Consider the following 60,265-nt stretch of genomic DNA (forward strand, 5'->3'; position numbering starts at 1 on the left):
TTAGGAAATATTGACTACTTTTTGAAAAAAATAATCCTGAAAATATTAAAGACACAGAAAATATTTATGGAAAAATTGATGATTTTTGGTAAAATAACCTTGAAAAGTTAAAAGACACAGAAAGTATTTCAGGAAAAATTTGAAGATTTTTTAAAAAAAATAACCCCCAAAATATTGAGGACAGAAAGTATTTTAGAAAACATTAGAATATTTGTTTTTGGAAAATAATCGTCAAAATACTAAAGACATAGTAAAATGACAATTTTTAGAAAAAAATCTTCTTGAAAATATAAAATTCACAGAAAATATTTCAGAAAGAATCTGAAGACATTTTTAGAAAATAATTGTCAAATTATTAAAGAAACATAAAATATTTAAGGAGAAAATGAAATATTTTTTGAAAAATCATCCTGAAAATATAAAATGCACAGAAAATATTTAAGAAAAATTCAAGTATTTGGGAAAAAAATCCTGAAAATATACAGGACACAGAAACGATTCAAGAAAAAATGTGAAGACTTTTTTTGGAAAATAATCCTCAAAATATGAAGAAACAAAATATTTAAGGAAAAGAGTTGATGATTTTTTCAAAAATACTTCTGAAATATAAAAGACACAGAAACTACATTTAAAAAAATCTGAAGATTTTTTTGGGAAATAATCCTCAAAATATTGAAGACACAGAAGTTATTTAAGGGAAAAAGTTGATGATTTATTGGAAAACACTTCTGAAAATATAAATGACACAGAAAATATATCAGAAAAAATTTGAAGTTTTTTTTGTAAAATAATCCCCAAATTATTAAAGACACATAAGATATTTATCGAAAACAAATGACAATTTTTGGGGAAATAATCCTGAAAATGTAAAAGACAGAAAATACTGAGAAAAAAATTGAAATTTCTTCTGCAAAATATCTTCAAAATATTAAAGGTATAGAAAGCATTTAAGGAAAAAAATTGACGATTTTTGGGAAAATAATCCTGAAATTGTAAAAGACACAGAGAATAGTTCATAAAAAAATGGAATTTTTTTTACAAAGTAAACCTCAAATATTAAAGATACAGAAAATATTTAAGGAAAAAAATGATAAGTTTTGGGAAAATCATCCTGAAAATAAAAAGTACACAAAATATTTGAGAGAAAATTTGAAGATATTTTGGAAAAACATCTTGAAAATACGAAATACAAAGAATATATGAGAATGATTTTGAAAATTCTTTGACAAAATAATCCTCAATGTTAAAGGTATAGGAAATATTTAAGGAGAAAAATTGACGATTTTTTTGGAAAATCATCCTGAAAACATAAAAAGCACAGAAAATATTTAAGAAAAAATTTGAAGAATATTTTTGGAAAATAATACTCAAAATATTAAAGACACAGAAAATATTTAAAGAAAATAATTGAAGATTTTTGGAAAATAATCCTGAAAATATAAAAGATACAGAAAATATTAAAAAGAACTCAGTATATTTTAGGAAAATAATCCTGAAATTTAACTGACATAGATTCTACTTATGAAAAAATTTAATGAATTTGTTTTGAAGATAATCCTTAAAATGTTAAAGACACAAAATATGTATGGAAAATTATTGAGTTTTTGTAAAATAATTCTGAAACTATAGAAGACACAGGAAATAAGAAAAAAATTGATGATTTTTGGGAAAATTATACTGAAAATATTAAAGACACAGAAAATAGTTCAGAAAGAATTTGAAAATTCTTTTTAGAAAATAATTCTCAAAATACTAAAGAAACAAAATATTTAAGAAAAAAATTAACAATATTTTGAAAAATCATTCTGAAATTATAAAGTAGACAAAAAACATTTAAGAAATGTCTGAGGAATTTTCTTGGAAAATCTTGAAATATTAAAGACACAAGAAATATTTAAGGAAAATAATTGAAGTTTTTTTGGTAAAATGATTCTAAAATACAAAAAAAAGACTATTTAAGAAAAAAATCCTCAAATCGAAGACATAAAATTTTAAGGAAAAAAATGACGATTTTTTGGAAAAAATCCTATAAATATAAATGACATAGAAAATACAACAGAAAATATTTGAAGTTTTTTTAGAAAATATTGAATCACAGAAAATATTTAAGGAAAAACTTGACGATTGTTTTGAAAATAATACTGATAGTATAAAAGACAGAAAATATTTTTAAAAAATTGAAACTTTTTTAAAGAAAATAGTTCACAAATAATAAAGAAACAGAAAATATTTAAGGACAAAAATTGACCATATTTTGGAAAAACCATGGTGAAAACATTAAAGAAACAGAAAATAGTTCATAAAAAATTTGAAGTTATTTTGGAAAATCATCCTGAATACATGAAAGACAGAAAATATTTAAGGAAAATAATTGAACTTTTTAAATCATTGTGAAAACTTAAAGGACAAAGACATTTTTCAAGAAAATTCTTTGAATTGTTTTGGAAGTAATCCTCAAAATATTAAAGACAGAGAAAATATTTAAGAAAAAATGTAGATTCCTTTTTGGGAAAATAATCCTGAAAATATCAAAATCATAGAAAATATTTCAGAAAAATTCGAGATTTTTCAGGAAAATAATCATGAAAATATAAAAGACAGAAAATATTTCAGAAAAAAATTGAATATTCGTTTGGAAAATAATCCTCAAAATATTTAAGGAACAGATAATATTGAGGGAAGAAAAATGACAGTTTTTTGGAAAGTCATCCTTTAAACATTAAAAACATAGAAAATATTTAAGAGAAAATTCAAAGAATTTTTTTGGAAAATAATCTTCAAAATATTAAAGTAAAATAGTAAAAGCCATATACAGCAAACCAGTTGCTAACCTTAAACTAAATGGAGAGAAACTTGAAGCAATCCCACTAAAATCAGGGACTAGACAAGGCTGCCCTCTCTCTCCCTACTTATTCAATATAGTTCTTGAAGTTCTAGCCAGAGCAATCAGACAACAAAAGGAGGTCAAGGGGATACAGATCGGAAAAGAAGAAGTCAAAATATCACTATTTGCAGATGATATGATAGTATATTTAAGTGATCCCAAAAGTTCCACCAGAGAACTACTAAAGCTGATAAACAACTTCAGCAAAGTGGCTGGGTATAAAATTAACTCAAATAAATCAGTAGCCTTCCTCTACACAAAAGAGAAACAAGCCGAGAAAGAAATTAGGGAAACGACACCCTTCATAATAGACCCAAATAATATAAAGTACCTCGGTGTGACTTTAACCAAGCAAGTAAAAGATCTGTACAATAAGAACTTCAAGCCTCTGAACAAAGAAATTGAAGAAGACCTCAGAAGATGGAAAGATCTCCCATGCTCATGGATTGGCAGGATTAATATAGTAAAAATGGCCATTTTACCAAAAGCGATCTACAGATTCAATGCAATCCCCATCAAAATACCAATCCAATTCTTCAAAGAGTGAGACAGAACAATTTGCAAATTCATCTGGAATAACAAAAAACCCAGGATAGCTAAAACTATCCTCAACAATAAAAGGACTTCAGGGGGAATCACTATCCCTGAACTCAAGCAGTATTACAGAGCAATAGTGATAAAAACTGCCTGTTATTGGTACAGAGACAGACAGATAGACCAATGGAATAGAATTGAAGACCCAGAAATGAACCCACACACCTATGGTCACTTGATTTTTGACAAAGGAGCCAAAACCATCCAATGGAAAAAAGATAGCATTTTCAGCAAATGTTGCTGGTTCAACTGGAGGTCAGCATGTAGAAGAATGCAGATCGATCCATGCTTATCACCCTGTACAAAGCTTAAGTCCAAGTGGATCAAGGACCTCCACATCAAACCAGACACACTCAAACTAATAGAAGAAAAACTAGGGAAGCATCTGGAACACATGGGCACTGGAAAAAATTTCCTGAACAAAACACCAATGGCTTATGCTCTAAGATCAAGAATCGACAAATGGGATCTCATAAAACTGCAAAGCTTCTGTAAGGCAAAGGACACTGTGGTTAGGACAAAACGGCAACCAACAGATTGGGAAAAGATCTTTACCAATCCTACAACAGATAGAGGCCTTATATCCAAAATATACAAAGAACTCAAGAAGTTAGACCGCAGGGAGACAAATAACCCTATTAAAAAATGGGGTTCAGAGCTAAACAAACAATTCACAGCTGAGGAATGCCGAATGACTGAGAAACACCTAAAGAAATGTTCAACATCTTTAGTCATGAGGGAAATGCAAATCAAAACAACCCTGAGATTTCACCTCACACCAGTGAGAATGGCTAAGATCAAAAACTCAGGTGACAGCAGATGCTGGCGAGGATGCGGAGAAAGAGGAACACTCCTCCATTGTTGGTGGGATTGCAGACTAGAACAACCATTCTGGAAATCAGTCTGGAGGTTCCTCAGAAAATTGGACATTGAACTACCTGAGGACCCAGCTATACCTCTCTTGGGCATATACCCAAAAGATGCCCCAACATACAACAAATACACGTGCTCCACTATGTTCCTAGCAGCCTTATTTATAATAGCCAGAAGCTGGAAAGAACCCAGATGCCCTTCAACAGAGGAATGGATACAGAAAATGTGGTACATCTACACAATGGAATATTACTCAGCTATCAAAAACAACGACTTTATGAAATTCGTAGGCAAATGGATGGAACTGGAAAATATCGTCCTGAGTGAGCTAACCCAATCACAGAAAGACATACATGGTATGCACTCATTGATAAGTGGCTATTAGCCCAAATGCTTGAATTACCCTAGATGCCTAGAACAAATGAAACTCAAGACGGATGATCAAAATGTGAATGCTTCACGCCTTCTTTAAAAGGGGAACAAGAATACCCTTGGCAGGGAAGAGAGAGGCAAAGATTAAAACAGAGACTGAAGGAACACCCATTCAGAGCCTGCCCCACATGTGGCCCATACATATACAGCCACCCAATTAGACAAGATGGATGAAGCAAAGAAGTGCAGACCGACAGGAGCCGGATGTAGATCGCTCCTGAGAGACACAGCCAGAATACAGCAAATACAGAGGCGAATGCCAGCGGCAAACCACTGAACTGAGAATGGGATCCCCGTTGAAGGAATCAGAGAAAGAACTGGAAGAGCTTGAAGGGGCTCGAGACCCCATATGTAGAACAATGCCAAGCAACCAGAGCTTCCAGGGACTAAGCCACTACCTAAAGACTATACATGGACTGACCCTGGACTCTGACCTCATAGGTAGCAATGAATATCCTAGTAAGAGCACCAGTGGAAGGGGAAGCCCCGGGTCCTGCTAAGACTGAACCCCCAGTGAACTAGACTGGTGGGGGGAGGGCGGCAATGGGGGGAGGGTTGGGAGGGGAACACCCATAAGGAAGGGGAGGGGGGAGGGGGATGTTTGCCCAGAAACCGGGAAAGGGAATAACACTCGAAATGTATATAAGAAATACTCAAGTTAATTAAAAAAAATCTTAAAAAAATATTAAAGTAAAGAAATATTTAAGGAAAATAAGTGATGCTTTTTGGTAAAATCATTCTAAAAGTACAAAAGACACAGAAAATATTTAAAGAAAAATTTTAAGATACCTTTTGGAAAATAATCCTCAAATTTAAGACACAGAATATTAAGAAAAAACTGACAATTAAAAAAACCCTGAAACTATGAAAGACTCAGAAAACAAATCAGAAAATATTTGAAGATTTTTTTAAGAAAATACTCCTAAAATATTGAAGACACTGAATATATTTAAGAAAAAAATTGATGATTTTTTTTGAAAAATAATCCTGAAAATATAGAAGACAGAAAATATTTTTTAAAAAATAATTTTTTTAAAGAAAATAGTTTCCAAATATTAAAAAAACATGAAATACTTCAGGACAAAAATTGACCATTTTGGAAAAATCATCCTGAAAACATCAAAGAAATAGGAAATATTTCAGAAAAAATGGATGATTTTTGGGAAATCACCCAAAAAATATAAAAGATAAGAAAATAAGAAAAAAATTGAAGGTTTTTGGGGAAAATAATCCTCAAAATATTAAAACACAGAAAATGTTTCAGGTATAAAATTTACTATTTTTGGTAAAATTATTCTGAAAATATAAAAGGCATAAAAATATATTAAAAAAAGTTTGATGATATTTTGGAAAATAATTCTCAAAATATTAAAAATACAGAAACTATTAAAGAAAAATATATCAGAAAAAATTTAACAGTTTTTTTCAGGAACCTAATCCTCATAATATTAAAGACAGAGACAATATTTAATGAAATAATTTGAGGATTTTTCAGAAAAATAATCCTCAAAATATTAAAGACAGAAAATATTTATGGAAAAAAATGATGATCTTATGAAAAATCATCCTAATAATAGAGAAGACATAGAAAATATTTAAGGAAAAAATTATGATTTTTGGGAAAATCATTCTTAAAATACATGACACAGAAAACATTTCAGAAAAAGTTCAATATTTTTCAGGAAAGTAATCCTGAATACATAATAGACAAAGAAAATATTAAGGAAAAATTGACGATTTTTGGGAAAATCATCCAGTAAATATAATAGACACAGAAAATATTTCAGAAAAAAATTGAAGGTATTTTTGGAAAATACGCATCAAAATAGTAAAGACACTGAAAATATTTTGGAAAAAATATGAAGACTTTTTTTGGAAAATCATCCTGAAAATATAAAAGATACAGAAAAAATTTAAAGATCTTCTTCAAAAATAATTCTCAAAATGTTAAGGACACAAAAAGTTTCAGAAAAAATTTTGAAGATTTTTTTTTTTTTTAAATCTGGGGACCGAACCCAGGGCCTTGCACTTGCTAAGCAAGCGCTCTACCACTGAGCTAAATCCCCAACCCCAGATTTTTTTTTTTTTTGGAAAATAATCACCAAAAATTTAAGTCACATAAAATATTAAAAGAAATAATTGATGATATTTGAAAACATAATCCTGAAAATATAAAAGACAGAAAATATTTCATAAAAAATAGAAAAATATTTTTGTAAAATAATCCTAAAAATATTAAAGACACAGAAAAATTTCAGAAAAAAATTCAACATTTTTGTGGAAACAATCCTAAAAATATTGAAGTATTTCAGAAAAGTTTGATGAGTTTTTTTTGGAAAATAATCCTCACAATATTAAAAATAACAAAAATATTTAAGGAAAAGATTGACAATTTCTGGGAAAATTATCCTAAAATATTAAAGACACAGAGAAAGTACAGAAAAATATTGAAAATTATTTTGGGAAATAATACTCAATATATTAAAGAGATAGAAAATATTTGAGGGAAAAAGGGACGAAGTTTTGGAAAAATCATCCTGAAAGTATAAAAAACAGCAAACTTTTGAGAAAAAAATTCAACGTTTTTCAAGAAAATAATTCTGAATATATAAATGACACAATATATTCAGGAAAAATATGATGATGTTTCAGAAAATCATCCTCAAAATATAATAGACACAGAAAATATTTCAGAAAAAAAATGAAGATTCTTTTCGTAAAATAATCCACAAAATTTAAAGAAACAGAAAATATTTAAGGAAAACATTGATAATATTTTGGGAAATCATGCTGAACACAAAACACAATAAAAATTTCAGAAAACAATTGAAGATTTTTTTGAAAACAATTCCCCAAAATTAAAGACAGAAATTATTTAAGGAAAAAAATTGACACTTTTCGGTAAAATCATCATGAAAATAAAAAAGGCAAAGAAAACATATAAGAAAAATGCGAAGTTTTTTTGGGAGATAACCTTCAAAATATAAAAGACAAGAAAATATGCCATTATAAACATTGACGAATTTTGGGAAAATCATCCTGAATATATAAGACACAGAAAATATATCAGAAAAAAATTGAAGATTTTCTTTGAAAAGAATCCACAATATATTTTTTTTATTAACTTGAGTAATTCTTATTTACATTTCAAATGTTATTCCCTTTCCCGGTTTCTGGGCCAACATCCCCCTAACCCTCCCCCTCCCCTTCTTTATGGGTGTTTCCCTCCCCATCCTCCCCCCATTACCGCCCTCCCCCTAACAGTCAAATTCACTGGGGGTTCAGTCTTAGCAGGACCCAGAGCTTCCCCTTCCACTGGTGCTCTTACTAGGCTATTCATTGCTACCTATGAGGTCAGAGTCCAGGGTCAGTCCATGCATAGCCTTTGGGTAGTGGCTTAATCCCTAGAAGTTCTGGTTGGTAGTCATTGTTGTTCATATGGGGTCTCAAGCCCCTTCAAGCTCTTCCAGTCCTTTCTCTGATTCCTTCAATGGGGGTCCTCTTCTCAGTTCAGTGGTTTGCTGCTGGCATTCGCCTCTGTATTTGTTGTATTCTGGCTGTGTCTCTTAGGAGAGATCTACATCCAGGCTCCTGTCAGCCTGCACTTCTTTGCTTCATCCATCTTATCTAATTGGGTGGCTGTATATGTATGGGCCACATGTGGGGCAGGCTCTGAATGGGTTTCTTTCTGCCTCTGTTTTAATCTTTGCCTCTCTATTCCCTGCCAAGGGTATTCTTGTTCCCCTTTTAAAGAAGGAGTGAAGCTTTCACATTTTGATCATCCGTCTTGAGTTTCATGTGTTCTGTGCATCTAGGGCAATTCAAGCATTTGGGCTAATAGCCACTTATCAATGAGTGCATACCGCGAGCGTTTTTCTGTGATTGGGTTACCTCACTCAGGATGATATTTTCCAGTTCCAACCATTTGCCTATGAATTTCATAAAGTCATTCTTTTTGATAGCTAAGTAGTATTCCGTTGTGTAGATGTACCACATTTCTGTATCCATTCCTCTGTTGAAGGGCATCTGAGTTCTTTCCAGCTTCTGGCTATTATAAATAAGGCTGCTATGGACGTAGTGGAGCAGGTGTCTTTGTTATATGCTGGGGCATCTTTTGGGTATATGCCCAAGAGAGGTATAGCTGGGTCCTCAGGTAGTTCAATGTCCAATTTTCTGACTGATTTCCAGAATGGTTGTACCAGTCTGCAATCCCACCAACAATGGAGGAGTGTTCCTCTTCCTCCACATCCTCGCCAGCAAAATCAGAAATGAAAAGGGAGACATAACTACAGAATCAGAGGAAATTCAAAAACCATCAGATCCTACTACAAAACCCTACGTTCAATAAAACTAGAAAATCTGCAGGAAATGGACAATTTCCTAGACAGATACCAGTACCGAAGTTAAATCAGGAACAGATAAACCATTTAAACAACCCCATAACTCGTAACGAAATAGAAGCAGTCATTAAAGGTCTCCCAAGGAAAAAGAGCTCAGGTCCAGACGGGTTTAGTGCAGAATTCTTTCAGACCTTCATAGAAGACCTCATACCAATACTATCCAAACTATTCCACAAAATTGAAACAGATGGAGCACTACCGAATTCCTCCTATGAAGCCACCAATTACTCTTATACATAAACCACACAAAGACCCAACAAAGAAAGAGAACTTCAGACCAATTCCCCTTATGAATATCGATGCAAAAATACTCAATAAAATTCTGGCAAACCGAATCCGAGAGCACATCAAAACAATCATCCACCATGATCAAGTAGGCTTCATCCCAGGCATGCAAGGATGGTTTAACCCTATTAAAAATGGGGTTCAGAGCTAAACAAAGAATTCACAGCTGAGGAATGCCAAATGGCTGAGAAACACCTAAAGAAATGTTCAACATCTTTAGTCATAAGGGAAATGCAAATCAAAACAACCCTGAGATTTCACCTCACACCAGTGAGAATGGCTAAGATCAAAAACTCAGGTGATAGCAAATGCTGGTGAGGATGTGGAGAAAGAGGAACACTCCTCCATTGTTGGTGGGACTGCAGACTGATACAATCATTCTGGAAATCAGTCTGGAGGTTTCTCAAAAAATTGGACATTGAACTACCTGAGGATCCAGCTATACCTCTCTTGGGCATATACCCAAAAGATGCCCCAACATATAAAAAAGACACGTGCTCCACTATGTTCATCACAGCCTTATTTATAATAGCCAGAAACTGGAAAGAACCCAGATGCCCTTCAACAGAGGAATGGATACAGAAAATGTGGTATATCTACACAATGGAATGTTACTCAGCTATCAAAAACAATGACTTTATGAAATTCATAGGCAAATGGTTGGAACTGGAAAATATCATCCTGAGTGAGGTAACCCAATCACAGAAAAACACACATGGTATGCACTCACTGATAAGTGGCAATGACAACCAACCAGAGCTTCCAGGGACTAAGCCACTACCCAAAGACTATCCATGGACTGACCCTGGGCTCCAACCTCATAGGTAACAATGAATAGCCTAGTAAGAGCACCAGTGGAAGGGGAAGGCCTTGGTCCTGCTAAGACTGAACCCCCAGTGATCGTGATTGTTGGGGGGATGGCGGTAATGGGGGGAGGATTGGGAGGGGAACACCCATATAGAAGGGGAGGGGGAGGATTTGTGGGATGTTGGCCTGGAAACCGGGAAAGGGAATAACAATCGAAATGTAAATAAGAAATACTATACTTAATAAAGAAAAAAAAAAGAAATACTTTGAAAATATTTTTGGAAAATAATACTCCAAATATTAAAGACATAAATTATTTCAAAAAGAATTTGAAGTTTTTTTTGGAATATAATCACTATGAATAAAAGACAAAGAAAATATTTAAGGTAAAAATTGATGATTTTTGGGAAAATCATCCTCAAAATATAAAAGGCAAAGAAAATATATCTGAAAAAAATTGAAGAATTTTCTGGAAAATATTTCTCATAATATTAAATGCACAGGGAATATTTAAGGAAAAAAATTGATGACTTTTTGGAAAATTATTCTGAAAATATAAAAGACACAAAAATATTTCTGAAAAAATTCAATATCTTTTGTGAAAATAATCCTTAAGATATTAAAGACACAGACGATATTTAAGGAAAAAATTGACGATGTTTTAGGAAAATCATCCTGAAATTATAAAAGCCACAGAAAATATATCCAAAAAATTTAAAAAGGTTTTTGGACAATTATTCACAAAGATTAAAGACATTGAATATTTAAGGAAAAAATTGATGATTATGTTGAAAATATAACACACAAAACATTTCAGAAAAATTCAAGATTTTTTTAGGAAAAGAATACTGAACATACAAAAGACACAAAATAAGGAAAAAATTAAAATTTTTGGGAAAATAAACCTCAAAATTTTAAAGACACAGAACATATATAAGGAAAAAATGGCGATTTTTGCAAAATTCATACTGAAAGATAAAATACACAGGAAAGTATTCAGAAAAAAATCAAGAGTTTTCTGGCAAATAATCCTGAAAATATAAAAGACACAGAAAATATTTCAAAATAAAATCAAGATTTTTGGGAAAATAATCTTGAATATATGAGAAAAAGAAAATATTTCAAAAAATATTTGAAGGTTCTTTTTTTTAAAAATAATCCTAAGAATATTAAAGACACAGAAAATGTTTAAGGTAAAAATTGATGATTTTCAGGAAAATCATCCTGAAAACATAAAAGACTCAGGAAATCTTTCATGAAAATAATCCTCAAAATATTAAAGACAGAAAATATTTATTGAAAAAAATTGATGATTTTATGGAAAATTATCCTTATTATATAAAAGACAAGACTTTTCAGAATAAATTAAAGGTTTTTCAAGAAAATACTTTTGAATATATAAAAGACACAAAATATTAAGAAAAAATTGACGATATTTGGGAAAATGATCCTGAAAATCTAAAAACACAGAAAATATTTAATGAAAACAGTTGACGACTTTTGGTAAAACAATCCTGAAAATATAAAAGACTTAGAAAATATTTCAGAAAAACATTTATTATTTTGGGAAAAATTATCCTGAAAATATAAAAGATACAGAATATATATCAGGAAAAATTTGACGGTTGTTTTGGGAAATAAACCTCAAAATATTAATGATACATAAAATATTTAAGGAAAAAAATTGATGACTTTTAGTAAAATCACACTGAAAACATAAAAAAAACACGGAAACTCAGAAAAAAATTCAAGGTTTTTGAGGAAAATAATCCTCAAAATTTTGAAGAAAAAAATTGACGATGTTTGGAAAAAATCATCCTAAAAATATAAAAGAAGATTTTTTTGAAAATAAACCACCAAAATTAAAATTAAAAATATTTAAGGAAAAAAGTGACGATTTTCATAAAAGTAAGCTTGAAAATATAAAGCGTACAGAAAATATTTAAGGGAAAAAGTGACAATTTTTTCAGGAAATAATCCTGAAAAGGTACAAGACACAGAGAGTATATCAGAAAAAAATGTGACTTTTTTGGAAAAATAATCCTCAAAATATTAAAGACAAAATATTTAAGACAAAATATCAAAGATATTTTTGGCTAATAATCCTCAAAATATTAAATACATAGAAAGCATTTAAGGAAAAAATAGACGCTGTTTTGGAAAATCACCCTGAAAATATAAAAGACAGAGAAAATATTTCAGGAAAAAAACTGATTATGTTTTGGAAAATCATTGTGAAAATATAAAAGACACAGAAAATATGTCAGAAAATATGACAATTTTTTGGAAAATAATCCTAAAAATATTAACGATAGAAAATGTTTAAGGAAAAAATTGAGGATTTTTGGGAAAATCATCCTGAAAATATAAAAGACACAGAAAATATTCTATAAAAACTTTCAAGAATTTTTGTAATATAATGTTGAAAATACAAAAGTCACAGAAAACTTTCTTGAAAAATATGAAGATTTCCGTGAACAATACTCCTCAAAATAGAAAAGACAAAGAAAATATTTCAGAAAAAAATTGGAGATCATTTTAGATAACCATACGGAAAATAAAACAGACACAGAAATTATAAAAAAATGTGAAAATTTTTTTTTTTAGGAAAATAATCCTGAAAATATAAAAGACACAGAAAATATTTCAAAAAAATTGAAGTCGTTTTGCAAAATAATGTTTAAAACATAAAAGACACAGAAAGCATTGAAAAAAATTTGAAAAACAAAGCAAAAAAATTGAGAAGAAAATTCAAGATAGTTTAAGAAAACAATCCTCAAAGTATTAAAGATACAGAAAATATTTATAGAAAGAAATTCGCTTTTTTAAATGGAAAATCAACAATGAAAAATAAAAAAAGACACAGAAATTATATCAGAAAAAAGGTTGTAGATTTTCTTTAAAATAATCCTCAAAATATTAAAGGCACAGAAACTATTTGAGGAAAAAGAATTGAACAGTTTTTGGAAAATAATCCTGAAAATATAAAAAACACAGAAAATATGTAAGAAAAAAAATTGAAGATTAAAAAAAAGTTTTCAAGGGCTGGAGAGATGGCTCAGCAGTTAAGAGCACCCGACTACTTTTCCAGAGGTCCTGAGTTCAGTTCCCAGCAACCACATGGTGGCTCACAACCATCTCTGTAAAGAGATCCGATGCCCTCTTCTGGTGTATCTGAAGACAGCTACAGTGTACTTATATATAATACATGAATAAATCTTAAAAAAATTCCTTCAAATATTAAAGACATAGGAAATATTTAAGGAAATATTGACCATTTTTTGGGGAAATAGTCCTAAAAATTATAAAAAACACAAAATATTTCAGAAAAAAGTCAAGAATTTGAGGGGAAAAATCTGGAAAATATTAAAGACACAGAAAATATTTAAGAAAAAATTGATGATTTTATGGAAAATCATCCAGAAAATATAAAAGACAAGGAAATTTATCAGAAAAAAATTGAAGTGTTTTTGGAAAATCATACTGAATATATAAAAGACACAGAAAATATATCCAAAACCATTTTAATGTTTTTTTGGAAAACAATCCTCAAGATATTAAAGACACAGAATATATTTAAGGAACAATATTGAGGATTTTATGGAAAATCATCCTGAAAATAAAAAAGAAACAGAAAACTTTTCAGAAAAAATTGAAGATATTTCAGGAAAATAACCCTGAAAATATAAAAGGCACTAAAAATATTAAGGAAATAAATGGATGATTTTGGGAAAATAATCCTAAAAATATAAAAGACACAGAAAATATAGGAGAAAAAATTTAACATTTTTTTTTGGAAAAAAATCCTAAAAATATTAAAGACAAAAAACATTTAAAGAGAAAATTGACAATTTTGGGGAAAATAATCCTAAAAAAGTATAAAAAGCAGCAAATATTTCATAAAAAATATTTGAAGATTTTTTTAACGAAAATAGTCTCCAAAAATTAAAGACACAAAAATATTTAAGGAAAAAAAATTGACGATTATTGAAAAATCATCCTGAAAATCTAGTAGACACAGAAAACATTTCAGGAAAGAATTAAAGATTTTTTTCCTTTGGAAAATAACCTTCAAAATATTAAAGACCCAGAAAACATATCAAAAAAAGTGTGAAGCCTTTCTTTTAGAAACTAACCCTCAAAATATTAAAGGCACAAAATTATCCTGAAAATATAAAAGACGCAGAAAACATTTAATGTAAAATATGATGCATTTTTTGGAAATAATCCTCAATATATTAAAGACCTAGAAAACGTTTAAGAAAAAAAACAAATTTTAGGAATATAATCCTAAAAAATATAAAAACAGGAAATATGTCAGAAAATATTCAAGATTTTTGGAAAATAATCTTGAAAATATAAAAGACACAGAAAATATATCAGAAAAAATTGACGACTTTTGGAAAGTGATCCTCAAAATATTAAAGACAGAAAATATTTAAGAAAAAAAATGGACAATTTTCAGGAAAATTATCCTGAAAATATAGAAACAGAAAATATTTAAGGAAAAAAATTGATGGTATTTGGTAAAATAATCCTGAAAATACAAAGGACACAAAATATTTCATAAAAAATTGGAGATTTTTCAGTAAAATAATCCTCAAAATACTAAAGACACACAAAATATTTAAGGAAAAATTATGGAAAATTGTCCTAAAAACATAAAATACACACTAAACATTTCAGAAATGAATAAAAAATTTTAAGGAAAATTATTCTGAAAATATAAAAATACAGAAAATATTTCAGAGAAAATTTGAAGATTTTTTGGGGAAATAATACTCAAAATATTAAAGACCTGGAAAATATTTAAGGAAAAAAATTGATGATTTTTGGGTAAATAATCCTAACAAAATATGAAAACACAAAAAATACTGCAAAAAAAGTTCAAGATTTTTGGGAAAATAATCTTGAAAATATAAAAGACAAAAAAAGTAGCAGAAAATATTCAATATGTTTCAAGTAAATAATCCTCAAAATATTAATAACACAGAATAAATTTCTTGAAAAAACTGTATTTTTAGTAAACTGATTTTGAAAATCGAAAAGACACAAAAATTATTTAAGAAATAATTTGAGATTTTTTTTGGAAAATATTTCTCAAAATATTAAAGACTAAAAATATTTCTGAAAAACATGGGGGATTTTTTAGTAAAATCATTCTTAAAACAAGACACAGAAAATATTTAAAGAGAAATTTGAAGAAGTTTTTGGAAAAGAATGCTCAAGTATTAAAGAAACAGAAAATATTTCTGTATAAAATTGATGATTATTTGGAAAATCATCCTGAAAATATATATCACAGAAAATATTTAAAAATTTTTTTTGTAAAATTGCCCACAGAATCCTAAATCACAGAAAATATTTATATTAAAAATTAATGATTTTAGGAAAATAATCCTTAAAATATAAAGATACAAAAATATTTCTGAAGAAATTTGTTTTCTTTTGCTAAATAATCTGCAAAATAATAAAGACACAAAATATTTCAGAAAAAATTTGAAGATTTTTAGGAAAATCATACTGAAAATATAAAAGACACAGAAAATATTTCAGAAAATTTGAAGATTTTTTTTTTGGAAAATAATGCTCAAAATAATGAAGAGACAGAAAATATTTAAGGAAAATAGTTGAAGATGTTTTGGAAAATAATCCTCAAACAATTAAAGACACAGAAAATCCTTAAGAAAAAAATGATTTTTGGGAAAAATTATTCCAAAAAATAAAAGACATAGAAAATAGTTCAGAAAAAATTTCTATACTTTTTGGAAATTAATCCTCAAATTATAAAAGATCCAAAAAATGTTTCAGAAAATTTTTTTTAGATTTTTCTGCAAAATAACTCTCAAAATATTAAAGATACAGAAAATATTTTAGGAAAAATATGGGAAAATCATCTTGAAAATATAAAACACACAGAAAATAAATCAGGAAAAAATTGAAGTTTTATGGAAAATAATCCTCAAAATATTAAAGACATAATAAATTTTTAAGGAAAAAAATGAAGATTTTTGGGAAAATCATTCTGAAAATATAAAAAAACCTCAGAAAACATTTCATTAAAAATTTGAAGAGCTTCCTGCAAAATAATCCTCAAAATGTTAAAGACACAGAAAATATTTAAGGAAAAAATGGAAAACAATCTTGAAAATATAAAAGACAGAAAATGTTTAAGAAAAAATTGAAGAATTTTTGGGAAAATAATGCTCATAGAATTAAAGAAACAGAAAATATTTCTTGAAATATTAACAAATTTTTGAAAAATCATCCTGAATATACAAAAGACAGAAAAAATTAAGAAAAAATTTGAAGGGCTAGAGAGATGGCTCAGTGGTTAAGAGCACCTGACTGCTCTTCCAAAGGTCCTGAGTTCAATTCCCAGCAACCACATGGTGGCTCACAACCATCTGTAAAGAGATCTGATGCCCTCTTCTGGTGTATCTAAAGGCAGCTACAGTGTACTTATATATAATAAATGAATAAATTTTTAAAAAAACGAATAGAGGAGAAATTTATTTAAAAAAAGAAAAAAATTTGAAGATTATTTTTTGGAAATTTATCCTCAAAACATTAAAGACAGAGAAAATATTTAGGAAAACAATTGAAGATCTTTTTGGAAAATAATGCTCAAAATATTGAAGACACAGAAAATATTTAAGAAAAAAATTGATGATTTTTGGGAAAAACATCTTGAAAAGATAAACAACACAGAAAATATTTCAGAAAAAAACAAAAGGTTTTTTTGGAAAATAATCCTCAAAATATTAAAGAAACAAAAAACGTTTTAGATAAAAATTGAAGATTTTGACCCAAATCTCATGGGGAAGACAGCTGACCACCCAGAAGTGCATACATCCAGAGACCTCAGGACAGACTGCCAACTCTGCACACCTCTGCCCATATCCCTGGTCCAAGGGGGAAACTGCACAGTGCCTCTGGACACAGAGATATAGGAACAGATAGCCACTGGTACCTGCGGTTCTGGTCTGCGCCCAGGACTGAACTGAACTGGCCAAACAGCTCCCTGAACCCAAATCACATGGGAGAGAGAGCTGGACCCTCAGAAGTGTGGATACTCCCGAGAAGGCAGAAGAGACTACCCTCTGCTCACAGTCCAGACCCAAGAGAGAATTGCATAGTGCCAACTGTGCTCGCTGAATGCAAAGACCTACGAGCAATCAGGGGCAGGATGCTTTGATTCCTGCCCACACCTAGAGCTGGAAGACAGTCTCCAGGAATGCCAACACACCTGAAATTAGAGCACCTATTCTCAGGAAAGGCTGAAAGAAAACAGGAAAACAGTTCTACAGGAGTGCTGACACAGAGGTTTATAGCAGGGTCAAGTCACTCTCAGAAACAGCAAGACAAGCAAACACCAGAGACAACCCAATGGCTAGAGGCAAGCGCAGGAACCTAAGCAACAGAAACCAAGACTACTTGGCATCGTCAGAGCCCAGTTCTCCCACCAAAGAAAATACTGGATATCTAAACAAACCAGAAAAGGAAGATTTAGATTTAAAATCACATTTTTTGATAATGATGGAGGACTTTAAGAATGACATAAAGAACTCCCTTAAAGAAATGCAGGAAAACACAAGTAAACAAGTAGAAGCCCTTAGAGAGGAAACACAAAAATTCCTGAAAGAATTACAGGAAAACACAGTCAAACAGATGAACGAATTGAAAATGGAAATAGAAACAATAAAGAAAGCACAAACAGAGACAACCCTGGATATAGAAAACCTAAGGAAGAGATAAGGAGCTGTAGATACAAGCATCACCAACAGAATACAAGAGATAGAAGAGAGAATCTCAGGGGCAGAAGATACCAAAGAAAACATCGACACAACTGTCAAAGATAATGTAAAACGCAAAAAGCTCCTAGCCCAAAAGATACAGGAAATCCAGGACATAATGAGAAGATCAAACCTAAGGATAAGAGGTATAGAAGAAAGTGAAGACCCCTAACTTAAAGGGCCAGTAAATATATTCAACAAAATTATAGAAGAAAACTTCCCTAACCTAAAGAAAGAGATGCCTATAAACATAAAAGAAGCCTACAGAACTCCAAACAGATTGGACCAGAAGAGAAATACCTCCCGTCATATAATAGTTAAAACACCAAATGCACAAAACAAAGAAAAATATTAAAAGCAATAAGGGAAAAAGGTCAAGTGACATATATAAAGGCAGATCTATAAGAATTACACCAGACTTCTCAACAGAATCTATGAAAGCCAGAAGATCCTGGACAGATGTCATACAGACCCTAAGAGAACACAAATGCCAGCCAAAGTTACTGTATCCAGCAAAGCTCTCAATTAACATAGATGGAGAAACCAAGATATTCCATGACAAAACCAAATTTACACAATATCGTTCTACAAATCCAGCCCTACAAAGGATAATAGATGGAAAACTCCAACATAAGGAGAGAAACTACACTGTACAGAAAGCAAGAATATAATTTCCTTGCAATGAAACCAAAAGAGAGACAAACAAACATAATTCCACCTCTAACAACGAAAATAACAGGAAGCAACAATCACTATTCTTTAATATCTCTCAACATCAACGAACTCAATTCCCCAATAAAAAGACATAGACTAACAGACTGAATAGGTAAAGAGGACCCAGCATTTTGCTGCATGGGTGAAATACACCTCATAGACAAAGACAGACACTACCTCAGAGTAAATGGCTGGAAAACAACTTTCCAAGCAAATGGCCCAAAGAAACAAGCTGGAGCTGCCATTCTAATATCAAATAAAATTCACTTTCAACCAAAAGTCTTTAAAAAAGATAAGAAAGGACACTTCATATTCATCAAAGGAAAAATCCACCAAGATGAACTCTCAATCCTAAATATCTATGCTCCAAATGCAAAGGCACCACATTCATAAAAGAAACCTTACTAAAGCTCAAAGCACACATTGCACTTCACACGATAATAGTAGGAGATTTCAAGACCCCACTTTCATCAATGGACAGATCATGGAAACAGAAATTAAACAGAGACATAGAGAAACTAACAGAAGTTATGAACCAAATGGACTTAACAGATATTTATAGAACATTCCATCCTAAATCAAAAGGATATACCTTCTTCTCAGCACCTCATGGAACCGTCTCCAAAACTGACCATATAATCGGTCACAAAACAGGCCTCAACAGATACAGAAAGATAGAAATAATCCCATGTATCCTATCAGATCACCACACACTAAGACTGGTCTTCAATAACAACAATAAGGACAGAAAGCCCACGTATATATGGAAGTTGAACAATGCTCTACTCAATGACAACTTGGTTAAGAAAGAAATAAAGAAAGAAATTAAAGACTTATTAGAATTTAATGAAAATGAAGATACAACATTCCCAAACTTATGGGACACAGTGAAAGCGATACTAAGAGGAAAACTCATAGTTGTAAGTGCCTGCAAAAAGAAACAGGAGAGAGCATATGCCAGCAGCTTGACAGCACACCTGAAAGCTCTAGAACAAAAATAAATAAACCCAAGGGGAGTAGAAGGCAGGAAATAATCAAACTCAGGGTTGAAATCAACCAAGTAGAAACGAAAAGGACTATACAAAGAACCAACAAAACCAGGAGCTGGTTCTTTGAGAAAATCAACAAGATAGATAAACCCTTAGTCATACCAACCAGAGGTCACAGATAGTGTATCCAAATTAACAAAATCAGAAATGAAAAGGGAGACATAACAGAATCTGAAGAAATTAAAAAAATCATCAGATCCTATTACAAAAGCCTATATTCAACAAAACTTGAAAATCTGGAGGAAATAGGCAATTTCTTAGACAGATACCAGGAACTGAAGTTAAATCAGGAACAAGTAAACCATTTTCAAAAACCTCATAACTCCTAAAGAAATAGAAGCAGTCATTAAAAGTCTCCCAACCAAAAAGAGCCCAAGTCCAGATGGGTTCAGTGCAGAATTCTATCAGACCTTCATAGAAGACCTCATACCAATATTATCCAAACTATTCCACAAAGTTGAAAAAGACAGAGCACTACCGAATTCCTTCTATGACAATTACTCTTATACCTAAACCACACAAAGACCCAAGAAAGAAAGAGAAATTCAGACCAATTCCCCTTATGAATATTGACGCAAAAATACTCAATAAAATTCTTGCAAACTGAATCCAAGAACACATCAAAACAATCATCCATCATGATCAAGTAGGCGTCATCCCAGGCATGCAGGAATCGTTAAATATACAAAAATCCATCAATGTAATTCACTATATAAACAAACTCAAAGATAAGAACCACACGATCATTTCATTAGATGCTGAGAAAACATTTGACAAAATTCAACACCCCTTTATAATAAAAGTCTTGGAAAGAATAGGAATTCAAGGCCCATATCTAAACATAATAAAAGCAATATACAGCAAACCAGTAGCTAACATCAAACTAAATGGAGAGGAACTTGAAGCAATCCCAATAAAATCAGGGACTAGACAAGGCTGCCCACTCTCTCCCTACTTATTCAATATAGTACTCGAAGTCCTAGCCAGAGCAATCAGACAGTGAAAGAAGGTAAAAGGGATACAGATTAGAAGGGAAGAAATAAAAATATCACTATTTGCTGATGATATGATAGTATACTTAAGTGACCCCAAAAGTTCCACCAGAGACCTACAAGATAAACACCTTCAGCAAAGTGTCAAGGTATAAAATTAACTCAAATAAATCAGTAGCTTTCTTCTACTCAAAGGATAAACAGACAAAGAAATTAGGGAAATGACACCCTTCATAATAGCCCCAAATAATGTAAAATCTTTGTGTGATTTTAACCAAGCAAGGGAAAGATCTTTATGACAAGAACTTCAAGTCTCTGAAAAAAGAAATTGAAGAAGATCTCAGAAGATGGAAAGATCTTCCATGCTCATGGATTGGCAGGATTAATAAAGTAAAAATGGCCATTTTGCCAAAAGCAATCTACAGATTCAATGTAATCCCGATCAAAATTCTTACTCAATTCTTTATAGAGATAGAAAGTTCAATCTGTAAATTCATTTGGAATAACAAAATCCCAGGAGAGCGCGAACTATACTCAACAATAAAAAAACTTCTGGGGGAATCACCATCCCTCACTTTAAGCAGTATTACAAAGCAATAGTCATAAAAACTGTATGGTATTGGTGCAGAGACAGGCAGATCTATCAGTGGAACAGAATTGAAGACTGAGAAATGAACCCACACACCTATGGTCACTTGATCTTTGACAAAGGAGCTAAAACCATCGATGGAAGAAAGATAACATTTTCAACAAATGGTGTGGTTCAACTGGAGGTCAGCATGTAGAAGAATACAGACCTATCCATTCTTATCACCCTGTACAAAGCTTAAGTCCAAGTGGATCAAGGACCTCCACATCAAACCCGATACACACAAACTAATAGGAGAAAAAGTGGGGAAGAGTCTTGAACATATGGGCACTGGGGAAAATTTCCTGAACAATGGGGGGGGGGATTAGGGGAAATATTGAAAGAGTTGAAGGAGTTTGCGACTATAAAAACAACAATGCCAACGAACCAGATCTTCCAGGGACTAAACCACTACCGAAAGACTATACATGGACTGACCCAGGGCTTCAACTGCATATGTAGCAGAGAATAGCCTTGTTAGGCCATCAGTGGAAGGGGAAGCTCTTGGTCCTGCCAAGTTTGGATCCAACAGTGTAGGGGAATATGGAGGGCACTAAGGGGGATCGATGGGGGGAATACCTGTATGGGGAAGGGGATGGGGGATTATAGACAGGAAACCAGGAAGGGTAATAACATTTGAAATGTAAGTAAAGAAATATATCCAATAAAACAATATTAAAAAAAAGATTTTAAAACAAGCAAAATAATTGAAGATTTTTTTTTTTTTTGGAAAATAATCCTCAATATACTAAAGAAACAGAAAAGATTTAAGAAAAATTATGATTTTGGAAAAATCATCCTGAAAATATAAAAGACAGAAAATGTTTCAGAAAATTTTAAATATTCAAATATTAAAGACACAGGAAATATTCAATAAAAATAATTGAATTTTTTTTAGTGAAATCATTCTGAATATATAAAAGACACAGAAATTATTTAAAAAATAATTGGAGTTTTTTTTTTTTTTGAAAAAGTTGCTCAAACATTTAAAGACACAGAAAATATTTCTGAAAAACACGGAGGATTTTTTGGTAAATCATCCTGAAGACATACAACACACAAAAATACTAAAGAAAAAATTTGAATATTCTTTTGTAAAAATAATGCTCAAATAATTAAAGACAAAGAAAATATTACTGGTAAAAATTGACAATTTTTTTTGTAAAATCATCTTGAAAGTATAAAAGACATAAAATATTTAGGAAATAGTTGGAAGGTTTTTTTGCATAACAACCCTTAAAATATTGAAGTCACAGAAAATATCTAAGGAAAATTTTGAAGATTTTTTTAGAAAAATAATGCTCAAAGACACAGAGAATATCTCTCGAAATAATTGATATTTTCTTAGAAAATCATCCTGAAAATATAAAAACCAGAAAATATTTAAAAAAATTTTTGAAGATTGCTCAAAATAATAAAGACTTAGAAAATATTTATGAAAAAATTGGCGATTTTTATGGAAAGTAATTATGAAAATATAAATTTACAGAAAATATTTCAGAAAAAATTGAATTTTTTCGTAAAATAATTCTCAAAATATAAATTCTCAAAATATATTTAAGAAAAATAATGACGATTTTGGGAAAATTATCCTGAAAATATAAAAGACTCAAAATATATCAGAAAAAAAGTCAAAGATTATGTTTTGCAAATATTTCTCAATATATTAAGGACAGAAAATATTTTTATTATTATTATATTATTATTTAATTTATTATTTTTGGAAAATAATTGAAGATTTGTTTTGTAAAATCATCCTCAAAATATTAAGAACACAGAAAATCTTTAAGGAAAAATTTATGATTTTTGAGAAATTATCATAAAAATATACAAGACACAGAAAATATTTTAGAAAAAAATGAAAAACTTTTGGAAAATCATCCTCAAAATATAAAAAGCATAGAAGATATTTAAGGAAAATAATTGAAGTTTTTTAGTAAAATATTCTGAAAATATTGAAGACACAGGAAACATATGGAAAAAAATACGATTTTTGGGAAAATTATCCTGAAAATATAAAAGACACCGAAAGTACTTTAGAAAAAAATTTTAGATGTTTTTTGAAAATAATTCTGAAAATATTTTAGGCACAAAAGTATTTAAGGAAAAAAATGTCAAATTTTGGGAAAATTATCCTGCACATATGAAAGACACAGAAAATATTTCATTAAAAATTTAAAGAAATTTTGGAAAATCATCCTGAAAACATAAAAGATACAGAAAATATTTGAGAAGAAATTTGAAGATTTTTGGAAAATAATGCTCAAATTATTAAAGACTCACCAAATATTTTAGAAAAAAAAGATATTTTGGAAAATCATCCTGAAAATATATGAGACACAAAATATTTCAGAAAAAATTTTGAAGATTTTTCCATGTAATAATCTTTAGAATGCTAAAAACTGAAAAATTTAAGGAAAAAAAGTGAGAATTTTTGGAAAGCCATCCTTCAAATATAAAAAACAGCAAATATTTCAGATAAATTTTGAAAGATTGTTTTTTTTCAAAATAATCCTCAGTATACTAAAATCAAAGAAAATATTAAGGAACAAATTGACGATTTTTGTGAAAAAAAAAGTAATCCTCAAGATATTAAAGGCACATAAAATATTTCGGAAAAAATTTGAAGATTGTTTTGAAAAATAATCTTGTAAATATTAAAGACACAGAAAATATTTAAGGAAAAAAATGACAATTTTTTCAAAAATCATCCTGAAAACAAAAAGGACACAGAAAATGTTTAATAAGAAATTTGAAATCGCTTCTCGGCCTTTTGGCTAAGATCAAGTGTAGAAATTTGAAGTTATTTTGGAAACTACTGCTTAAAATATTGAAGACACAGAAAATATTTCTGGAAAAAATTACGATTATTTGGAAAATTATCGTGAAATCATAAGTCACAGAAAATATTTCAGAAAAAATTTGAAGATTTTTTTGTAAAATTATCCTCAGAATACTAAAAAGACAGAAAATATTTTTAGAAAAATTGATGATTTTTAGAAGATAATTCTGAAAATATAAAGGAACAGAAAATGTTTCTGAAAAAATTTGAAGATATTTTTGGAAAGTATTTTTGGAAATTTTTTTCGGAAAATAATCCTCAAAATATTAAAGGCACAGAAAAATTGATGATTCTTTGGAAATATAATACTCATAGAATAAAGACAGAATATATTTCTGGAAAAAATTGACAATTTTTTGGAAAATCATCCTGAAAATATGAAAGAGAAAATATTTCAGGAAAAATTGTAAGTTTATTTTGCATAGTGACCCTTAAAATATTAAGGAAATGTTTAAGGAAAATAATTTAAGATGCCTTTTGGAAAATAATCCTCAAAATATTCAATTAAGAGAACATATTTAAGGAAAAAAATAACAATTTTTGAGTAAACCATCTTAAAACATGAAAGAGAAATTTCAGAAAACATGCCAAGATTTTGTGGAAAGTCATCATGAAAATATCAAAGACAGAAAGTATTTTAGAAAAAATTTGAAGAATGTTTTGAAAAATAATCCTCAAAATATTGAAGACACAGAAAATATCTCTGAAAAAAAACTGACATATTTTTGGAAAATCATCCTAAAAATATTAAAGAAAGAAATTATTAAAATTTTTTTAGGAAAATAATGCACAAAATATTAAAAAAACAGGAAATATTTATGGAAAATTTGACAATTTTTGGAAAATAACCGTGAAAATATGAAGGTACAGAAAATATTTCAGAAAAAAATTGTATTTTTTTTCAAATAATCCTCAAAATATTAAAGACACAGAAAATGTTTAAGGAAATAAATGTTGACTTTTTTTTGGAAAATCATCCTAAAAATATATAAAAAACACAGAAAGTATTTCAGAAAAAAATTGAAGGTTTTTTTTTGGAAAATAATCCTCATAGTATTAAAGACACAAAAAATATTTAAGGAAAATAATTGAAGATTTTTTTTTTGAAAATAATTCTCAAAGTATAAAGACAAAATCTTTAAGGAAACAATTACGGTTTTTGATAAAATCATCCTAAAAATATAAAAGACAGAAAATATTAAAAAAATTGGAAGACTGTAAAATCATCTTCAAAATATAAAAAACAGAAAATATTTAAGGAAAATGATTGAAGATTTTAGTAAAATCTTTCTGAATATATTAAAGACACAGAAAATATAAATTGAAAAAAATTACAATTTTTGGGAAAATCATCCTGAAAATATAAAAGACACAGAAAGTACTTAAAAAAATTTGAAGATTTTCTTTGAAAATAATCCTCAAATTATTGAAGACATGGAAATTATTTAAGCAAAAAAGTCGAGTTTTGGGAAGATAATCCTGAAAATATAGAGACAGAAAATATTTCATATAAAATTTAAAGACTTTTTTGGAAAATGATCTTTAAAATATTAAAGACAAAATATTTGAGGAGAAAATTTGAAGAATTTTTTCAAAAATCATCCTCAAAATATAATAGACAGAAAATAGGTAAGTAAAAATTGATGATTTTTTGGGAATGTCATCTGGAAAAGATAAAAGATAAAATATTTTACAAAAAAATTTGAGGATTTTGTTTGAAAATAAGACACAAAATAGTAAGGACACAGAAAATAATCAAAGAAATTAATTGAAGATTATTATTGAAAATAGTCCTCAAAATATTAAGGATGCAAAACTTCTTTAAGAAAAACAATGACAATTTTTGGGAAAATCATCCTAAAAATATAAAAGACAAAATATTTCAGAAAAAAATTCGAAGGATTTTTGGAAAATAATCCTCAATATATTGAAGAATAATCCTCAAAATATTAAGACAGAAAATATTTAAGGAAAACACTGACGAATTTTTGGAAACTCATCTTGAAAATATAAAAGGCAAAGAATATATTTAAGGAAAATAATTGAATTTTTAAAAAACCATTGTGAAAATATAGAGAACAATGACATTTTTTTCAGAAAAATTTGATGAAATTTTAAAATGTAATCCTCAAAATGTTAAAGACATAGAAAATATTTAAGAAAAATATGGATTATATTTTGGAAAATCATTCTGAAAATATAAAATACACAGAAAATATATCAGGAAATATTTGAAGATATTTTTGTAAAATAATCCTGAAAATATTCAAGACACAGAAAATTTTCAGAAAAATATGTTCAGATTTATGGGAAAATCTAGAAAATATAAAAGGCACAGAAAATATTTAAAAAAGAAATGACGATTATTGGGAAAATAATGCTGAAAATATAAAAGACAAAATACTTCAGAAAAAATTGAAGATTTTTTTGGAATATAATACTTTTGAGTCACAGAAAATATTTAAATAAAAAATTGGTGAGTTTTGGGAAAATCATCCTGAAAATGTCAAAGACACAGAAAATATTTCAGAAAAAAAATTGAAGTTTTTTTGCAAAATCATCTTGAAAATATAAAAGATTTAGAAAATATTTCAGAGTAAATTTGAAGATTATTTTGAAAAATAATCGCCAAAATAATAAAGACACATTAAATGTAGAAGAAAAAATTGCGGAAGTTTTGGAGTGTAATCCTAAAAATATAAAAGACTCAGAAAATATTTCAGAAAAAAATTTGAAAATTATTTTGCAAAATAATTTTCAACATATTTTTTCTCTTTTACAAACAATTTTATATATAAATAGGTCCTTTAACAAGTACATGCATAGAGCACCCAGTTATGAGTGTGATAGATTCCACCCTTCCTCTAGGGAAGCGGGTTCCAGCTTGCTCATCTGGCGCGCCTATGCAGTCAACTTCTTAAGCAGAGTCTGGATGCCCTTGCTGGTGCTTTTGGTTTTTTCCGAGGTAGGAATCAGGGTTTTCAGTCCAGCTTTGACTTTGTTTACATCTTCCTGGTCACGACTCTGAAGAAGGCTGGAAAGTACAATGGCTCCTCGGTTGATGCTGGCCCAGGACTTGAGGTTCTTCACACCAACACGCTCTACAGGGGTTTTTGCAAAACAACCTTCTTTTCCGTTTTCTTTCATCTTTTTTTTTTTTTAATCTTGCTTTATTAACCATTTGAGAACCAGATGTCCTGTAGGATGCTCAGCAACGTGAAGCTCTCCGTCCTTACCCCCAGGATACAGTTCTGCTGCTGTCATACAGGCGATGGCATCCATAGCAGGCTGAGCGTCCCCAGTAGCAGATCCCAGGATGTCCGACACCAGCACACACGCGGACTTGTCCAGCACCACCTCCCAAGTGTGTCCTTGGAGGTAGCTCAGCAAAGTTGGGGAGATGGTCTCCATGAGCTCATGCCGGCGGATTGCAGTGTCCTTACTGTGTGCATTGCCATCACCTTTCTGCAGAAGTTGGATGATCTCTGGCACCGAGTGGGCGGGATCTCTGGGGCTCAGCAGGATTTTCCTTCCATATTTGTCATTAACTGTGCCGGGCAAGGAACTGATGACTTCTGATATGATTATCTGCTTCACAAGCTTGGTATCATCAATACAATCGAACGCTGCCAGGAGAACCAGGTGAGAGTACTGGCCATTAGCAATCTTCTCCACATGCGTCTTCATTGTTTTCACAATCACTTTCCTGTCCTTGGGTGTACCATGCCACAAGCAATGCATGGCCACTCTGGCGCCATCGTGTGTGTGGGCCAGGTACACCACTGCTTCCCGGATGGCTTCAATTAGTTCTGATCGAAGTTTTGGGGGTGCATAGGTAAAAAAGTCCAAGAATACTTTATGAACCAGTGAGTGCCTAATCACAGCTTCCCTTTGGGCCCCGGGAGTCAGAATCTGCTTCATTTCATCCAGGATAAGCTCTAGCTTCCCCGGCTGCACCTCCAGAACCTTTTCCAGAGTTGGGTGATCTGCTGACTTGTAAAGCTGAAATGTGTTCCCATAGAGCTCCTCTGTCAGCATGTTCCTCTGTTCCAAAATGGCTTTGTTGTAAGCATACTCCACAATGGCCGATGCCTCTGAATGCCACAACATCTTCCTCACGTGACCTTTAAAACTTCTGATTATCTCTGCAACCTGTGGTTTACTTTCATACATGAGAAATTTCTTAACGATATTCCTGGAATATTTGGCTTTACTTAATTCAACCAAGTCACCTTGCAATTCTTCGAAAGCCTGCTTCCTCTGCTCCTCACTCCCATACTGAATGAGGCATTGGATCACTTGAGTTGAGTCATGTGCAAAGGCAATAGTTTTAATTTTCCCTTGAATCAACTTCTGCAAATCACTCATGAGCTTCACCCTTTTTTCTTTGTCACAGTCTTTTCTTCTCAAGCTCTCCCAAATGTGCTTTACTCGAACCACGATGTCGTAATCGGTCTTATCACTGAGCAGTCTGTTCTGCTTCAGCTCTTTCTTCTTTTTGAAGTCATCCCACTTGGGTTTCTTGGCTGCTGATTCATCACTTTTCCCATCTGGCTGGAATTTCCGCTTCTTGTTGAATTTATTTGCCTTCTGGAATTTGTCCTTTGGTCCTTTGCCCCCTGCGGCTTGTTCTTTTTTTTCTTCTTTTTTTATCTTTATTAACTTGAGTATTTCTTATTTACATTTCGATTGTTATTCCCTTTCCTGGTTTCCAGGCCAACATCCCCCTAAGCCCTCCTCCCCCCCTTCTATATGGGCTTCCCCTCTCCCTCCTCCCTCCATTACCGCCCTCCCCCCAACAATCACGTTCACTGGGGGTTCAGTCTTGGCAGGACCAAGAGCTTCCCCTTCCACTGGTGCTCTTACTAAGCTATTCATTGCTACCTATGAGGTCAGAGCCCAGGGTCAGTCCATGGATAGTCTTTGGGTAGTGGCTTAGTCCCTGGAAGCTCTGGTTGGTTGTCATTGTTGTTCGTATGGGGTCTCGAGCCTCTTCAAGCTCTTCCAGTCCTTTCTCTGATTCCTTCCCGTTCTCAGTTCAGTGGTTTGCTGCTGGCATTCGCCTATGTATTTGCTGTATTCTGGCTGTGTCTCTCAGGAGAGATCTACATCCGGTTCCTGTCGGTCTACACTTCTTGGTTTCATCCATCTTGTCTAGTTTGGTGGCTGTATATGAATGGGCCACCTGTGGGGCAGGCTCTGAATGGGTGTTCCTTCTGTCTCTGTTGTAAACTTTACATCCCTATTCCTTACCAAGGTATTCTTATTCCCCTTTTAAAGGAGTGAAGCATTCCCATTTTGGTCATCCTTCTTGAGTTTCATGTGCTCTGTGCTTCTAGGGTAATTCAAGCATTTGGGCTAATATCCACTTATCAATGAGCACATACCATGTGTGTTTTTCTGTGATCGAGTTACCTCACTCATGATATTTCCCAGTTCCATACATTTGCCTATGAATTTCATAATGTCATGGTTTTTGATAGCTGAGTAGTATTCCATTGTGTAGATGTACCACATTTCTTGTATCCATTCTGTTGAAGGGCATCTGAGTTCTTTCCAGCTTCTGGCTATTATAAATAAGGCTGCTATGAACATAGTGGAGCATGTGTCTTTGTTGTATGTTGGAGCAACTTTTGGATATATGCCCAGGAGAGGTATAGGTGGGTCCTCAGGTAGTGCAGTGTACAATTTTCTGAGGAACCTCCAGACTGATTTCCAGAATGGTTGTACCAGTTTGCAATCCCGCCAACAATGGAGGCGTATGCCTCTTTCTCTACATCCTCACCAGCATCTGCTGTAACCTTAGTTTTTGATCTTAGCCATTCTGACTGGTGAGAGGTGGAATCTCAGAGTTGTTTTAATTTGCATTTCTCTGATGAATAAGGACGTTGAACATTTTTTAGGTGCTTTTTAGCCATTTGATATTCCTGAGCTGTGAATTCTTTTTTTTTTTTTTTCCGGAGCTGGGGACCGAACCCAGGGCCTTGCGCTTGCTAGGCAAGCACCCTACCACTGAGCTAAATCCCTAACCCCTGTGAATTCTTTGTTTATCCCCTTTTTAGTAGGGTTATTTGGCTCTCTGGAGTCTAACATTTTGAATTCTTTGTATATTTTGGATATTAGCCCTGTATCAGATGTAGGCTTGGTAAAAATCTTTTCCCAACCTGTTGGTTGCCAGTTTTTCCTAATGACAGTGTTCTTTGCCTTGCAGAAGATTTGCAGTTTTATGAGATCCAATTTGTCAATTTGTGATCTCACAGTATGAGCCATTGATGTTCTGTTCAGGAAATTTTCTCCAGTGCCCATGTGTTTGAGACTCTTCTCCACTTTTTCTTCTATTACTTTGTGTGTATCTGGTTTGATGTAGAGGTCCTTGATCCACTTGGACTTAAGCTTTGTACAGGGTGATAAGAATGGATAGATCTATATTCTTCTACATGCTGACCTCCAGTTGAACCACACGATTTGTTGAAAATGTTATCTTTCTTCCACTGGATGGTTTTAGCTCCTTTGTCAAAAATCAAGTGATCATAGGTGTGTGGGTTCATTTCTGGGTCTTCAATTCTATTCCACTGCTCTATCTGTCTGTCTCTGTACTAATACCATACAGTTTTTATCACTATTGCTCTGTAATACTGCTTGAGGTCAGGGCTGGTGATTCCCCCAGAAGTCCTTTTATTGTTGAGAATAGTATTAGCTATCCTGGGTTTTTTGTTATTCCAAATGAATTTGCAAAATTTTTTTCTAGCTCTATGAAGAATTGGATAGGAATATTGATGGGGACTACATTGAATCTGTAGCTTGCTTTTGGTAAAATGACCATTTTTACTATATTAATCCTGTCAATCCATGAACATGGGAGGTATTTCCATCTTCTGAGATGTTCTTCAATTTCTTTCTTCAGAGATTTGAAGTTCTTATCATACAGATCTTTCACTTGCTTGGTTAAAGTCACACCGAGGTATTTTATATTATTTGCCACTACTATGAAGGTTGTCATTTCCCTAATTTCTCTCTAGGCTTCTTTTGTTTTTGTGTAGAGGAAGGCTACTGATTTATTTGAGTTAACTTTATACTCTGACACTTTGCTGACATTGTCAATCAGGCGTAATAGTTCTCTGGTGGATATTTTGGTGTCACTTAAGTATACTGTCATACCTTCCAGAAATAGTCATATTTTGAATTCTTCCTTTCCAATTTGTATCCCCTTGACCTCCTTTTGTTGTCTGATTGCTCTGGCTAGGACTTCGAGAACTATATTGAATAAGTAGGGAGAGAGTGGGCAGCCTTGTCTAGTCCCTGATTTTAGTGGGATTGCTTCAAGTTTCTCTCCATTTAGTTTAATGTTAGCAACTGGTTTGTTATATATGGCTTTTACTATGTATAGGTATGGGCCTTGAATTCCTGTTCTTTCCAGGTGTTTTAGCATGAAGGGGTGTTATATTTTGTCAAATGCTATCTCAGCACCTAATGAAATGATCATGTGGTTTTTATCTTTGAATTTGTTTATATAGTCGGTTACATTGATGGTTTTCCATATATTGAACTTTCCCTGCATACCTGGGATGAAGCCTATTTTATCAGGATGGATGATTGTTTTGATGTGTCCTTAGATTCAGTTTGCAAGAATTTTATTGATTATTTTTGCACCGAAATTCATAAGGGAAATTGGTGTGAAGTTCTCTTTCTTTGTTCATTCTTTGTGTGGTTTAGGTATAAGAGTAATTGTGGCTTCATCGATGCAATTTGACAGTGCTCTGTCTATTTCAGTTTTGTGGAATAGTTTGGATAGTATTGGTATGAGGTCTTCTATGAAGGTCCAGTAGAATTCTGCACTAAACCCTTCTGATCCTGGGCTCTTTTTAATTGGTAGACTTTTAATTACTTCTTATATTTTTCTTTAGGAGTTATGGGGTTGTTTAAATTGTTAATCTGTTCCTGATCAAACTTTGGTACTTGGTATTGGTCTACAAAATTGTCCATTTCCTCAAGGTTTTCCAGTTTTGTTGAATATAGGTTTTTGTAATACGATCTGATGATTTTTTTTAATGTCTTCAGATTCTGTTGTTATGTCTCCCTTTTCATTTCTGATTTTGTTAATTTGGACACACTCTGTGCCATCAGTTTAGTTTGACTAACAGTTTATCTATCTTGTTGATTTCCTCAGATAACCAGTTTTTGGTTCTGTTGAATCTTTGAATAGTCCTTTTTGTTTCTACTCAGTTAATCTCAGCCCTGAGTTTGATTATTTCCTGCCTTCTACTCCTCTTGTGCATATTTGCTTCTTTTTGTTCGAGAGCTTTTATGTGTGCTGTCAAGCTGCTGATGTATGCTCTCTCCTGTTTCTTCCTGCAGATACTTAAAGCTGTGATTATTTCCTCTTAGCACAGCTTTCATTGTGTCCCATACATTGGCATATATTGTACCTTATTTTCATTAAATTCTAAGAAGTCTTTAATTTCTTTAATTCTTCCTTGACCAAGTTATCATTGGGTAGAGCATTGCTTAACTTCCATTATTCCCTTATTTTTGTTATTGACAACCAGCCTTAGTCCCTGGTGATCTGATAGGATGCATGGGGTTATTTATACCTTTCTGTGTCTGTTGAGGCCTGTTTTGTGACCGATTATATGGTCAATTTTGGGGACGGTACCATGAGGTAGTGAGAAGAAGGTATATCCTTTTGTTTTAGGATAGAATGTTCTCTAAAACCCATTAAGAACATTTGGTTCATAACTTCTGTTAGTCTCTCTATGTCTTAGTTTAATTTCTGTCTCCATGATCTGTCCATTGATGAGAGTGGGGTGTTGAAATCTCCTACTATTATTGTGCGAGGTGCAATATGTTCTTTGAGCTTCAGTAAGGTTTCTTTTATGTATGTAGGTGCCCTTGTATTTGGATCATAGATATTTTGGATTGAGAGTTCATCTTGGTGGATTTTTCCTTTGATGAATATGAGGTGTCCCTCCTTATCCTTTTTATGACTCTTGGTTGAAAATCGATTATGTTCGATTTTAGGATGGCTACTCCAGCTTGCTTTTTCAGTCCATTTGATTGGAAAGTGGTTTTCCAGACAGAGGTAGTGTCTGTCTTTGTCTCTGAGGTGTGTTTCCTGTAGGCAGCAAAATGCTGGGACCTCTTTACATATTCAGTCTGTTAATCTGTGCCTTTTTGTTCGGGGTATTGTGTCCATTGATGTTGAGAGCTATTAAGGAATAGTGATTGTTGCTTCATTTTATTTTTTTATTTGGAGTTGGGATTATGTTTGTGTGCTTCTCTTCTTTTGGTTTTGTTGCAAGAAAATTACTTTCTTGCTTTTTCTAGGGTGTAGTTTACCTCCTTGTGATGGGCTTTGCCATTTATTATCCTTTGTAGGGCTGGATTTGTAGAAAGATAATGTATAAATTTGGTTTTGTCATGGAATATCTTGGTTTCTCCCTCAATGTTAATTGATAGTTTTGCTAGATAGAGTAGCCTGGGTGGGCATTTGTGTTCTCTTAGGGTCTGTATGACATCTGTCCAGGATCTTCTGGCTTTCATAGTTTCTGGCGAAAAGTCTGGTGTAAGTCTTATAGGTCTGCCTTTGTATGTTACTTGACCTTTTCTTTTAGTGATTTTAATATTCTTTCTTTGTTTTGTGCATTTGGTGTTTTAACTATTATGTGACAGTAGGAATTTCTTTTCTGGTCCAATCTCTTTGGAGTTCTGTAGGATTCTTGTATTTTTATGGGCATATCTTTCTTTAGGTTAGGGAAGTTTTCTTCTATGATTTTGTTAAAGATATTTACTGGCCCTTTAAGTTGGGAGTCTTCACTCTCTTCTATACCTATTATCCTTAGATTTGATCTTCTCATTGTGTCCTGGATTTCCTGTATGTTTTGGGCTAGGACCTTTTTCCATTTTACATTATATTTGACCATTGTGTCAATGTTTTCTATGGTATCTTCTCCTCCTGAGATTCTCTCTTCTCTCTCTTACATTCTGTTGGTCATGCTCACATGTATGACTTCTGATCTCTTCCCTAGGTTTTCTATCTCCAGGGTTGTCTCCCTTTGTGCTTTCTTTATTATTTCTATTTCCCTTTTTAACTTCTGAATGCTTTTGTTAATTTCTTTCTCCTGTTTGTTTGTTTTTTTTTCCAGTAGTTCTTTAATGTATATTTGTGTTTCCTCTTTAAGGGCTTCTACTTGTTTACTTGTGTTGTTCTGTATTTCCTTAAGGGAGTTATTTATGACCTTCTTAATGTTCTCCATCATGATAAAATGTGATTTTAAATCTAGATCTTGCTTTTCCGGTGTGTTTGGATACCAAGTGTTTGCTTTGGTGGGATAACTGGGCTCTGATGATGCCAAGTATTCTTTGTTTCTGTTGCTTGCTTTCCTGCCCTTGCCTCTCACCATAGGGTTGTCTTTGGTGTTAGCTTGTCTTGCTGTTTCTGATGATGGCTTGACCTCCCTGTGGGCCTGTGTGTCAGCACTCCTCTAGACCTGTTTTCCCGTTTTCCTTCAGCCAGTTATTGCAACAGAGTGTTCTGCTCTGCTCTCATGCATGTAGTCACTCTTGGTGACTGGCTTTCATCTCTCTGTGAGGGCCACAACCAGTAGGGTCTTGCCCGTACTGTTCCTAGGTCCTCATGCGCAGGAGGTGCACATGGTGCTAGGTATTTTCCTCTTGAGTCAGGAATGTGGGAAGAGAGTAGTCTCCTTTGAGTTCTCAGGAGTATCCTCACCTCTGAGGGTCTAACTCCCCCACCCACATGATTTAGGTGCAAGGAGCTGTTTGACTGTTTCAGTTCAGATTTGGGTGCAGATCTGCGGGGCTCCCGCAGCTTGACTGCTCCTATATTTCTGTTTCCAGAGGCACTATGCAGTTTCCTATTGGACCAGTGATGTGGTCAAAGGTGGGCAGAAGTGTCAGTCTGTCTTGCTCTGCAGTCTCAGGTTTGCCCACACTTCTGGGTGTTCAGCTCTCTCTCCCACAGGACTTGGGAGCAGGGAGCTATGGGCCAGTTTCAGAGAAGCTCAGGCCACAGCCAGAAATCAGAAGTCTGTAGTTGAGTTTATTAACCCAACCTGTTGTACAGCTACTTCTTTCTAAAAGTGAGAATATCATTTAGAGGGGAACTTATTAAGATTCGGAATCAACTAAGCAGGGTTCATAAGGGCTCATAAGGAGTAAACTGACAATCAGAGCATCTGCATGGTATTGCACTAGGGCCTCTGCATAAATGTTATGGTTGTGTAGCCTGATGTTCTTGTGGGACTGCTAACAGTGGGAGCTGGGGAATCTCTGACTCTTTTGCTGGCTCTTTTCCTCTTCTGGGACTACAAGTAAGCTTGCCTAGTCTTTTGTAACTTTTTATGCTGTATTTGGGTGATATTCCTAGGAATCTTCTCTTTTCCAAAGGGAAGCAGAAGAGGACTGGGTAGAGGAAGTAAGTTGGAGTAACTGGGAAGAGTGAAGAGAGGGAAACTGGTCAGGATGTAATGCAAAAGAGAAATATATAAAAAAATCAGAATTAAATGAATCTTAACAAGATTCAGCATGTAAACAAAGTTCACAAGTCTCCGGAAGTTTCTATAATATATAAGAGTCTTTAGCTCCCAATTCCCAGGTTACATAAACAGTAACAATTTCAGGGAACTTCAGGTTTGATCACCCACACATATGTAAACGACTCCTCACCCAACGTTGTGTATGTACCTCTTGAAAGGCACTGGCTCACTAAGCTATACTTGGGTAGAATTATTACTTGGGTCTCTCATTGTTGCATATCTGAAGTAAATAGTTGTTCTTTCACAATGTCCTAGGAAAACACAATACCACCATGTTTATTGACTTCTCAGCCTAGTACTTCATTGTAGTCTGCTGCAAATAAAAAGATTTGGTAAAAATTTTGTCATTAGCATGAGTATAAATTGTCATTTTCAGTAATAATTGTAGATAAAACTAGTAATTGCTGTTTATTTTTTCATCAGAAATGAGAGTATTTGGTGGTAACAATGAAGGGAACATAGGCCATCCCACAAGAACCAGGGTGTTGAATGTATTTATCTTGGATTTGTGTCATTGCATCCTTATGTTCCACAGAAGACAACCTGCACAGAAGCTGAGAAAGCTCAAAGCACACCCAGAATCCTGCAGGAGTGAACAAAATTACTGCAAACTTCATCTCTGGATTCATTCAGAATATGTATTGGTTTCTGGTCCACATGATACAACATCACTATAGACCATTATACATCAAGCTCCACTTAAAGTCTCATCTCTGGACACAACTTTTGAAGGAGTGGGTAATTCTGGTTGAAAAAGTCCTTGCTTATTTTAAAGGGATCTGTGGCAATTAAGCAAGTACATGAAGCAATCAATGAAGTGACGACCACCACAAATGCAAATAAGAGAATCACAAATGTCAAAAGTGCACACTTACAAGTGCACAAAAAATACTTTTACTACCAGAGTCCTTCCTTAGGTGCTATCTATCTTTTTGCAGACAGGGTTTCTTAGAGGCATGGAAATCAGAAACTATACTAGGGTGAACCCCAGAAATCTGCTGACTCTGCCTTTGCAGTGCTGGGTGTTGGGATTACAAGTTCACACCAACACAGCTGGTGGATATTAAGTTGATTGGTTGGTTGGTAGCTGGGTTTATTGGTTTGTAGGTGAGTTGGTCAGTTGATTTGTTGCTTGCTTGCTGGCTTTGGTTTGCATTGGTTATGGTGATTAAACTCAAGTCCATGTGCTTTCAAGGCAAGAACATTACTGCCTGACCTATCCCCTAAAGACCTTCTGTTTAGACAATTTTTTCATTCATTCATTCATTCATTCATTCATTCATTCATTATTTATTTATTCAAGCCCACCCCTTCCTGTCACCACCTCACAGAGTCCCTCCTCCCATCTGCCCTCTTTTTCTCCTCCAAGAAGGTGGAGGATCCCCTGGGTACAAGTTTAGAGAATATTTATACTTAGGTCTTTTTAAAACAAAATATACAACTCTAAAACTGAAATACTTAAACTCTCCAAGAGGTGTTGCAAAAAAAATTCCTTAGATCAAAATGTTTTTCTGCAAATCAATACCCCAGTTTATAAAACAAAACTCCCATGAAAACATAACTTACTGTAAATTCCCACTAAGCTGAATTTCCTTACAAGGTTGGAAGGAGAAGTTCTGCAGGACTCTGACAAGAGCAACTTTCATGTTCATGAGAGCAAACCTCATGCCAATGCAGTTCCTGGGTCTGAACCCAAAGGGCAGGTACACATAAGGACTGATGCTATCCTGATTCTTCTTGCTGAACCTTGTGCCACAGGAGTAGATGAAGGCACGTTAATGAAGCATTAATGAAGCATAAAGCCCACAATAGCCACTTGTTTGATATCTCTTAGATACCCACAAACAGTAGTAGACAAGACAATTGTGTGGACTGGTTCTGAAAATTCTGGTATGAACACAGTTTCTCGCTTGTATACAATTCAATGTGGCCATTTCCCCATCCCATATTAACTTCTCATATGCCATCACCAACATTATCTTCTTCCCAACTTGTCCCTCTCCTATTTTCATGTCCATTTTGTACGAGTCGTTCACAGGTGATCACAGATTTTGTGTGTCCATAATGGTGATGGCCATGTTCTAGCTAGAAGACACTATTAGCACACCTCCACTATTCTTTAGGTCCCAGGGTTTTTCTATCCTTTCAGCCATGATGTTCCCTGGGCCACAGAGTGAATGATATATCATAGGAATTAAACAAGTCTTCCTCTTGTTTGCCATGGCAGCGATGTTTTAGTTATGTTGAAATGAGGTGCCTACGGGTAAAAAGAACGTTTATCTGTAAATCACGGTCATTGCATGTAGTCTGATAAGTCTATTCTGTGAAACATAAGAAATGAGACCAATCGAGGAAAAGTATGGGAGTGGCTGAACTAGCACCCACTGAAGTCAGAGGACAAAGTTGGAGAACTTAGTACCAATACTCCAATCATTTTCCTTTCTCTTTTCTCTGTTATGTTCTTTTCTCTATTATTTTATTTTCTATTTTCTTCCTCTTATATCTTTCCTGTGGTGCTTACTTTACCTTTCTCCACAGTTCTTTCCATCTCCCATTTTCTTCATTCCAACTTCCAATCTTCCCTTCCTCCACCCTTCACTTCCTTACCTCTCTTCTTTCTTTCTTTTTTCCTCACCCTTTTCCTTTCTTTCTTCCATCTCTCCCTTTTTTTCTTGTTCTTCCCCTCATTCTTAACTGAATAATTTAAGTTAGGTAATTTACAATGATATACAATGCTACACTAATGCCATATAATCATTAATTTATCTCTCTGTGTGATCCCTTGGGTATAAAAACCTGAGTGGGCCGAACATTGCTGATCCCAGCCCACAGCTCCCTGCTCCCAAACCCCTTGGGAGAGATAGCTCACCACCCAGAGAGGTGGGCACTCCTGAGACTGCAGGGCAAGAGACACCTCCAGTACTGTCCACACTTGCCCACATCCCTAGCCCAAATGAAACTGTATAGGGCCTCTGAGAACGGGAAGGTAAGGGCACTCAACACTGCAGTCCAGACACCACCCGGATCTGAAGGGACCCAGTCAAACAGCTCCCTGCACCCAAATCCTGTGGGAGGGAGAGCTAGATCTTCAGAGGGGCAAACACTCCTGGGAAGCCAGAGGCGACTACTCTCTGCCCACATTTCTGACTCTAGAGGAAAAGGCCTAGCGCCATCTGGGCCCCCTGTGCACAGGGTCCTGAGTGAAGGCAGAGCAGGCCCTTCTGGTTGCTGCCCTCACGGAGAGCTGAACCCCAGATCTGACAAGCAACTCCAGGCTTGAGACCAGAGGTAAGACCAACTTTTCTGTTCCAAGTGACCTGCCTGGTGGACTCAGGACACACACCCACAGGAACACCTGAAGACCAGTAGACAGGAATGACTACACACCTGAAAGAAGACCACTCTGTGCCCATAACTGGCTGAAAGAAAACAGGAAAACAGGTCTACAGCACTCCTGACACACAGGTCTATAGGACAGTCTAACCACTGTCAGAAATAGCAGAACAAGGTAAAATAGAGACAATGTGATGGCAAGAGGCAAGCGCAGGAACCCAAGCAACAGAAACCAAGACTACATGGCATCTTTGGAGCCCAATTCTCCCACCAAAGCAAACACTGGATATCTAAACACACCAAAAAAGCAAGATCAAGATTTAAAATCACATTTGATCATGAAGATGGAGGACCTCAAGAAAGACATAAAGAATTCCCTTAGAGAAATGCAGGAAAACACAAATAAACAAGCAGAAGCCTATAGAGAGGAAAGGCAAAAATCCCTGAAAGAATTCCAGGAAAACACAAACAGGTGAAGGAATTAAAAATGGAAATAGAAGCAATAAAGGAAGCACAAGCGAGACAACCCTGGATAAGGAGAGTGATACAAGCATCACCAAGAGAGTGCAAGAGATAGAAGACAGAATCTCAGGAGCAGAAGATTCCATAGAAATCATCAACACAACTGTCAAAGATAATGTAAAATGGAAAAAACTACTGTCCCAAAACATACAGGAAATCCAGGACACAATGAGAAGATCAAACCTAAGGATTATAGGTATAGAAGACAGTGAAGACTCTCAACACAAAGGACCAGTAAACATCTTCAACAAAATCAAAGAAGAAAACTTCCCTAACCTAAAGAAAGAGATGCCCATACAAGAAACCTACAGAAACCCACATAGATTGGACCAGAAAAGAAACTCCTCTCGTCATATAATAATCAAAACACCAAATGCACAAAACAAAGAAAGAATATTAAAAGCAGTAAGGGAAAAAGGTCAAGTAACATATAAAGGGAGACCTATCAGAATTACACCAGACTTCTACATAGAAACTATGAAAGCCAGAAGATCCTGGACAGATATCATACAGACCATAAAAGGACATAAATGCCAGGCCAGGTTACTGTATTCAGCAAAACTCTTGATTAACATAGATGGAGAAACCAAGATATTCCATGACAAAACCAAATTTACACAATATCTTTCTACAAATCCAGCCCTACAAAGGACAATAAAGGGTAAAGCCCAACACAAGGAGGTAAGCTACACCCTAGAAAAAGCAAGAAACTAAGCATTTTGCAAAAAACAAAACAAACAAAAAAACCCAAAAAAACTGGAGTGAAGACAAGCACACAAACATAATCTCACATCCAGATACAAAGATAACAGGCAGCAACAATGACTATTCCTTAATATCTCTCAACATCAATGGACTCGATTCCCCAATAAAAAGACAAAGATTAACAAACTGGATATGCAGTGATGACCCAACGTTTTGCTGCCTACAGGAAACACACCTCAGAGACAAAGACAGACAATACCTCAGAGTATAAGGCTGGAAAACAACTTTCCAAGCAAATGGTCTGAAGAAGCAAGCTGGAGGAGCCATTCTAATATCGAAGAAAATCGATTTTCAACCAAAAGTCATAAAAAAAGATTAGGAAAGACACTTCATATTCATCAAAGGAAAAATCCACCAAGATGAACTCTCAATCCTAAATATCTATGATCCAAATACAAGGGCACCTACATACATAAAAGAACCTTACTAAAGCTCAAAGCACACATTGCACCTCACACAATAATAGTAGGATATTTCATAGAAGGAATTCGGTAGGGCTCCATCTGTTTCAATTTTGTGGAATAGTTTGGATAATATTGGTATGAGGTCTTCTATGAAGGTTTGATAGAATTCTGCACTAAACCCGTCTGGACCTGGGCTCTTTTTGGTTGGGAGACCTTTAATGACTGCTTCTATTTCCTTAGGAGTTATGGGGTTGTTTAACTGGTTTATCTGTTCCTGATTTAACTTCGATACCTGGTATCTGTCTAGGAAATTGTCCATTTCCTGAAGATTTTCAAATTTTGTTGAATATAGGTTTTTATAGTAAGATCTGATGATTTTTTGAATTTCCTCCGAATCTGTAGTTATGTCTCCCTTTTCATTTCTGATTTTGTTAATTTGGACACACTCTCTGTGTCCTCTCGTTAGTCTGGCTAAGGGTTTATCTATCTTGTTGATTTTCTCAAAGAACCAACTTTTGGTTCTGTTGATTCTTTCTATGGTCCTTTTTGTTTCTACTTGGTTGATTTCAGCTCTGAGTTTGATTATTTCCTGCCTTCTACTCCTCCTGGGTGTATTTGCTTCTTTTTGTTCTAGAGCTTTTAGGTGTGCTGTCAAGCTGCTGACATATGCTCTTTCCTGTTTCTTTCTGCAGGCACTCAGCGCTATGAGTTTTCCTCTTAGCACAGCTTTCATTGTGTCCCATAAGTTTGAGTATGTTGTATCTTCATTTTCATTAAATTCTAAAAAGTTTTTAATTTCTTTCTTTATTTCTTCCTTGACCAGGTTATCATTGAGTAGAGCATTGTTCAATTTCCACGTATATGTGGGCATTCTTCCCTTATTGTTATTGAAGACCAGTTTTAGGCCGTGGTGGTCCGATAGCACGCATGGGATTATTTCTATCTTTCTGTACCTGTTGAGGCCCGTTTTTTGACCAATTATATGGTCAATTTTGGAGAAAGTACCATGAGGAGCTGAGAAGAAGGTATATCCTTTTGCTTTAGGATAGAATGTTCTATAAATATCCGTTAAGTCCATTTGGCTCATGACTTCTCTTAGTCTGTCTACATCACTGTTTAATTTCTGTTTCCATGATCTGTCCATTGATGAGAGTGGGGTGTTGAAATCTCCCACTATTATTGTGTGAGGTGCAATGTGTGTTTTGAGCTTTAGTAAGGTTTCTTTTACATATGTAGGTGCCCTTGTATTTGGGGCATAGATATTTAGGATTGAGAGTTCATCTTGGTTGATTTTTCCTTTGATGAATATGAAGTGTCCTTCCTTATCTTTTTTGATGACTTTTAGTTGGAAATTGATTTTATTTGATATTAGAATGGCTACTCCAGCTTGCTTCTTCTGACCATTTGCTTGGAAAGTTGTTTTCCAGCCTTTCACTCTGAGGTAGTGTCTGTCTTTGTCTCTGAGGTGTGTTTCCTGTAGGCAGCAGAATGCAGGGTCCTCGTTGCGTATCCAGTTTGTTAATCTATGTCTTTTTATTGGGGAGTTGAGGCCATTGATATTGAGAGATATTAAGGAATAGTGATTATTGCTTCCCGTTATATTCATATTTGATGTGAGGTTATGTTTGTGTGCTTTCATTCTCTTTGTTTTGTTGCCAAGACGATTAGTTTCTTGCTTCTTCTAGGGTATAGCTTGCCTCCTTATGTTGGGCTTTACCATTTATTATCCTTTGTAGTGCTGGATTTGTAGAAAGATATTGTGTAAATTTGGTTTTGTCATGGAATATCTTGGTTTCTCCATCAATGTTAATTGAGAGTTTTGCTGGATACAGTAATCTGGGCTGGCATTTGTGTTCTCTTAGGGTCTGTATAACATCAGTCCAGGATCTTCTGGCCTTCATAGTTTCTGGCGAGAAGTCTGGTGTGATTCTGATAGGTCTCCCTTTATATGTTACTTGACCTTTTTCCCTTACTGCTTTTAATATTCTTTCTTTATTTTGTGCGTTTGGTGTTTTGACAATTATGTGACGGGAGGTGTTTCTTTTCTGGTCCAGTCTATTTGGAGTTCTGTAGGCTTCCTGTATGTCTATGGGTATCTCTTTTTTTAGGTTAGGGAAGTTTTCTTCTATGATTTTGTTGAAGATATTTACTGGTCCTTTGAGCTGGGAGTCTTCACTCTCTTCTATACCTATTATCCTTAGGTTTGATCTTCTCATTGAGTCCTGGATTTCCTGTATGTTTTGGACCAGTAGCTTTTTCCGCTTTACATTATCTTTGACAGTTGAGTCAATGATTTCTATGGAATCTTCTGCTCCTGAGATTCTCTCTTCCATCTCTTGTATTCTGTTGGTGAAGCTTGTATCTACAGCTCCTTGTCTCTTCTTTTGGTTTTCTATATCCAGGGTTGTTTCCATGTGTTCTTTCTTGATTGCTTCTATTTCCATTTTTAATTCCTTCAACTGTTTGATTGTGTTTTCCTGGAATTCTTTCAGGGATTTTTGCGATTCCTCTCTGTAGGCTTTTACTTGTTTATTAATGTTTTCCTGTGCTTCCCTAAGTGTGTTCAGGTCTTTCCTGAAGTCCTCCAGCATCATGAACAAATATGATTTTGAAACTAGATCTTGCTTTTCTGGTGTGTTTGGATATTCCATGTTTGTTTTGGTGGGAGAATTGGGCTCCGATGATGGCATGTAGTCTTGGTTTCTGTTGCTTGGGTTCCTGCGCTTGCCTCTCGCCATCAGATTATCTCTAGTGTTACTTTGTTCTGCTATTTCTGACAGTGGCTAGACTGTCCTATAAGCCTGTGTGTCAGGAGTGCTGTAGACCTGTTTTCCTCTCTTTCAGTCAGTTATGGGGACAGAGTGTTCTGCTTTCGGGCGTGTAGTTTTTCCTCTCTACAGGTCTTCAGCTGTTCCTGTGGGCCTGTGTCTTGAGTTCACCAGGCAGCTTTCTTGCAGCAGAAAATTTGGTCTTACCTGTGGTCCCGAGGCTCAGGTTTGCTCGTGGGGTGCTGTCCAGGGGCTCTCTGCAGCGGCAGCAACCAGGAAGACCTGTGCCGCCCCTTCCGGGAGCTTCAGTGCACCAGGGTTCCAGATGGTCTTTGGCTTTTTCCTCTGGCGTCCGAGATGTGTGTGCAGGGAGCAGTCTCTTCTGGTTTCCCAGGCCTGTCTGCCTCTCTGAAGGTTTAGCTCTCCCTCCCACGGGATTTGGGTGCAGAGAACTGTTTATCCGGTCTGTTTCCTTCAGGGTCCGGCGGTGTCTGTGGCAGGGGTCCTGCCACTCCTGGGCCCTCCCCCACGGGAGCCCAGAGGCCTTATACAGTTTCCTCTTGGGCCAGGGATGTGGGCAGGGGTGAGCAGTGTTGGTGGTCTCTTCCGCTCTGCAGCCTCAGGAGTGCCCACCTGACCAGGCGGTTGGGTCTCTCTCTCACCGGGTCTGGGAGCAGAGAGCTGCTGCGGGCCGGGATCCGCGGGTGTGGGACTTAGTAGGATATTTCAACACCCCACTCTCATCAATTGACTGATCATGGAAACAGAAATTAAACAGAGACATAGACTAAGAGAAGTGATGAGCCAAATGGATTTAACAGATATTTATAGAACATTCTATCCTAAACCAAAAGGATATACCTTCCTTCTCACCACCTCATGGTACTTTCTCCAAAATTGACCATATAATTGGTCATAAAATAGGCCTCAACAGATACAGAAAGATATAAATAATCCTATGCGTCATATCAGAACAGAACGGGCTAAAGCTGGCCTTCAATAACAGTAAGGAAAGAACGCCCACATATACATGGAAGTTGAATAATGCTCTACTCAATGATAACCTGGTCAAGGAAAAAAATAAAAAAGAAATGAAAGACTTCTTAGAATTTAATGAAAATAAAAGTACAACATACCCAAACGTATGGGACACATTGAAAGGCATGTTAAGAGGAAAACGCATAGCTCTGTGTGCCTGCAGAAAGAAACAGGAGAGAGCATATATCAGCAGCTTGACAGCACACCTGAAAGCTCTAGAACAAAAAGAAGCAAAGACACCAAGGAGGAGTAGAAGGCAGGAAATAATTAAACTCAGAGCTGAAATCAACCAAGTAGAAACAAAAAGGATCATACAAAGAATCAACAGCACCAAAAGCTGTTTTTTTTTCCTTTTCTTTTTTTCGGAGCTGGGGCCTGAACCCAGGGCCTTGAGCTTGCTAGGCAAGCGCTCTACCACTGAACTAAATCCCCAACCCCAAAAAGCTGGTTTTTGAGAAAATCAACAAGATAGATAAACCCTTAGCCAGACTAACCAGAGGACACAGATAGCATTCCAAATTAACAAAATCAGAAAAGAAAAGGGAGACACAACAACAGAGCCAGAGGAAATTAAAAAAATCATCAGACCCTACTACAAAATCCTACATTCCACAAAACTTGAAAATCTGGAGGAAATGGACCATTTCCTAGACAGATACCAGGTACCGAAGTCAAATCAAGAACAAATAAACCATTTAAACAATGCCATAACTCCTAAAGATATAGAAGCAGTCATTAAAAAGTTTCTCAACCAAAAAGAGCCCAGATCCAGATGGGTTCAGTGCAGAATTCTATCAGACCTTCAAAGAAGACCTCATACCAATACTATCCAAACTGTTCCACAAAATTGAAACATATGGAGCGCTACTGAACTCATTCTATGAAGCCACAATTGCTCTTATACCTAAACCACACAAAGACCCCACAAAGAAAGAGAACTTCAGACCAATTTCCGTTATGAATATCGACGCAAAAATACTCAATAAAATTCTGGCAAACTGAATCCTAGAGCACATCAAAACAATCATCCATCATGATCAAGTAGGCGTCATCCCAGATATAAAGGGATGGTTTAATATACAGAAAACCATCAACGTAATCCACTATATAAATTAACTGAAAGATAAAAATGACACGATCATATCACAAGATGCTGAGAAAGCATTTGACAAAATTCAACACCCCTTCATGATAAAAGTCATAGAAAAAACAGGAATTCAAGGCCCATTCCTAAACATAGTAAAAGCCATATACAGCAAACCAGTAGCTAATATTAAACTAAATGGAGAGAAACTTGAAGCAATCCCACTAAAATCAGGGACTAGACAAGGCTGCCCACTCTCTCCCTACTTATTCAGTATAGTTCTCCAAGTCCTAGCCACATCAATCAGACAACAAAGGAGATCAAAGGGATACAGATTGGAAAGGAAGAAGTCAAAATATCACTATTTGCAGACGATATGATTGTATACGTAAGTGATCCCAAAAGTTCCACCAGCGAACTACTAAGCCTGAGAAACAACTTCAGCAAAGTGGCTGGATATAAAATCAGTAGCCCCCTCTATACAAAAGAGAAATAAGCCAAGAAAGAAATTAAGGAAATGACACCCTTCATAATAGTCCCAATAATATAAAATACCTCGGTGTGACTTTAACCAAGCAAGTGAAAGATCTGTATGATAAGAACTTCAAGCCTCTGAAGGAAGAAATTGAAGAAGATCTCAGAACATGGAAAGATCTCCCATGCTCATGGATTGGCAGGATTAATATAGTAAAAATGGCCATTTTACCAAAAGTGATGTACAGATTCAATGCAATCCCCATCAAAATACCAATCCAATTCTTCAAAGAGTTAGAACAATTTGCAAATTCATCTGGAATAACAAAAAACCCAGGATAGCTAAAACTATCCTCAACAATAAAAGGACTTCAGGGGGAATCACTATGCCTGAACTCAAGCAGTATTACAGAGCAATAGTGATAAAAACTGCATGGTATTGGTACAGAGACAGACAGATATACCAATGGAACAGAATTGAAGACCCAGAAATGAACCCACACACCTATGGTCACTTGATTTGTGACAAAGGAGCCCAAACCATCCAATGGAAAAAAGATAGCATTTTCAGCAAATGATGCTGGTCAACTGGAGGTCAACATGTAGAAGAATGCAGATCGATCCATGCTTATCACCCTGTACAAAGCTTAAGTCCAAGTGGATCAAGGACCTCCACATCAAACCAGATACATTCAAACTAATAGAAGAAAAAATAGGGAAGAATCTTGAACACATGGGCACTGGGGAAAATTTCCTGAACAAAACACCAATGGCTTATGCTCTAAGATCAAGAATCGAGAAATCATAAAACTGCAAAGCTTTAAGGCAAAGGACACTGTTGTTAGGAGAAAACGGCAACCAACAGATTGGGAAAAGATATTTACCAATCCTACAACTGATAGAGGGCTTATATCTGAAATATACAAATAACTCAAGAAGTTAGACCACAGAGAGACAAATAACCCTATTAAAAAATGGGGTTCAGAGCTAAACAAAGAATTCACAGCTGAGGAATGCCAAATGGCTGAGAAACACCTAAAGAAATGTTCAACATCTTTAGTCATAAGGGAAATGCAAATCAAAACAACCCTGAGATTTCACCTCACACCAGTGAGAATGGCTAAGATCAAAAACTCAGGTGATAGCAAATGCTGGCGAGGATGTGGAGAAAGAGGCACACTCCTCCATTGTTGGTGGGATTGCAGACTAGAACAACCATTCTGGAAATCAGTCTGGAGGTTCCTCAGAAAATTGGACATTGAACTACCTGAGGACCCAGCTATACCTCTCTTGAGCATATACCCAAAAGATGCCCCAACATACAACAAATACACGTGCTCCACTATGTTCCTAGCAGCCTTATTTATAATAGCCAGAAGCTGGAAAGAACCCAGATGCCCTTCAATAGAGGAATGGATACAGAAAATGTGGAACATCTACACAATGGAATATTACTCAGCTATCAAAAAACAATGACTTTATGAAATTCATAGGCAAATGGATGGAACTGGAAAATATCATCCTGAGTGAGGTAACCTAATCACAGAAAAACACACATGGTATGCACTCATTGATAAGTGGCTATTAGCCGACATGCTTGAATTACCCTCGATGCACAGAACACATGAAACTCAAGAAGGATGAGCAAAATGCGAATGCTTCACTCCTTTAAAAGGGGAACAAGAATACCCTTGGCAGGGAATAGGGAGGCAAAGTGTAGATCAGAGGCAGAAGGAACACTCATTCAAAGCCTGCCCCACATGTGGCCCATACATATACAGCCACCAAACTAGATAAGATGGAGGAAGCAAAGAAGTGCAGGCCGACAGGAACCAGATGTAAATCTCTCCTGAGAGACAGACCCAGAATACAGCAAATACATAGGCGAATGCCAGCAGCAAAGCACTGAACTGAGAACTGGATCCCTGTTGAAGGAATCAGAGAAAGGACTGGAAGAGCTTGAAGGGGCTTGAGATCCCATATGAACAACAATGTGAACCAACCAGAACTTTCAGGACTAAGCCACTATCCAGACTACCATGGACTGACCCTGGGCTCCAACTGCATATGTGGCAATGAATAGCCTAGTAAGGGCACCAGTAGAAGGGGGAAGCCCTTGGCCCTGCCAAGACTGAACCCCCAGTGAAGGTGATTGTTGGGGGGAGGGCGGTAATGGGGGTAGGATGGGAAGGGGAACACCCATATAGAAGGGGAGGAGGAGCGGTTAGGGGAATGTTGGCCTTGGAACCGGGAAAGGGAATAACAATTGAAATGTAAATAAGTTAATAAACATGGAGAATAAAACCTAAGTGGGCACAAAATTTTCATTCAAACTAGATACATGTAAATAATACTTAGGAGAAAAAATACTACTATATACGAAACTGGCAATTGCAATGCGACCATGCATTGTAAGTGTTTTTTTAAAATAATTTGAAAAATTCTGATATATATTAGGGTATTGTAGTTTCAAAAACACAATGAGGGTTGTATATAAATAAACACCATGCATAGTTGATTGGTTGATGGTCACATAGAATTCCATTAAAATGCTCTAGGTATTGATTTGTTACTTCATGAAACATTCTCTGTTGTAGAAATTTATCCACATAATGATAACAGAAGTAACAGAAAGTACAGTCAATCATATGGTGTCACAAAATATAGGAGATGGAATTGCTGGATGTGGAGGGAAAACAGAAGCCACCTGGGTCTAGAAGAGAGAAGAACTTCTTCACACACACACACACACACACACACACACACACACACACACATTTTAAGCTTGCCAGCCTCTACCCTATTCTTTATTTTGCTTGCCAAGAAAACAATTAGACTGTAAAACTGTGACTGAAGCTTGATCTTGGCTCCAATTTTCCAAAGAGCCCTCTTGAACTATCTCCAAAGAAGGATGTCTCAGACTTCTTCACAGCAAGAGGCATGGCTTTGGAAATGTCATATAGGGTAAGAGAGCTGTCCAGGACAACAGCTGAGGGGTAAGTGGAAAGACTCATGGTCTCCTTCCTCTTTAATCGGCTGTTTAAACCAGGTCCTTAGGTGACACTAATACTGACACTGGAGGACCCAGGAGGCAGTCTAGTAAAAAAGAAAATGTAAATATTCTTCAAAGGTAATAGGAACAGAAGAAGGAAGAGCAAGGAAAATCTAGGAATGAAAAGTCTAATGCGGCACCTGAAGCTGAATGGCTCCCACAGCTCTCTGTATGCAAATTCTGAGGAGGAGAGAGTTGGGCTCTCAGAACTCCAGACAATCCTGAGAGCTCAGAAGAGACAACTACTTCTGCTCATATTCCTGGCCCAAAAGGAACCCACCTAATACACTCTGTGCTCTCTGGGCACAGGAACCTAGGAGCAGTCAGGGGCAGGACACTTACAGTTTCTCCCTGCTCCCAGAGCTTAAGGCCAGTAGCCCAGAGGGTTGACAACACTAACTTTTCTGCTCCTATCCCACCTGAAACCCGCAGGACACAAACCCAGGATCAGTCTGGAACAGGACCATTCCATGGTCTGCTTGCATCCACAACTGATCCTGTGACACAGCTCCCACAGGGAGAGTGCCATTCTCCAGGAGTGCTGGCACACAAGCTTACAGGAGGGTCAAGTCACTCTCAGAGACAGCAAGACAAGCTAAAACCAGAGACAACCTGATACCTATAGGAAAGTGCAGGAACCTGAGCAACAGAAACCAACACTATTTGGCAATTTCCACCTGGCAGAGCCCAGGTCTCTCAGCAAAGCAAATACTAAATATCCTAACACACCGGAAAAGCAAGATTTGGATTTAGAAATCACATATCATGATGATGATAGAGGACTTAAAGAAGGGCATAAAAAACTCTCTTAAAGAAATACAGGACAACACAGGTAAAAAAATAAACTGGAAACACAAAAATCCTTTAAAGAGTTACATAAAATCACAACCATACAGGTGAAGGAATTGAACAAAACCATGCAGGATTGAAATATGGAAATATTAACAATAAAGAAAGTACAAAGTGAGACAACACCAGAAATAGAAAACCTAAGAAAGAGATCAGGACTGGAAGAAACAAGCATCACCAACAGAATACAAGAAATAGAAGAGAAAATCTCAGGGGCAGAAGATACCATAGAAAACATTGACAAAACCATCAAAGAAAATGAAAATGCAAAAAGGTCTAAACTCAAAAATTTCAGGAAATCCATGACACAATGAGAAGATTAAGCCTAAGGATAATAAGGATAGAGGAGAGGAAGTACTCCCAATGTAGAGGACCAGTAAAAATCTTCAACAAAATCATAGAAGAAAACTTCCCTAACCTAAAGAAAGAAATGCCCATAAACATACAAGAAGCCTACAGAACTCCAAATAGATTGGACCAGAAAAGAAACTCCTCCCATAACATAATAGTCAAAACACCAAATGCACAAAACAAAGAAAGAATATTAAAAACAGTAAGGGAAAAAGGTCAAGTAACATATAAAGGCAGACCTATCAGAATTACACCAGATATCTCACTAGAGACTATGAAAACAAGAAGATTCTGGACAGATGTTATACAGACCCTACGAGAACAAAAATGCCAGACTAGGCTACTATATCCAGCAAAACTCTCAATTAACATAGATGGAGAAACCAAGTTATTCAATGACAAAACCAAATCTACACAATTTCTTTCCACAAATCCAGCACTACAAAAGAGATTGAAATGTTGAACACAGAAAGGGAAACTACACCCTAGAAAAAAGGAGAGTGGGGTGTTGAAATCTCCTACTATTATTATGTGAGGTGCAATGTATGCTTTGAGCATTAGTAAAGTTTCTATTGTGAATGTAGTTCCCCTTGCATTTATAACATAGATATTCAGGATTCATCTTGATCGTCTTTTCCTTTGATAAATATGAAGTGTGCTTCCTTATCCTTTTTTTAAAACTTTTGGCTGAAAGTTGAATTTATTTGATATTTCAATGGCTTCTGCAGCTTGTTTTATGGAATAATTTGCTTGGCAAATTGTTTTCCAGCCTTTTATTCTGAGGTAGTATCTGTCTTTGTCACTGAGATGTGTTTCCTGTATGCAGCAAAATGCTGGGTACTCTTTACGTATCCAGTCTGTTGGTCTATGTCTTTTTATCGAGGAATAGAGTCCATTGCTGTTAAGGGATATTAAGGAATAGTGATTGTTGTTTTCTGTTATTTTTTGTTGTTAGAGGTGGAATTATGTTTGTGTGTCTCTCTTCTTTTGGTTTTGTTGCAAGAGGACTAAGGCTGGTTTTCAATAACTACAAAATGTCAGAAAGCCCACATACACTTGGAAGTTGAACAACGTTATCTTCCTTGATAACTTGGTCAAGTAAAACAGAAAGAAAATAAAGACTTTTTAGAATTTAATGAAAATGAAGGCATAACATACCCAAACTTATGGGACACAATAAAAGCAGTGCTAAGAGGAAAACTCATAGCTATGAGTGCCTCAGAAAAGAAACTGGAGAGAGCATACATTTGAAGCTTGCCAACACAGCTAAAAGTTCTAGAACAAAAAGAAACAAATGCACCCAATTGGAGTAGACTGCAGGAAATAATCAAACTCAGGTTTGAAATCAACCTAGTGGGAACAAAAAGAACTATACAAAGAATCAACAAAGTCAGAAGCTGGTTCGTTGAGAAAATCAATATGATAGGTTAAACCCTTACTCAGACTAACCAGATGGCACAGAGACAGTATGCAAATTAACAAAATCAGAAATGAAAAGGGAGACATAACAACAGAATCTGAGAGAATTCAAAATTCTTCAGATGCTATTACAAAAGCCTGTATTAAACAAAACTGGAAAATCTGGATGGAATGGTCAATTTTCTAGACAGATGACACATACCAAAGTTAAATTAGGATCACATAAACCATCTAAACAGTTCCATAAGTCCTAACCAAAAAAATAATAAAAAAGCCCAGGACAAGATGGGTTTTGTGATGAATTCTAACAGACCTTAATAAAAGACCCCATACCAATACTGTCCAAACTATTCCACAAAATAGAAAAAGAAGGAACATTGCCCAATTCCTTCTATGAAGCCACAATTATGCTTATAACTAAAACACACACACACACACACACACACACACACACACACACACACACAAACTGAACCAAGAAAGAGATCTTTAGACCATTTTCCCTTATGAATATTGATGGAAAACTTCTCAACAAAATTCTTGCAAACCCAATCGAAGAACACATAAAAACAATCATCCATCATGATCAAGAAGGCTTCATCCTTCATCAGGAATTCAAGGCCAATACCTAAATATAGTAGAAGCAGTATATGGCAAACCTGTAGCCAACATGGAAAAAAAGGCAACGAAGAGAACCTTGAAGCAATCCCACTAAAATAAGGGAGTAGACAAGGCTGCCCACTCTCTCACTATTTATTCAATATAGTACTCAAAGTCCTAGTCAAAGCAATCAGACAACAAAAGGAGGTCAAAGGGAAACAAATTGGAAAGGAAGAAGTCAAAATATCACTTTTTGGAAGGTATGGTAGTATTTTTAAGTGACCCCAAAAGTTCCACCTGAGAACTACTTAGCCTGATAAACAACTTCAGCAAAGTGGCTGGGTATAAAATTAACTCAAACTAATTGGTAGCCCTCCTTTACTCAAAGGAAAAACAGGCTGAGAAAGACATTAGGGAAAGGACACCATTTTACAATAGTCACAAATAACATAAAATACCTCTTTGTGACTCTAACCAAGCAAGTGAAAGACCTGTCTGTATGACAAGAACTTCAAGTCTCGGAAGAAAAAAATTGAAGAAAATCTCAGAAGATGGAAAGACCTCCCATGCTCATAGACTGGCAGGATTAATACAGTAAAAATGGCCATCTTGCCAAAAACAATCTACAGATTCAATGCAATCCCCATCAATTTCCAACTCAATTCTTCATAGAGTTAGAAAGAGCAACTTGCAAATTCATTTGGAATAACAAAAGCCCAGAATAGTGGAAACTATCCTAAACAAGAAAAAAACTTCTGGGGAAATCACCATTCCTGACCTCCAGTAATACTACCTCCAGTAGTATTTCAGAGCAATAGTGATGTGAACTGTATGATAATGGTACAGAGACAAGTAGGTAGATTAGTAGAATAGAAGTAAAGACTCAGATGAATCCACACACCTATGGTCACTTGATCTTTGACAAAGGTGTTAAAACTATCCAGTGCAAAAAAAGATAGCCTTTTCAACAAATGGTGCTGGTTCAACTGGAAGTCAGCATGTAGAAGAATGTAAAGCAATCCATTCTTTTTGCTCTGTACAAAGCTTAAGTCCAAGTGGATCAAGGATCTCCACATAATACCAGATATGCTCAAATTAACAGAAGAAAAAGTGGGTAAGTGCCTCAAACACACTGGGGAAACTTTCCTGAATAGAACACCAATGGTGTTCTGTTATAAGATCAAGAATTGACAAATGCAACCCCACAAAATTGCAAAGCTTCTGTAAGGCAAAGGACACTGTCATTAGAACAAAATGGCAACCAAGAGACTGGGAAAAGATCTTTACCAATCTAACATCTGATGGAGGGCTAATATCCAAAATATACAAAGAACTCAACGAGTTTGACTTCAGACAGCCAAATAACCCTATTAAAATGAGATTCAGAGCCAAACAAAGAATTCTCAGCTGAGAAATTTTGAATGGCCAAGAAACACCTAAAGAAATGTTCAACACCCTTAGTCATCAGGGAAATGCTAATCAAATCAACCCTGAGATTCCACCTCAGACCAGTCAGAATGGCTAAGATAAAAAGCTCAGGTAACAGCAGATGGTGGAGAGAATGTGGAGAAAGAGGAACACTCCTCCATTATCGGTGGGAGGGTAAGCTGACACAACCACTCTGGAAATCAATCTGGTGATTCCTCAGAGAATTGGACATAGTACTACCTGAGGGGCCAGCCATACCACTCCAAGGGTATATACCCAAAATATGTCCCAACATATAACAAAGACACATCCTCCACTATGTTCATAGCAGCCTTATTTATAATAGCAAGAAGCTGGAAAGAACCCAGATGCTGTTTAAGAGAAGAATAGATGCAGAAAATGTGGTACATCTACACAATGGAGTAAAACTCAGCTATCAAAAACAATGTCTTCATGAAATTCATAGGCAAATGGATGGAACTAGAAAATACTATCCTGAGAGAGGTAACCCAATCACAAAAAGCACACATGATATGCACTCACTGATAAGTGGATATTAGCTCAAAACATACAACCCTTAGACATCATGAAGGTCTAGAAGGATGAACAAAGTGCGGATGCCTCAGTCCTTCTTAAAATGGAGAGCAGAAATATTCATAGGAGAAAATATGGAGACAAAGTTTGGAGCAGAGACTGAAGGAACGCCACTCAGAGCCTGCCCTATCTGGGGATTGAGCCCATATATAAGTCACCGAACCCAATCACTATTCGGGATGCCAAGAAGTGCATGCTGAGAGGAGCCTGATATAGCTGCCTCCTGAGAGGCTTCACTAGAGCATGGCAAATACAGAGGCAAATGCTAGCAGCAAACCATTGAACAGAGAACAGATTTCCCATTGGGGGAGTTAGAGAAAGGCTTTAAGGAGCCGAAAGGGCTTGCAACCCCATAAGAACAATAATATCAACTAACCAAAGCTCCCAGGGACTAAACCACTACCCAAAGAGTACACATGGACAGACACATGGCTCCAGCTGCATATATAGCAGAGGATATCCTTGTTGGGTACCAGTGGGTGAAGCCCTTGTTCCTGACAAGGCTGGAACATCCCACACCCCGTTGTCAGGGAATGTTATAACAAGGAGGATGAAAGCGGTGTTTGGGGGAGTGGGAACATCCTTATAGAAGATTGTGAAGGGGGATGGGATATGGGACTTATGGATGGGAAAACGGAAAAGGAAATGACATTTGAAATGTAAATAAAAAAATCCAAGAAATAAAGGGAAAAAAGAATTCTGAAAATGAGTAGACTTTCTGTATTCTATATGCCAGAGAAACAGAGTATAACTTTATGTGGTGACAGTCAAGGTGGATCGTTGTTGCCATGTCATTCACTTTGAAGATATCTTCAGAAAATAACCTAACATTTTGCCTATCATTTTAAATTCTTAAAAGTGAATATCTTGCTTCATCAACATATACATTTTAGGGGTGGTCTTGTATGTTCCAATAGTTGTGACAAATCTCCTGCCCAAATGTCCATAGTCATCTTGTAATTCATAACATTCAATCATTATAAATTAGTGTTCATACTCCTATTTGTAATCTATAACACTTACTTGAGGAATTGTTGTACTTGACTGAAATAATGTTTTACCCTTTCTGCTTTCATTTAATGTTTATTTTATCAGGTTTTGATATTCTTATGACATATGTCCAAAACCCAGAATTAAATTTTAAATAGTGCGGTCATTAGTCCTTTGGTTACAACTATGAAGTTGTTCAAATTAAGGGTCTTTTCTTTATTGAAATAATATAACGTAGTAGTTTCTTCATGGTTCTTCCATTTGGTTTGTAGCTCCACATCTAAAGTGTAAAGTTATAGTCTGTAGTAACTTAAAAATCACACAAAAGAAATCTTTTCTCTGTGTGGGAGAGCTAGACATAAAAATATTACCTACAGGATTGGAAAATGAAATGTTTTTTTTTTCTCTAAGAATGGAACAAAGCAAAAGGTAAGTGGAAGGACGGGACGTGAAAGGACATTCAGGATGTTTGCAAAGTTTTTTTTAAAGATTTATTCATTTATTATATATAAGTCCACTGTAACTGTCTTTAGATACACACGAGGTAGAGACGAGGGCATCAGATCTCTTTACAGATGGTTGTGAGCCACCATGGGTTGCTGGGAATTGAACTCAGGACCTCTGGAAGAGCAGACGGTGCTCTTAACCACTGAGCCATCTCTCCAGCCCTGCAAAGTTTATAAGGAATAATGCAATGTATTTTCTACATAAAACATCTATAATAATAATATTCCTCTGTATATACTTAGACAACCTATAGCAAAGTTTTCTATCTGAACTGACGGTTTTCCTCTGAATACTCACAGGCCACCTAACATAAATCCTCTCCTCTCCTGAGGAGCATTTTGTTGAGTCGTTCATCAGGGATGTCCAAGAAACTCACTAAGGACCAGAAATTAAACCACTGTTTGTGATGGAGAGGAGAATCCACAAAGTGTAAGCTTATGAGGAAATACTTTAAGCAATTGCAAGAATTTATAATGCAATTTGAAAAAAGCTAGCATTAACTAAAAGAATAACACAAACTCATTTTTCTGCATTATAATTTCTAAGATAATTCTCATCACCCTATCTATTCTTGTTCTGATTTTTACAATTTTTAAATAAAAATATAAGGCAATTTAATTTCTATTTAAACTCTGATATATTAATAGTTAAATATAAGTATGACACAACAAAGAATATGATATAAAGTCCTTAGCACTAATAAGAGTTCATAATAGAGACACAAAATATAAAATATAAAAATTTCTGTCTTTTAGAAAGAATTGTATCTTTTTTCTAAGTTACACAAGCAACTATTTGCTGAAAACTGTTAACAGCAACCCAAACATATCACTTAATAGTGACTTTTTCTGCTAATGGGAAATAACAAAAATTAGTGTGTTAAAACCTGAAAATCTCTTCCACAACTCTGGAACACAGATTCAAACTCAATGTCTCTCAGAGTCCGCTTGTTCATTGAGCTTCTGAGAGTCAAATGTTTGAATTCTCATCATCTCTGATTAATGGATTCTCCATGGTCATACCATGATAGGGTCTTTTCCACCACATCGTTTCCCTCTAAAGATCTTATCCAGACTACCTCAGCAATCTATCTATTCCAAACAGGAATCACAAACTATCCAGACGTAAAAACTTATTGGATCTTTTGGGAAGATACATATCTAATGTCAGTAATAATTGTCCTCAAAATAAGGGAAGTACGAGTCATTGTTAAGATCGGTAAATTTTTCTGTTATTTTCATAAGAAAATCTTCTTCTCTATATATCCAGAAGTTGTACATTGGATGTTTGTGGCAGAGCTCAGCTTAGGGACTGTAACCTACATGCCCCTTTGTCACTTGGGTTGTATAAACAAGTTGAAGAAAAGATTTCTATCACACCAATGAATTCTCTGAGCTAGGGCTGAGGTATTAGGCATATGTATTCCTGTGAAATCCTTCAAAAATTTAACTTAGAAATGTATATTCCCCTGCTCATGTCAACTTCATGTAAAATACTGTTAAATAATAAGAAGGGGTGGACCATACAAACAATATATTTTTTGGAAAAATGGAAGAGTTAAATACATCATGTTGAAAGTAAAGTATAAAAATAAGACAAAGTTTTTTCTATAGATGTATAGAAGAATCAAGATTGTATATTATATGAATAATTCACCATAGAAAAGATAACACAATACCACAATGAGTCAGATTTCAGAATGTAAGGGGCCAATATTGTCTAGGGATTGATATCAAACTGCTTTACTTTTAATTCAAGAATTCACAACACCAGTTTCTCATAAGGGAAACAGGAAATATTTTGGAATATATGAATATGTGATTGATATATTGTTATGAACACATATATGATTGATAAAATTGATATGATTCCTCAAGGATATGGGCAAGTTATGAATGCATAGGCAATGATCAATAATCAATTTGCGATGACAGGGTGTCCCACTAATATATCAGGCATTGAAGAAGACACCAGAAATCAGACACATTAATGGGAAAGTTGTTAAATATAATAGGGGAGAGGGGTATTTTAAGGATATGAGAAGGGTGAGAAGATGGGGAGGAGAATGTAGAAAATGTTTGTCTTAGTCAAGATAGTACAAGCTTTCTAATCATTTATAGGCAAATTAAAGAAAAAAGTAATGTTAAGGCACAGACAGATTATCTCAAGATCTTTAATATACATCACTATGTCTAAGATATTTCTCGTGTCTGTATCTATTTTGTACTGGTTTCCAAAATCTTCGAACTTTAATGAAATTGCAAGAGGTTTTAATTTCTATATTTATGCTGACTTATGAACTCATAGTTATATATCTATATGAAAGAACAAAGGGTAAAATATGAAGCCTTAATGCTTTTATAAATTTCCACATAACATACACAAATATAGAAGAATAATAAAATTATCCCATCCTATAATAACATTGTAAGGGTCATTTTGATTTATAGGACTTTTAACAGCCCATGAATTTTTGTAAACAGTGCCTTGTTCCTGTAATTTTTAAATAAATGAATCAAGTATGAGTGTTTTAAAATAAATATGAGAACTATATTTTCCACAATTCTGCAACAAAAGATATTGAAACATAGGATTTTATTGGGCTTACTAGTGCTGTGGACTTCAACTGGCGATGATTCTAACCATACAAGGTCCAGTAATATAGACCTATTCCATACTGATCCTCTCATCTAACAAACCATTTTCACTCAAGAGTAATTGATTTCTGGCCTTAGAAATTCATTAGAGCCTTTTCCCAGACCCAAATCCAGAGTCACTTATGACCTTCCTTAAGATAATAAGATGATGGTATCTGACAGTCAATATAAATGTGTTTGTTCCTTTCAAAATTGTTCCTAAACACACAGCATGTGTATATTTTATGTGTGTGGCAGTGCTCAGGATAGGAGCTAAATGCAAAACTCACCCTTTTCACTTAGTTTATGCAAATCAGGACAAGGAATGTTCTTCACATACTATAAAACCTATGTCAAATCATGGCTGATCTTTTAGACATATGTGATCATATAAAATGCTTAAAATTTAAATGTGACACCCAGAGTGGGCCTTCCCTTTCTCTGATATTGGGTTGTAAAGTGAATAAATAAATACATTAAAAAATTTAAACGTGCAATCATGGAATTGTGCCCTATTCAGATTTAACTTCATTTACAGTACTCTAAACTAGCATGTGATCTGTGAAGTATAGAAGCTTTTAGGTTGTTTGGGAAAATGCAAGGTTTTAATTAAATACTTTTCAATGAAAGAAACACAAAAATACAGGATAAGGCCGCCTGTGTAGTTACAACAAATGAAAGATTCACCATTGAATAGTAGACATAATAGCATAATAGGTCACAGTTCAGAATTAAATGGGAAAACTAATTTAAGCATTGATCTAAAGTCATTGATTTGGTAATCATGAATTCAGTGTATTATATTTCCAGGAGTAATTCAAAACGAGTTTTTGAATATAGGGATACATTGAAGAAATACTGATTTGCAGCATGCATAATTCTTTAAGAAAGTGTTTTAAGATTCCTCTGGGCCATTGGAAGATAAGACTGGCATAGGAAATAGCTTTAGAAAGTAGGATATCCTACTGATTTATACTTGTTCATTTCTGTCTTTAATATTTTCTGCAGGTTTTCCATCTCAAATTCTATTACACCCTGTGTCTGAATACACTTGTACAATCTCAAGCCATTTTTGCATGTAACTACTAATGTTTGGGCATGTCTTCTCAAGAGAACTTATCCCAGAGGTCTTGCTGACTGTATCCTGGATAAAATCCCAGGTTACGCAGTTAAAGAAGATCCACAGATATATCTGGAAGCTTGTTTTTAATCTTGAATACATGATCTCAGATGTATCAGGGAAGAAAATTTTCTAGAATTCTCAGTAGACTAGAAGAGCCTCACCTAAAAATATATGTGATTAGAGTGATGACTTCACTCACCAACAATATGACAAGTACTTAAGCTCGTAAACATTTTAGCTGTATATATAGCTCATGAAAACTTTCATATCCACATCCCGTGCTTACACTGCAGTGGGCACTTCTATTTTATGATGTTTTCTTGGCTATTTAGCTACTGTATCTTCGAGTCTGGTTTTTTTTTTTTTTGTGTGTGCCATTTGAGTAATCCTTGGTGCCCTTTTTATGGACAAAAGAATCGATACAGGGATGGAAACATGGTGATTGCTGCATTTATTCCTAATTTTGAATTTTCTCTC

General features: G+C 34.8%; 1 pseudogene; it reads right to left on the bottom strand.

Annotated features, from left to right (window-relative positions):
* Positions 1 to 26,878: 26,878 nt before the first annotated feature.
* On the bottom strand, positions 26,879 to 28,943 carry Pum3-ps3 (pumilio RNA-binding family member 3, pseudogene 3; annotated as a pseudogene).
* Positions 28,944 to 60,265: the final 31,322 nt, after the last annotated feature.

Source organism: Rattus norvegicus, chromosome 12 (assembly GCF_036323735.1).
Source record: "Rattus norvegicus strain BN/NHsdMcwi chromosome 12, GRCr8, whole genome shotgun sequence".
In the NCBI taxonomy this organism is placed as follows: domain Eukaryota; kingdom Metazoa; phylum Chordata; class Mammalia; order Rodentia; family Muridae; genus Rattus; species Rattus norvegicus.